General features: G+C 47.8%; 1 protein-coding gene across 2 annotated transcripts; it reads left to right on the top strand.

The window, feature by feature from the left end:
• Positions 1–36,392: 36,392 nt before the first annotated feature.
• pde6d (phosphodiesterase 6D, cGMP-specific, rod, delta) lies at positions 36,393–64,226 on the top strand. 2 transcript variants are annotated; one of them, XM_078410092.1, is made up of 5 exons: positions 36,393–36,648; positions 46,657–46,745; positions 47,628–47,753; positions 52,811–52,916; positions 62,690–64,221. In XM_078410092.1, the coding sequence occupies exons 1-5, from the start codon at positions 36,599–36,601 to the stop codon at positions 62,769–62,771; spliced, it is 453 nt and encodes a 150-aa protein (XP_078266218.1). In that variant the 5' UTR covers positions 36,393–36,598; the 3' UTR covers positions 62,772–64,221. The 2 variants fall into 2 exon arrangements, with proteins under 2 accessions (XP_078266218.1, XP_078266219.1); XM_078410093.1 differs by lacking the exon at positions 47,628–47,753 and having other exon boundaries at positions 62,690–64,226.
• The last annotated feature ends 7,863 nt before the right edge of the window (positions 64,227–72,089 follow it).

The raw sequence follows: 72,089 nt of genomic DNA, 5'->3' as shown, positions 1-72,089 counted from the left end.
GTTCCTGCCTTCTCCCCATACCCCCTGACTCCGCTATCCTTAAGAGCTCTATCTAGCTCTCTCTTGAATCCTTTCAGAGAATTGGCCCCCACTGCCTTCTGAGGCTGGGAGGGAGGGGGAGTGTGCGAGAACATTGGTGGACCTGACACGGGATACTGTAACTTTGTCAGCGCCCTTCGTGTGGCGACTCTTTGAATACCTTGGGTACGCAAGCAAAGAATTTCACTGTGACATTCATTCATTCATTCATTCATTCATTTATTCCGCATACCTTTAAACGTTTCCTATCCTTATATCCTATTAGGGCGTCACGGTGGCGCAGCGGTAGAGTTGCTGCCTTAGAGCGAATACAGCGCCGGAGACCCGGGTTCGATCACGACTACGGGCGCCGTCTGTACGGAGTTTGTACGTTCTCCCCGTGACCTGCGTGGGTTTTCTCCAAGATCTTCGGTTTCCTCCCACACTCCAAAGACGTACGGGTTTGTAGGTTAATTGGCTTGGTAAATGTAAAAATTGTCCCGAGTGGGTTTCGAACAGTGTTAGTGTGCGGGGATCGCTGGTCGGCGCGGACCCGGTGGGCAGAAAGGCCTGTTTCTGCGCTGTACCCCTAAAACTAAAACTAAAAACTAAAGTATAGGAAAATAACTGCAGATGCTGGTACAAATCGAAGGTATTTATTCACAAAATGCTGGAGTAACTCAGCAGGTCAGGCAGCATCTCAGGAGAGAAGGAATGGGTGACGTTTCGGGTTGAGACCCTTCTTCAGACAAACTAAAGTATCTGTCCAGAACTTTTAAAAGTCACAATGGCATCTGCTTCTACAGCTTCCTCTGGCAGCTCATTCCAAGGACAGGCACAAAACGCTGGAATAACTCAGCGGGACAGGCAGCGTCTCCGGAGAGAAGGAATGGGTGACGTTTCGGGTCGAGATTCTTCTTCAGGCTATCTTCGGTGTAAACCATCATCTGCAGTTCCTTCCTGCACACTTCATGTAAACGTTCCAGGGCTTTTATAATATTCGCACGCTGTAACCCTCAGAGAATTATACCCGAAAGGCAATGCGTAAACTCCTCCGGCACGACCCCTGGGCACGGTGGCGCAGCGGGTAGAGCTGCTGCCTCACGGCGTCTGAGACCCGTCTTCCATCCTGACCTCGGGTGCTGTCTGTGTGGAGTTTGCACGTTCTCCCCGTGACAGTGTGAGTTTCCTCCGGGTGCTCCGGTTTCCTCCCACATCCCAAAGACGTGCGGGTTTGTAGGTTAATCGGCCCCTCTGTAAATTGCCCCCTAGTGTGCAGGGAGTGGATGGGAAAGTGGGATAACATGGAACTAGTGTGAACATATAAACATGGAAAATGGGTGCAGGAGGAGGCCATTCGGCCCTTCGAGCCAGCACCGCCATTCATTGTGATCATGGCTGATCGTCCACAATCAGTAACCCGTGCCTGCCTTCTCCCCCTATCCCTTGATTCCACTAGCCCCTTGAGCTCTATCTAACTCTCTTTTAAATCTATCCAGTGAATTGGCCTCCACTGCCCTCTGTGGCAGAGAATTCCACAAATTCACAACATTCTGGGTGTAAAAAAAATTCTGATCTCAGTTTTAAATGGCCTCCCCTTTATTCTTCAGGTGACTTGCTGTTCGGCGTGGACTCGGTGGGCAGAAGGGCCCGTTTCCACACTGTATCTTTAAAAAACTAAATCCGAAAGTTCTTCCTCAACTTCACTGCGGATCCAAGGTAAGAATCGTTGGTAATTTTTTCCTTCACAGAATGAGGAGTTCTATATTTGGACGGTCTATTGTGGGAACTAATTGCACATTATTCTGCAGGCTCAGGTGCTGTCAAATAAAATTGCTTACTGGCTCGTAAGCAGCTCATCAATCAAAGCTCGGGTGTGATTGGAAACAAAAGGACAGGGAGGGATATAGAGAATGAAAGAGAGAAACACAGTACACCACTGAGTCTGAAGAAGGGTCTCGACCCGAAACGTCACCCATTCCTTCTCTCCCGAGATGCTGCCTGACCTGCTGAGTTACTCCAGCATTTTGTGAATAAATACCACTGTCTATTCTCTCTTCCATTCTCTTTCTCCCTCCCTGGCTCTTGGCTTCTCTGTTACTAAGTAACACGGTGGCGCGGCGGTGGATTCGCTGCCTCAGAACACCAGAGACCCGGGTTCGATCCCGACCACGGGCGCCGTCCGTACGGAGTTTGCACGTTCTCCCCGTGACCTGCGTGGGTTAACTCCGGGCGCTCCGGTTTCCTCCCGCACTCCAAAGACGTGCAGGCGTGTAGGTTAATAAAAGATTGTCCGCACCGGCAGAGATTGGAAGCACGCACGCGGGGGGGCGGGGTGGTGAAGTCGTTGTGCGATTGAACCAGTCATCTGGGGAGTCGGACTAACGAGGCAAGAGAGTTCACTTTGCATCAGGGCAGAGACGACATTGATGGTGCCGGAGCAGAGATGGCTGTAAACGTCAAATTCCTAGGGGTCAATATCACTACCAACTTCTGGACCACCCACACTGAAACAACGACCAAGAAAGCACACCCACGCCTCTACTACCTGAGAAGGCTTAGGAGGTTCGGCAAGTCCCCCTACAACTCTCCCCACTTCTACAGATGCGCCACACAAAGCATTTTATCAGGATGCATCACAGCTTGGTTTGGGAACAGCTCCATCCAAGACCGCAAGAAATTGCAGTGAATTGTGGACGCAGCCCAGACCATCACACAAACATCAATCTCCCTCCCACTGACTCCATCTACACCTCATGCTGCCTCGGCAAGGCCAGCAGCACAATCAAGGACCAGTCTCACCCCCGCCACTCCCTCTTCTCCCCTCTCCCATCAGGCAAGAGGTACAGAAGTGTGGAAACACACACCTCCAGATTCAGGGACAGTTTCTTCCCGGCTGTTATCAGGCAACTGAACCATCCTACCACAACCAGAGAGCAGTGCTGAACTACTATCTACCTCATTGGTGACCCTCGGACTATCCTTGATCGGACTTTGCTGGCTTTACCTTTTACTAAACGTTATTCCCTTATTATGGCGAGTCCGAAAACTTGTTGGTTGTAGAAGAAGTTTATTGCAGCCGCAATAATCGAATACAGAGTTAAACAACAAGGTAAAGGACAACCATCAAAAACTTACTGTCTTCTTCGAAGACTTCGCCGAACTGCACATTTCGGGCGCCAAAAGCGCACATGACCACGCTGGCCAATCAGCGATGTCGCTCCCTGGACCAATCCCCATGGTCGCGTTCACACGTGACCTCGCTGGCCAATCCGAGGGTTCGACGACCTGGACCATTCTCTATGGTCGCTACATGACCCCCCCCAGAACCCAAGGTACGGAACCTAGCAGGGAGCCGGATTTCGCGACCATAACGAGTACGGAGAGGGACAGCCTGAACCACAGGAGCCGGGGGTTCCGGACTTGGAGGAACTGCCGGAACGGAGGGTCCTGGAGGATCTGCCGGAACGGGGGGTCCTGGAAGAACTGCCAGAACGGGGGGTCCTGGACTGAGCGGAACTAACGGAGGTCGGCCTCTCCTAGGGGTTTGACCGACCAGGACTGGTTGATCCGGATCCAAGTGTGCAGGTTTGAGCCGGGACACCGAGACGAGCTCACTCTTGCCGCACATGTCTAAGGTGAAGGTAGCCGTTCCCTTACGCAAAACCCGGAACGGCCCTTGATAGACCCTCTGCAACGGGGCGCGATGGGAATCTTTTCGCAGAAAAACAAACTCGCAGTCCTTCAGGGAAGGCGGTTCATGTACCATGGGACACCCATGACGTGAAGTCGGAACTGGAGCCAGGGAGCCCACCCGTTCCCGGAGAGATGCTAACACTGATGGGACTGTAGGCAGCTGGTCTGAAGGGTCCGGAAACAAATCTCCGGGTACTCGAAGTGTCGAGCCATATACTAGCTCCGCGGAAGACGCACCGAGATCTAGCTTAGGAGCAGTCCGGATGCCCAAAAGAACCCAGGGGAGCTGGTCTACCCAGTCCGGGCCTTCAAGCCTTGCACTGAGGGACGCCTTAAGTTGGCGGTGGAACCTTTCTACGAGTCCATTTGCCTGGGGGTGATATGCAGTAGTGGGTTGTAACTTGGACCCGTACAGTTCTGCGAGCGCGGCCCAGAGGGACGAAGTGAACTGCGGCCCTCTGTCAGTGGTGATAACTGCCGGGACCACGAAACGAGCTACCCAATGGAGGGCCAAAGTCCTGGCACAAGACGCTGACGAAATATCAGACAATGGGAAAGCCTCTGGCCACCGGGTGAACCGATCCACCACCGTGAGGAGGTGGGTGTAGCCCCGGGAGGAAGGCAAAGGCCCGACTAAATCCACGTGGATGTGGAAAAAACGAACTGCTGGGACCTCGAAATCCTGTACGGGGGGCTGGACATGGCGCTGGACTTTAGCGGTCTGACAGGGAACGCAGGAACGCGCCCAACCCGCTACCTGTTTCCGTAGGCCATGCCAGACAAACCGAGCTGCTACCAAAGCAGAGGTGGAGCGGATGGACGGGTGCGCCAGCCCATGAATGGCATCGAAAACCCGGCGCTGAAGGGAGGGCGGTACTACCGGCCTGGGACGGGGAAGAGAAACATCGCACCAGACTTTTGTGCCTTCCGACCCGCAGGCTACCTGAGCCAACTTCAATCCCGAAGTGGTGGACTGGTATGCCGATGCGGTATCCGCTAGAAGCTGTGCCTCCGCGAGCTCCTGGGGATCCACCTCGCAGTCCACCGCCGAAATAGGGGAAAAAGCAGGTCTAGACAGGGCGTCAGCAACGGCATTAAGCTTACCCGCGACATGACGGACATCGGTGGTAAATTCGGAGATAGCAGTCAGGTGCCGCTGCTGGCGGGCCGACCATGGGTCAGACAATTTGAAAAATGCAAATGTTAATGGTTTGTGGTCCGTAAAGGCCACAAATGGGCGGCCCTCGAGGAAGTACCTGAAATGACGGACAGCTAAATAGAGGGCCAGAAGCTCTCGGTCAAATGCGCTATACTTCAGCTCAGCCGAATTTAGTTGCCGGCTGAAAAACGCCAAAGGCTGCCAACGGCCACCGACCTGCTGCTCCAAAACCCCGCCCACCGCCACGTCAGAGGCGTCAACCGTCAGGGCCGTGGGGGCGGAGGGGCTCGGGTGGACCAACATGGTGGCGTCTGCCAAGGCTGCCTTAGCTGCTGTAAAAGCCGACTCTGCGGCCGGGGACCATATCAACTCTACCGGTTTTTCCGCAAGGCACTGGAAAAGCGGGCGCAGGACTCGCGCCGCTGCCGGAATGAATCTATGGTAGAAATTAACCATGCCTACGAACTCCTGTAGTCCTTTTACTGTGGTGGGCCTAGGAAATGCCCGGATAGCCTCCACCTTCTCGGGCAAAGGGGAGGCGCCGGCAGGGGTAATTCTGTGCCCTAGAAAATCAAGAGAAGGGAGGCCGAATTGACACTTGGAGGGTTGGATAATGAGCCCGTGGTCTTGGAGCCGCTGGAACACAGTCCGCAAGTGGACCTGGTGTTCCTGCACTGAGGGGCTGGCGACCAGGATGTCATCTAAATAAATAAACAAAAAGGGTAAACCCCGGCCCACCCGGTCCATCAGTCGTTGGAAAGCCTGTGCCGCGTTCTTTAAACCGAAAGGCATACGCAACCATTCAAACAACCCGAACGGAGTAATCGCTGCAGTTTTCTGTATGTCCTCCGGTCGCACCGGAATCTGGTGGTATCCTCGCACCAAATCGATTTTGGAGAACACCACCGCTCCTTCCAGCCCAGACGAAAAGTCCTGTAGGTGCGGTATGGGGTAGCGATCAGCCGTGGTGACAGCATTGAGACGCCGATAATCGCCACATGGTCTCCACCCCCCAGATGCCTTGGAGACCATATGCAACGGCGAGGCCCACGGGCTGTCAGACTGACGGACAATTCCCATTTCCTCCATCTTCCTAAATTCCGCCCGTGCCACCACCAGTTTGTCTGGCGGTAGTCTCCTGGCCCGAGCGAAAACGGGAGGGCCTTCGGTGCGGATGTGATGGACCACGCCGTGCTTGGCCGAAGGCGTGTCAAAACGTTGGATGAGCAGCTCTGGAAACTCCGCCAGGATCTCAGCATACGAGTCAGGGGCCGCGACGACGGCCTGGACAGTAGGGCTGGGCGGGGAGGCGATTGTCGGAGCGACGGGCTCCTCTCCGGCGGAGGGTCGGAGGTCGTTACCGCGGACATCAGGGACCAGTGAAAAAGCCCAGAGAAAATCTGCGCCCAGGATCGCTTGTCTGACGTCGGCTATGATGAATGGCCATTCGTACGTGCGGAGGCCTAACGCAAGGGACATCTTCCGTATACCGAAAGTGCGAATGGGGCTGCCATTAACCGCGATGAGGGTGGGACCTGTCTTACCCGTTCTGGTTTCGAGGTCGGTCGGCGGCACTATACTGACGATGGCTCCCGTGTCCACCAAAAATTCTGTGTCCGTGAATCGATCATGGACGTAGAGGCGTCGGTTCTGGCCAATCGTAACTGCCCCTATGTACGATCGGCCGAGGCATTTCCCGCGAAGGTACAAGGTGAGCGGCAGTTGCGTGGATTCGCTACCCCATCGTAGGTGATAATAGCACCAGCCGCGCTTGTGCGGATCTTTTTGGCGGGCTTTCGGAGAATTGGCGGGAGATGCGGCGCCATCTTGATGTCGCTGTGGCGTGGTCACTGATGTCTGAGACCTTGTTGATCGAACCGCTTGCCTTGTTTTTAGCCGCTCTGAGCGCGTCCGCTTTCGCTGCATATGCCTTCGGGGTCCTTAAAAGAACAATCCGTGAGCAGCAGTCGGATATCCTCAGGAAGCTTCTCTCGGAATGCCTGTTCGAACATAAGGCAATCCGTATGCTCACGGCTAGCATCATCATTTCGGACATGAGAACGGAAGGCCGTCGATCTCCGAGATCCGGTAGGTGCAGAAGTCTTGGCAGCGCAATCATGCCTATTCAACCCGAAGGTTCGCAGTAACACTTTCTTCATGGCCTCGTACTTGTTTTCCGCGGGCGGATTAACGATGAACCGCATCACGCGTGTGGTCGTCTCCGGTGATAGAGCGCTGACGAGGTAGTAATACATCGTGGAGTCGTCCGATATCTTCTTTATATGAAATTGAGCTTCGGTGTGGACAAACCAAGATTGCGGTGAATGTGTCCAAAACAACGGAAGGTGAACGCTTACCGCGCTTAACTCCGGTGTGCCCGGCGCGGCAATCAACAACGAGGCGTCGTGTCCCTGCAAAGTCGGTGATCGTCCAGATCACGTCGGGGTCACCAATATGGCGAGTCCGAAAACTTGTTGGTTGTAGAAGAAGTTTATTGCAGCCGCAATAATCGAATACAGAGTTAACAACAAGGTAAAGGACAACCATCAAAAACTTACTGGTCTTCTTCGAAGACTTCGCCGAACTGAACATTTCGGGCGCCAAAAGCGCACATGACCACGCTGGCCAATTCAGCGATGTCGCTCCCTGGACCAATCCCCATGGTCGCTTTCACACGTGACCTCGCTGGCCAATCTGAGGGTTCGACGACCTGGACCATTCTCTATGGTCGCTACATTATCATGTATCTGTACACTGTAAATGGCAATTTACAATTTTATTAACCTACACACCTGCACGTCTTTGGAGTGTGGGAGGAAACCGGAGCACCCGGAGAAAACCCACATGGTCACGGGGAGAACGTGCAAACTCCGTACAGACAGCACCCGTGGTCAGGATCGAACCAGGTCTCTGGCGCTGTGAGGCAGCAACTCTACCGCTGCGCCACTGTGTTATTTAGTAACAGAGAAGCAAGAGCCAGGAAGGGAGGAAGAGAATGGAAGAGAGAATAGACTCAGTGGTGTACTGTGTTTCTCTCTTTCATTCTCTGTATACCTCCGTGTCCCCTTGTTTCTCATCAGGCAAGAGTCAAGAGTGTTTTATTGTCAGACTAGACCAAGTTCGGCCCAAACCTCTCCTGCAGCACCCTCCCTCCCCCTCCCACCTCCCCTTCCATCCCCCTTCCCCCCTCCCCTCTCCTCCCCCTCCTCCCTCCCCCCTCTCCCCTCCCTCCCTAGGAGATAGATTTAAACTTTAAAATGTGAATAACTTTAAAAATATAACACCGATTTCAATGAAACTTCTTCCATCGGCACCAAAGGGACGACGGTGAGTAAGGTGGGCCTAACATTGTCGTGCTATCGTCTACCGTTTTGGCTGTAGTTTTGGTATATAGATGTCCCAGATAGAACAATGAAGTTCTTACTTGCCTGCAGCACAAACAGATAAGACCAGAGAACAACAGAGCATGTAGGCAGGGCATGTTGGAGGTGCCCTATTTACGCTGCTGTGATTTATGGTGGAGGTGAGAGGAGGGAAGTGTGGATTCCAGCCATTGAATCTCTGTGGATCCTGGACTCTGGTGCCACCAGAACAACTCGTTAATCACAGAATGAAGCTGAAAAATCACTGCGGGAGGAAAGTTGCAGAAAATAAACCATTACTTGTGGACAGACACAGAGAGAGAGAGAGGGAGAGAGAGAGAGAGAGAGAGAGAGAGAGAGAGAGAGAGAGAGAGAGAGGAGAGAGAGAGAGAGAGAGAGAGAGAGAGAGAGAGAGAGAGAGAGAGAGAGAGGAGAGTCATAGAGCCGTGCAGCAACAGAAACAGCCTTTCGCCCAACTTGTCCATACTGACCATGTTGGCATACTAGGCCTATCCCATTTACCTCATTAGACTGCTAAACCACATCCATATAGAGTGATGCAGTGTGGAACAGGCCCTTCGGCCCAACTTGCCCACACCGGCCAACATTGTCCCAGCTACACTAGTCCCTCCTGCCTGCATTTGGCCCATATCCCTCCAAACCTGTCCTATCCATGGACCTGTTTAACTGTTTCTCAAACGTTATTTAGGTTTAATTTATTTCATAAAATGTATCTGCTTCCATAGCTTCTCTGGCAGCACATTCCAAATACGGACTACCCCCCCCCTCTGAGTGAGAGAGTTGCCCCTCAGGTTCCTCTTTCCCACCAATCATAGAGTCAGAGAGTGATACAGCGTGGAAACAGGTTCTTCAGCTCAACTTGCCCACGCCGACCAACATGCCCCATCTACACTGGTCCCACCTGCCCACACCGACCAACATGCCCCATCTACACTGGTCCCACCCTGCCCACGCCGACCAAACATGCCCCATCTACACTGGTCCCACCTGCCCACACCGACCAACATGCCCATCTACACTGGTCCCACCTGCCCACGCCGACCAACATGCCCCATCTACACTGGTCCCACCTGCCCACGCCGACCAACATGCCCCATCTACACTGGTCCCACCTGCCCACGCCGACCAACATGCCCCATCTACACTGGTCCCACCTGCCCACGCCGACCAACATGCCCCATCTACACTGGTCCCACCTGCCCACGCCGACAACATGCCCCATCTACACTGGTCCCACCTGCCCACGCTGACCAACATGCCCCATCTACACTGGTCCCACCTGCCCACGCCGACCAACATGCCCCATCTACACTGGTCCCACCTGCCCACGCCGACCAACATGCCCCATCTACACTGGTCCCACCTGCCCACGCCGACCAACATGCCCCATCTACACTGGTCCCACCTGCCCACGCCGACCAACATGCCCCATCTACACTGGTCCCACCTGCCCACGCCGACCAACATGCCCCATCTACACTGTCCCACCTGCCCACGCCGACCAACATGCCCCATCTACACTGGTCCCACCTGCCCACGCCGACCAACATGCCCCATCTACACTGGTCCCACCTGCCCACGCCGACCAACATGCCCCATCTACACTGGTCCCACCCTGCCCACGCCGACCAACATGCCCCATCTACACTGGTCCCACCTGGCCCCACGCCGACCAACATGCCCCATCTACACTGGTCCCACCTGCCACGCCGACCAACATGCCCCATCTACACTGGTCCCACCTGCCCACGCCGACCAACATGCCCCATCTACACTGGTCCCACCTGCCCACACCGACCAACATGCCCCATCTACACTGGTCCCACCTGCCCACGCCGACCAACATGCCCATCTACACTGGTCCCACCTGCCCACGCCGACCAACATGCCCCATCTACACTGGTCCCACCTGCCCACGCCGACCAACATGCCCCATCTACACTGGTCCCACCTGCCCACGCCGACCAACATGCCCCATCTACACTGGTCCCACCTGCCCACACTGACCAACATGCCCCATCTACACTGGTCCCACCTGCCCACACCGACCGACATGCCCCATCTACACTGGTCCACCCTGCCCACACTGACCAACATGCCCCATCTACACTGGTCCCACCTGCCCACGCCGACCAACATGCCCCATCTACACTGGTCCCACCTGCCCACGCCGACCAACATGCCCCATCTACACTGGTCCCACCTGCCCACGCCGACCAACATGCCCCATCTACACTGGTCCCACCTGCCCACGCCGACCAACATGCCCCATCTACACTGGTCCCACCTGCCCACGCCGACCAACATGCCCCATCTACACTGGTCCCACCTGCCCACGCCGACCAACATGCCCCATCTACACTAGTCCCACCTGCCCACGCCGACCAACATGCCCCATCTACACTGGTCCCACCTGCCCACACCGACCAACATGCCCCATCTACACTGGTCCCACCTGCCCACACCGACCAACATGCCCCATCTACACTGGTCCCACCTGCCCACGCCGACCAACATGCCCCATCTACACTGGTCCCACCTGCCCACAACCGACCAACATGCCCCATCTACACTGGTCCCACCTGCCCACACCGACCAACATGCCCCATCTACACTGGTCCCACCTGCCCACGCCGACCAACATGCCCCATCTACACTGGTCCCACCTGCCCACACCGACCAACATGCCCCATCTACACTGGTCCCACCTGCCCACGCCGACCAACATGCCCCATCTACACTGGTCCCACCTGCCCACGCCGACCAACATGCCCCATCTACACTGGTCCCACCTGCCCACGCCGACCAACATGCCCCATCTACACTGGTCCCACCTGCCCACGCCGACCAACATGCCCCATCTACACTGGTCCCACCTGCCCATATCCCTCTAGACAATAGACAATAGGTGCAGGAGGAGGCCATTCGGCCCTTCTAGCCAGCACCACCATTCAATGTGATCATGGCTGATCATTCTCAATCAGTACCCCGTTCCTGCCTTCTCCCCATACCCCCTGACTCCGCTATCCTTAAGAGCTCTATCTAGCTCTCTCTTGAATGCATTCAGAGAATTGGCCTCCACTGCCTTCTGAGGCAGAGAATTCTACAGATTCACAACTCTCTGACTGAAAAAGTTTTTCCTCATCTCAGTTCTAAATGGCCTACCCCTTATTCTTAAACTGTGGCCCCTGGTTCTGGACTCCCCCAACATTGGGAACATGTTTCCTGCCTCTAACGTGTCCAACCCCTTAATAATCTTATACGTTTCGATAAGATCTCCTCTCATCCTTCTAAATTCCAGTGTATACAAGCCTAGTCGCTCCAGTCTTTCAACATACGACAGTCCCGCCATTCCTGGAATTAACCTAGTAAACCTACGCTGCGCGCCCTGAATAGTAAAAATATCCTTCCTCAAATTTGGAGACCAAAACTGCACACAGTACTCCAGATTCATCTGGTTTCGCAGATTGGTCGGCATAGATATCGTGGGCCGAATCATGAGGAGAATAGATCAGGTGGATGCACAGAGTATTTTAGCCAGAGCAGGGGATTCAAGAACCAGAGGACACAGGTTTAAGATGAGAGGGGAAAGATTTAATAGGAACCTTTTTTACACAAAGGGTGGTGGGCGTGTGGATCGGAGATAGGTAGGTACTATAACGGCATCTAAAAGCCATTTGGATGGGTACTTGGATAGGAAATGTTTAGAGGGATGTGGGCCAAATGCGGGAAAATGGGATTATCTTGGATGGGGCATGTTGGTCGGCGTGGACAAGATGGGCCGAATGGCCTGAAGGACGGAGGAAAATAGTTGCAAAGTAAAGAGTGTGGGCCCGAATGAACTGATGTATGAAGTTATTCCGTATAATATTAGCAGCCACCTTTATCACCTGTGCCTGGCCTCATTAGGAGATAGATGTGGAAGAGATCATAGATCATATTTTAATTATTTGAGGCAATCTGAAACAATGGGTGCCATTAAAACACTCCACTGGGATGCAAGTTGAATGAATAATATATAAATTCATTTTAGATTTTACGATTTATTATTTTAGAATAATGAATATTATAAAGCACATCACTCTGCTAATAGATCTCTGGGTGCAAGGTATGGACTTGATGATAGGATTGGGAAACTTTATACTGAGGACATATCCTACTTTTTCTTAAACTTAAGGATTCTTAAACCAACAAGAACAAGAAACATAGAAAAGTAGGTGCAGGAGTAGGCCATTCGGCCCTTCGAGCCAGCACCGCCATTCAATATGATCATGGCTGATCATCTAAAATCAGTACCCCGTTCCTGCCTTCTCCCCATATCCCTTCTCCCCAGATTCCGTTAGCACTAAGAGCTAAATCTAACTCTCTCTTTTTCCTCATCTCCGTTCCAAATGGCCTACCCCTTATTCTTAAACTGTGTGGCCCCTTGTTCTGGACTCCCCCAACATTGGGAACACGTTTCCTGCCTCTAACGTGTCCAACCCCTTAATAATCTTATACGTTTCGATGAGATCCCCTCTCGTCCTTCTAAATTCCAGTGTATACAAGCCTAGTCGCTCCAGGCTTTCAACATATACGACGGTCCCGCCATTCCTGGAATTAACCTAGTAAACCTACGCTGCACGCCCTCAATAGCAATTGAGGGTGAGGTTGACAGCGTGGACAGAGTGAATTCTGATTACACACAAAAGGGGACTGGGATTTCAGGGCATAGACCCTCCACAGGGCAGAAGACTAAGACTGAAAGTCACAAAATACCGGAGTAACTCAGCGGGACAGGCAGCATCTCTGGAGAGAAGGAATGGGCGACGTTTCGGGTCGAGACCCTTCCTCAGACTTCTTCAATCTGAAGAAGGGTCACCCATTCCTTCTCTCCAGAGATGTTGCCTGTCCCGCTGAGTTACTCCAGCATTTTGTGCCTATCTTCGGTGTAAACCAGCATCTGCAGTTCCTTCCTACAGATCTCGGCATCATGTTCAGCACAGATATCGTGGGTCGAACTTCTAACTTCTATGTAGAAGTTTTATCATTTGTACTGAATAAATCTCGGTCGCATTAAAATATGTTAAAGTACAATTATCTCATTCCGATGCTGAACTATATAACCGTGTGATAGATCTCTAACTTGGAAATATTACACTTGATTTAATATTTAATCATTTTCAAAAAAATCTTTGGAATAATGGGAAAATTCTAACCTGTATATATTAATGAGCCTGCTAACTTATTTCCATATAAATTTGCTGCATAGAAAATCTCAAAATCCGATGTCATTATGATTATTTCATATTCATTAATAAAAAGAAAAAAAATTAAATTGGCAGGCGGCACGGTAGCGCAGCGGTAGAGTTGCTGCTTTACAGCGAATGCAGCGCCGGAGACTCAGGTTCGATCCTGACTACGGGTGCTGCACTGTAAGGAGTTTGTACGTTCTCCCCGTGACCTGCGTGGGTTTTCTCCGAGATCTTCGGTTTCCTCCCACACTCCAAAGACGTACAGGTATGTAGGTTAATTGGCTGGGTAAAATGTAAAAATTGTCCCTAGTGGGTGTAGGATAGTGTTAATGTACGGGGATCGCTGGGCGGCACGGACTTGGAGGGCCGAAAAGGCCTGTTTCCGGCTGTATATATATGATATGATGATGATGATTATGGGCACAATAATTAAGATGTGCAGGACAAGTTTAAATCAAAATATACCAGACCTTTACTCCAGCAGTTTCAAGGTGTTATTTATATTAAGATATTGTATTTGAAATGAGTCAAAGCCTCAGGCTGAAGAAGGGTCCCCACCCGAAATGTCACCCCGATCATTTTCCTCCAGAGATGCTGCCTGGCCCGCTGAGTTACCTCAGCACTTTGAGTCTATCTTTGGTATAAACCAGCATCTGTAGTTCTATGTTTCTACCTCCACTGGCTGTGTGGTCCGTACAGCCAGCACCCTTTGCCTGAAAAAGTTGCCCCTCAGGTTCCTATTAAATCTTGCCCCTCTCACCTTAAATCGATGTCCACAGGTTCTTGATTTTTGTGACCAGACACACGCTGTGATAAATGGTTGCCGTGAGGTGGTTGTTCAGCTTCACAGCAATCCTACAACTTATTTCTTTCCAACGTTGAAGACTTTGGACAGGGGTAGAGTTGCTGCCTCGCAGTGCCAGAGACCCGGGTTCGATCCAAACTGCAGCTGTTGTCTGTACGGAGTTAGACAATAGACAATAGACAATAGGTGCAGGAGGAGGCCATTCGGCCCTTCGAGCCAGCACCGCCATTCAATGTGATCATGGCTGATCATTCTCAATCAGTACCCCGTTCCTGCCTTCTCCCCATACCCCCTGACTCCGCTATCCTTAAGAGCTCTATCTAGCTCTCTCTTGAATACATTCAGAGAATTGGCCTCCACTGCCTTCTGAGGCAGAGAATTCCACAGATTCACAACTCTCTGACTGAAAACGTTTTTCCTCATCTCAGTTCTAAATGGCCTACCCCTTATTCTTAAACTGTGGCCCCTTGTTCTGGACTCCCCCAACATTGGGAACATGTTTCCTGCCTCTAACGTGTCCAACCCCTTAATAATCTTAGACGTTTCGATAAGATCTCCTCTCAACCTTCTAAATTCCAGTGTATACAAGCCTAGTCGCTCCAGTCTTTGTACGTTCTCCGCATGACCGCGTGCACCGGTTTTCTCCCACGCTCCAAAGACGTCCAGGTTTATTGTATAATTGTAAATTGTCCCTAGTGTGGGACAGTGTTAGTGCGCAGGTGATTGCTGGTCGGCGCGGACTCGGTTGCTATCTCCTCAGAAAGCATCGATAATAAATTATACAATAGTAATTTTGTTTAGTTTGTTAAAACTAAACGGGTGGCACGGTGGCGCAGTGGTAGAGTTGCTGCTTTACAGCACCAGTCACCCGGGTTCGATCCTGACGGATGAGAGGAGATCTTATCGAAACGTATAAGATTATTAAGAGGTTGGACACGTTAGAGGCAGGAAACATGTTCCCTATGTTGGGGGAGTCCAGAACAAGGGGCCACAGTTTAAGAATAAGGGTTAGGCCATTTAGAACTGAGATGAGGAAAAACTTGTTCAGTCAGGGAGTTGTGAATCTGTGGAATTCTCTGCCTCAGAAGGCAGTGGAGGCCAATTCTCTGAATGCATCCAAGAGAGAGCTAGATAGAGCTCTTAAGGATAGCGGAATCAGGGGGTATGGGGAGAAGGCAGGAACGGGGTACTGATTGAGAATGATCAGCCATGATCACATTGAATGGCAGTGCTGGCTCGAAGGGCCGAATGGGCTCCTCCTGCACCTATTGTCTATTGTCAATTGTCTGACTACGGGTGCTGTCTTTACTGAGTTTGTACGTTCTCTCAGTGACCTGCGTGGGTTTTCTCCGGGTGCTCCGGTTTCCTCCCACACTCCAAAGACGTACAGGTTTGTAGGTTCATTGGCTTCTAAAAAATTGTAAATTGGCCCTAGTGTGTGTAGGATCGTGCTAGTGTGCGGGGATCGCTGGTCGGCGCGGACTCGGTGGGCCGAAGGACTGGTTTCCACGCTATATCTCTAAACTAAACTAAACTCAATGTGTAGGAAGGAACTCCAGACATTGGTTTAAACAGAAGATAGACACAAAAAAAGCTTTGGTTTAAACTAAACTAAAGATGCCTGTCCCGCTGAGTTCCTCTATCACTCTGTGTTTTGCTCAATGTTCCAGCATCAGCAGTTCCTGGTCTCGCCACAGCGTGGAGTTAATGGGTAACTCAGTAGAAAAATATCTGCAGATGCTGATTCAAATAGAAGGTGGACACAAAATGCTGGAGTAACTCAGCGGGTCAGGCAGCATCTCTGGAGAGAAGGAATGGGTGACGTTTCAGGTCGAGACCCTTCTTCACTCAAGAAGGGTCTCAACCTGAAACGTCACCCATTCCTTCTCCCCTGAGATGCTGCCTGACCCGCTGAGTTTCTCCAGCATTTTGTCTCTACCTTAATGGGTAACTCAGTTCAGGGTTTCGACCCGAAACGTCACCCATTACTTCTCTCCAGAGATGCTGCCTGTCCCGCTGAGTTACTCCAGCATTTTGTGTCTATCTTCAGTGTAAACAACTATTGAAGGATTATATAATTCGGATAACGCTCCTTCTGGTGAAACACATTTTAAATAGAGGGCTGCATTCTTCAAGGAAATGGTAACCGTTGTGAAGGAAATCCACTTAAACTGCGGCAGATTCATGACTCCCAAACGCACACAATTCACTCCACTTACAGTGGCTGCTGTAAGTTTCACTGTGAAGGCAGAAGCCAGTGGAGGCCAATTCTCTGAATGCATTCAAGATAGTGCTAGATAGAGCTCTTAATGATAGCGGAGTCAGGGGGTATGGGGAGAGGGCAGGAACGGGGTACTGATTGAGAATGATCAGCCATGATCACATTGAATGGCGGTGCTGGCTCGAAGGGCCGAATGGCCTCCTCCTGCACCTATTGTCTATTGTCTATAATCTAGGCTGCATTCTTTCGTACCCTTTCCAAAGCCTCCACATCCGTCCAGTAATGGGGTGCGCAGAACTGAACAGCACGCAATACTCCAAATACTCTGAAGAAGGGTCTTGACCTGAAAAGTCACCCGTTCCTTCTCTCCCGAGATGCTGCCTGACCCGCTGAGTTGCTCCAGCATTTTGTGTCCACTTTCACAATACTCCAAAACACAGTCTAACCAAACTCCTATCAAGCTGCAACGTGGCTTCCTGGTCCTTTACTCAAAGCCCTGACCAATGAAGACAAGCATACCTTCACTGTCTTTATTTACAGACATCCAAATTATAATATTCAACCCACCACTTTTGAGTGTCTTTGTGCCCAAGGGCAAATTGAACATTTTGGTTCCACTTTGGAAGAACTTTGACAAAAAGTTGTGAACACTGCCCGGTCCATCACGGCTACTCACCCACCCCTCCCCCCCCGCCCCCCACCATCGAAGGGATCTATAGGAGACGCTGCCTCAAAATGACAGCCGGCATCATCAGAGACCCAGACCACCCTGGCCACACTCTCACTGACCCACACCACCCTGGCCACACTCTCACTGACCCACACCACCCTGGCCACACTCTCACTGACCCACACCACCCTGGCCACACTCTCACTGACCCACACCACCCTGGCCACACTCTCACTGACCCACACCACCCTGGCCACACTCTCACTGACCCACACCACCCTGGCCACACTCTCACTGACCCACACCACCCTGGCCACACTCTCACTGACCCACACCACCCTGGCCACACTCTCACTGACCCACACCACCCTGGCCACACTCTCACTGACCCACACCACCCTGGCCACACTCTCACTGACCCACACCACCCTGGCCACACTCTCACTGACCCACACCACCCTGGCCACACTCTCACTGACCCACACCACCCTGGCCACACTCTCACTGACCCACACCACCCTGGCCACACTCTCATCTCACCCCTGCCATCGGGAAGAAGGTACAGGAGCTTGAAAACTGTAACGTCCAGGTTCAGGAACAGCTTCTTCCCAACAGCCATCAGGCTGTTAAACCACAACCTCCAATAAGCTCTGAACTACAATAGACTTATTGTTATTATTGCACTGTTATTGTTTGATTTTCATGCGTGCGTGTGTGAGAGTCATGTATTTCTACACACACGGAACGTTTTTTTGCTCGTTTATTGTCTTGTTTACAGCGCACTATGTTTCCATATTGTGTTGTGCTGCTGTAAGTAAGAACGTCATGGTTCTTTCTGGGACACACGGCAATAAAACCCTCTGGACTCTTGAATATTATTACAGGTAAAATAAAATTCCATCGCATTACGTCAAAAGTATTGCAATACTTAATTTGTCTGCAGCAGGTTATTTAGCTTCACTGATCAGAAAAATGAATGTTCTTATACGCAGAGCAAACAGAGCTGCACAGAAACAGTGTGCAGGAATGAACTGCAGATGCTGGTTTATACCGAAGATAGACACAAAATGCTGGAGTAACTCAGCGGGACAGGCAGCATTTCTGGTGAAATGGTCAGAACACTTCTTCAGACTTTATTCAGACTTAATTAGACAATAGACAATAGGTGCAGGAGGAGGCCATTCGGCCCTTCGAGCCAGCACCGCCATTCAATGTGATCATGGCTGATCATTCTCAATCAGTACCCCGTTCCTGCCTTCTCCCCATACCCCCTGACTCCGCTATCCTTAAGAGCTCTATCTAGCTCTCTCTTGAATGTATTCAGAGAATTGGCCTCCACTGCCCTCTGAGGCAGAGAATTCCACAGATTCACAACTCTCTGACTAAAAAGGTTTTTCCTCATCTCTGTTCTAAATGGCCTACCCCTTATTCTTAAACTGTGGCCCCTTGTTCTGGACTCCACCAACATTGGGAACATGTTTCCTGCCTCTAACATGTCCAACCCCTTAATAATCTTATACGTTTCGATAAGATCCCCTCTCATCCTTCTAAATTCCAGTGTATACAAATCTAGTCGCTCTAGACTTCCAACATATGACAGTCCCGCCATTCCGGGAATTAACCTAGTAAACCTACGCTGCATGCCCTCAATAGCAAGAATATCCTTCCTCAAATGTGGAGACGAAAACTGCACACAGTATTCCAGGTGCGGTCTCACTAGGGCCCTGTACAACTGCAGAAGGACCTCTTTGCTCCTATACTCAACTCCTCTCGTTATGAATGCCAACATTCCATTGGCTTTCTTCACTGCCTGCTGTACCTGCATGCTTCCTTTCAGTGACTGATGCACTAAGACACCCAGATCACGTTGTACGTCCCCTTTTCCTAACTTGACACCATTCAAATAATAATCTGCCTTCCTATTCTTACCACCAAAGTGGATAACCTCACACTTATCCACATTAAACTGCATCTGCCATGCATCCGCCCACTCACACAACCTGTCCAAGTCACCCTGCAACCTCATAGCATCTTCCTCACAGTTCACATTGCCACCTAGCTTTGTATCATCGGCAAATTTGCTAATGGTACTTTTAATCCCTTCATCCAAGTCATTGATGTATATTGTAAATAGCTGCGGTCCCAGCACCGAGCCTTGCGGTACCCCACTAGTGACTGCCTGCCATTCTGAAAGGGACCCATTTATCCCCACTCTTTGCTTTCTGTCTGTCAACCAACTTTCTATCCATGTCAGTACCCTACCTCCAATACCATGTGCTCTAATTTTTCTGAAAGTCGAAGTACACCACATCCACCGGCTCTCCCCTGTCCATTTTCCTAGTTACATCCTCAAAAAATTCCAGTAGATTAGTCAAGCATGATTTCCCCTTCATAAATCCATGCTGACTCGAAACGATCCTGTTACTGCGATCCAAATGCTCCGCAATTTCGTCTTTTATAATTGACTCCAGCATCTTCCCCACCACTGATGTCAGACTAACTGGTCTATAATTTCCCGTTTTCTCTCTCCCTCCTTTCATTCTCAATCAGTACCCCGTTCCTGCCTTCTCCCCATACCCCCTGACTCCGCTATCCTTAAGAGCTCTATCTAGCTCTCTCTTGAATGCGTTCAGAGAATTGGCCTCCACTGCCTTCTGAGGCAGAGAATCCCACAGATTCACAACTCTCTGACTGAAAACGTTTTTCCTCATCTCAGTTCTAAATGGTCTACCCCTTATTCTTAAACTGTGGCCCCTTGTTCTGGACTCCCCCAACATTGGGAACATGTTTCCTGCCTCTAACGTGTCCAACCCCTTAATAATCTTATACGTTCTTATACGCAGAGCAAAGAGATCTGCACAGAAATAGGTAGTGTGCAGGAATGAACTGCAGATGCTGGTTTATACCGAAGATAGACACAAAATGCTGGAGTAACTCAGCGGGTCGGGCAGCATCTCTGATGAAACGGTCAGAACACTTCTTCAGATTTTATTCAGACTTAATTGAAGAAGGGGTTTGACCCAAAATGTCACCCGCTCCTTTTCTTCAGTGATGCTGCCTGACTTGTCGAGTTTCTCCAGCTTTCTCATGTTCTTAAGTGACAGGAGCAGAATTAGGCCATTCGGCCCATCAAGCCCACTCTGCCATTGAATCGCGGCTGATCTATCTCTCCCTCCTAACTAGGGCCGTTTTTACAGCATTATGGGCCCCCGGGCAAAGCCGTGTACTGGGGCCCCCACCTTTACTCTCTCCCACCCCCCTTTCCCGACCAGCCCCCCCCTGTCGTGCCGGCGAAAGGCACTTACCGAAAAGCACTTAGCGATGGACTTAGGGTGCTACATTGTTGCGAAAAGCACTTACAGATCGCTGTGAGAAGCACTTAGGGATGGAAAATGTTGCAAAAAAAGCACTTATTGAACCTACATTTTTAAAATAGTATTTATTTATTGCAAGTCACTTAACATACACAGATCAGCATGGGGCCCCTATGCTCGTGGGCCCCCGGGCACGTGCCCATCAGGCCCATGCGTTAAGACGGCCCTGCTCCTAACCCCATTCTCTTGCCTTCACCCCAAAACCTCTGACACCCGTACTAATCAAGAATCTGTCTATCTCTGCCTTAAAAAATATCTATAGAGCAGAGGGGAAGATACAGAGTGCAGAATATAGTTCTCAGCATCGTAGCGCATCAGTTCCACAGACAAAGTCCAATGTCCGCAATGGGGTAGAGGTGAATCGGACAGTGCCCTAGCTTATGGAAGGGCCATTCAGAAGCTTGATAACAGAGGGGAAGAAGCTGTTCCTGAGTCTGGTGGTGTGCGTGTCTGGTCTGTGCGATGGACTGGGCTACATCTACAATGGTGGGGAGTGTGGTGTGTGTGATGGGCTGGGCCACATCTACAATGGAGGGGAGTGTGGTGTGTGTGATGGGCTGGGCTACATCCACAACTCTCGGCACTGTCTAGGCCTACAGTGTCCGTGCCTACTGCGCCCACAGGGCCTACAGTGTCCGGGCCTACAACGCCCCCCGGGCCTACAGTGTCCAGGCCTACAGTGTCCGGGCCTACAGCGCCCACTGGGCCTAATACGGGACAAGGGTGGTCCCGTACGGGACAAACCAAGGCGAGGTGTTCTATACAAATCATATTTCAGCTGCAATTGTGTTCAATGAAAATGTGCTGACCACAGCTGTTTTTGTACTGAAATAAATCACAATAAAAGTTGAATGCGCAGCATTCTGTGTTTTATATTGACATCTACATTGAAGTAGTGCCCAAGAGACAATAAGAAGCCATTAATTGTGTAGCCAAGCTTTCTCAGTGGAACACATATATTTTAACTGAGGTCCCAAAGGACCTCAGTACTGAAATATTATTCAGCAAACACGTTGAAACAGTGAAGTGCATTTAGCGTACGAGCAATTTAACTTTCTCAAAATGTCTTAAAGGTTTGACTTCAGCGAAGGATTCGGCAGCCTTGCAGATACACTGCTGATACACTCAAGTGATCACCCTAACAGACGGGAGGACTTTCAATGAGCTAAGGAGGCCAAGGTACAGTATTGCGGTAAAATAAAATTCAAGAGGCAAGAGTGTTTTATTGTCGTGTGTCCCAGATAGAACAATGGCATTCTAACTTGCAGCAGCACAACAGGATATGTAAACATAGTGCACTGTGAACAATATAATAAACGAGAGAAAAAAGATCAGTGTGTGTATATATGCGTAAAATGTAAAATTAAAACATTTTAAAAAAATGATCCTCCCATATGTGTGTGTATGGGTGTGTATGGGTCTATATAGACAATAGACAATAGACAATAGACAATAGGTGCAGGAGTAGGCCATTCAGCCCTTCGAGCCAGCACCGCCATTCAATGCGATCATGGCTGATCACTAGAGTATGTGACTTTAGAGATACTGCGTGGAAAAAGGCCCTTCGGCCCACCAAGTCCACGCCAACCAGCGATCACCCCCAGACACTAGCACTATCCTACACACTAGGGACAATTGACTATTTTACCAAAGCCAATTAACTTGTGTGTGTTTGGAGTGTGGGAGAAAACTGGGGCACCTGGAGAAAACCCACGCGGTCACAGAGAAAGTGTATGAACTCCGTACGGACAGCACCCGTGATTAGGATCAAACCTGGGTCTCTGATGCCGTAAGGCAGCAACTCTACCGCTGCACCACCGTGCCGACCTAACACAAGGTACGCAAAACTTTAAGGCAAGAGGGGAAGGATTTAATAAGAACCTGTGGGCCAACTGGAGAAGGGTCTCAACCTTAAACGTCACCTACCCATGTTCTCCACAGATGCTGCCTGACCCGCTGAGTTACCCCAGCACTCTGTGAAACGTCACCTATCCATGTTCTCCACAGATGCTGCCTGACCCGCTGAGTTACTCCAGCACTCTGTGAAACGTCACCTATCCATGTTCTCCACAGATGCTGCCTGACCCGCTGAGTTACTCCAGCACTCTGTGAAACGTCACCTATCCATGTTCTCCACAGATGCTGCCTGACCCGCTGAGTTACTCCAGCACTCTGTGCGTTTTTTGTAAACCAGCGTCTGCATTTCCTTCCCAGCTTTTCAAACCTACTTTAATCTGGCGCCCTCTAGTGGACTTACGGTTTCAGAAACACTTCTTGATTGATTGAAAGACAGAGCATGGAAACAGGCCCTTCGGCCCACCGGGTCCGCGCCGACCAGCGATCCCCGCACACTAACACTATGCTACACACACTAGGGACAATTTTTACATTTACCAAGCCGATTAACCTACACACCTGCACGTCTTTGGAGTGTGGGAGGAAACCGAAGATCTCTGAGAAAACCCACGCAGGTCACGGGGAGAACGTACAAACTCCGTACAGACGGAGCCCGTAGTCGGGATGGAACCCGGGTCTCCGGCGCTGCATTTGCTGTAAGGTGACCAACCACACATTGAGTCAGGAAGGCACCCAATGCCTCTACGTCCTCAGGAGACTGAGGGAATTTGCATGTCTCCAATGAATATAGAAACACAGAAAACAGGTGCGGGAGGAGGCCATTCGGCCCTTCAAACCAGCACCGCCATTCAGTATGATGATGGCTGATCATCCACAATCAGTACCCCCTTCCTGCTTTTTCCCTCATATCCCTTGATTCTGTTAGCCCTAAGAGCTAAATCTAACTCTCTCTTGAATACATCCAGTGAATTGGCCTCCACTGCCTTCTGTGGCAGATAATTCCACAGATTCACGACTCTCTGGGTGGAAAAGGTTTTCCTCATGACTCTTTGTAATGACTCTTACAAACTTCTACAGATGCACCATAGAAAGAGTCGGAAGAAGGATCTCGACCCGAAACGTCACCCATTCCTTCTCTCCAGAGATGCTGCCTGATCCGCTGAGTTACTCCAGCATTTTGTGTCCATCTTCGGTGCAACTGCATTTGCAGTTTCTTCCCACCCGTGGAATGCATACTGTCGGGTCGCATCCCAGCTTGGTTTGGGAACAGATCTGCTCAAGACCAGAAAAAAATAGCAGAGTTGTGGATGTAGCCCAGTCCATCGCACACACCACACTCCCCACCATTGTAGATGTAGCCCAGCCCGTCACACACACCACACTCCCCACCATCGATTCCATCTACACTTCACGCTGCATTGTAAAAGCAGCCAATACAATCATAGACTTGTCCCACCCTGGTCTTTCCCTCCTCTCCCCGCTCCCGTCCGGCAGAAGGTACAGAAGCTTTGAAAGCGCGCACCACCAGACTCAGGGACATCTTCTTCCCCTCTGTTATCAGGCTTCCGAACAGTCCTTTTGTGTCTATAACTATTTTTGGTTTGGACTTGGGCTATACTGAGAATGTGGGATACACCACAACCACAATAATATCTCCAGAACGCCAGAAGATTCACAACAAGGGTGTGTACTTTATTAAGGATTAACAGCAAAGCTTGCATCACATACTGTATATATATATATATATTTCACAAAATGGCGTCTCGGGTCGAGACCCTTCTTCAGACTGAAGAAGGGTCTCGACCCGAAATGTCACCCATTCCTTCTCTCCTGAGATGCTGCCTGACCTGCTGAGTTACTCCAGCATTTTGTGAAATAAATACCTTCAATTTGTACCAGCATCTGCAGTTATTTTCTTACAATATATATATATATATAAACATAGCACAAAAAGTAAGGAAATTTGTGTTTGGTAGATTATTTCTTTGTTGTAACAATGCTTCTTGGCAATAAATCTTATACCGTTGGAAAGCCTGTTTATTTCCCTTTTAAATGGTGCCACATTTGTAAGGAACATGCATTTGTGGGATGAGCAGCAGAGCTGAGTATGTGGGTTGCGTATATATGTGTGTGTGTGTACATGATGTCATTTCATTACATACCCACATGACACATTAAGTAGTCAATGGTCCTGTCCAGGTCGATTGTCCCTGTCCCTCTCCCGTGCCAATGTCTGTGCCGATGTCTCGCTGGAGAGGGGACACGTGGTGTCCACGGAGACTTTAGAAGCCTTCCGTAAACGGCAGAGAGTAGTGGACGCATCCTTGACCATCACGCAAACCAAGGTGATGGTTTGGTTCCTCCCTTCCTCCCTTCCGTTGACTCCATCTACACCTCACGCTGCCTCGGCAGGGCCAGCAGCACAATCAAGGACCAGTCTCACCCCGGCCACTCCCTCTTCTCCCCTCTCCCATCAGCCCAGAGGTACAGAAGTGTGAAAACGCACACCTCCAGATTCAGGGACAGTTTCTTCCCAGCTGTTATCAGGCAACTGAACCATCTTATCAACAACTAGAGAGCGGTCCTGACCTCTCATCTACCTCTTTGGAGATGCTCGGACTATCTTTGATTGGACTTTTTTGGATTTAATCTTGCACTAAACGTTCTTCCCTTTATCTTGTATCTGTACACTGTGGACAGCTTGATTGTAATAATGTATTGTAGCGACCATAGAGAATGGTCCAGGTCGTCGAACCCTCAGATTGGCCAGCGAGGTCACGTGTGAACGCGACCATGGGGATTGGTCCAGGGAGCGACATCGCTGATTGGCCAGCGTGGTCATGTGCGCTTTTGGCGCCCGAAATGTGCAGTTCGGCGAAGTCTTCGAAGAAGACAGTAAGTTTTTGATGGTTGTCCTTTACCTTGTTGTTTAACTCTGTATTCGAATATTGCGGCTGCAATAAACTTCTTCTACAACCAACAAGTTTTCGGACTCGCCATATTGGTGACCCCGACGTGATCTGGACGATCACCGACTATGCAGGGACACGACTCCTCGTTGTTGATTGCCGCGCCGGGCACACCGGAGTTAAGCGCGGTAAGCGTTCACCTTCCGTTGTTTTGGACACATTCACCGCAATCTTGGTTTGTCCACACCGAAGCTCAATTTCATATAAAGAAGATATCGGACGACTCCACGATGTATTACTACCTCGTCAGCGCTCTATCACCGGAGACGACCACACGCGTGATGCGGTTCATCGTTAATCCACCTGCGGAAAACAAGTACGAGGCCATGAAGAAAGTGTTACTGCGAACCTTCGGGTTTAATAGGCATGATTGCGCTGCAAGACTTCTGCACCTACCGGACCTCGGAGATCGACGGCCTTCCGTTCTCATGGCCGAAATGATGATGCTAGCCGGTGAGCATACGGATTGCCTTATGTTCGAACAGGCATTCCGAGAGAAGCTTCCTGAGGATGTCCGACTGCTGCTCACGGATTGTTCTTTTAAGGACCCCGAAGCATATGCAGCGAAAGCGGACGCGCTCATAGCGGCTAAAAACAAGGCAAGCGGTTCGATCAACAAGGTCTCGACATCAGTGACCATGCCACAGCGACATCAAGATGGCGCCGCGTCTCCCGCCAGTTCTCCGAAAGCCCGCCAAAAAGATCCGCACAAGCGCGGCTGGTGCTATTATCACCTACGATGGGGTAGCGAATCCCGCAACTGCCGCTCACCTTGTACCTTCGCGGGAAATGCCTCGGCCGATCGTACATAGGGGCAGTTACGATTGGCCAGAACCGACGCCTCTACGTCCACGATCGATTCACGGACACAGAATTTTTGGTGGACACGGGAGCCATCGTCAGTATAGTGCCGCCGACCGACCTCGAAACCAGAACGGGTAAGACAGGTCCCACCCTCATCGCGGTTAATGGCAGCCCCATTTGCACTTTCGGTATACGGAAGATGTCCCTTGTGCTAGGCCTCCGCACATACGAATGGCCATTCATCATAGCAGACGTCAGACAAGCGATCCTGGGCGCAGATTTTCTCTGGGCTTTTTCACTGGTCCCTGATGTCCGCGGTAACGACCTCCGACCCTCTGCCGGCGAGGAGCCCGTCGCTCCGACAATCGCCTCCCCGCCCAGCCCTACTGTCCAGGCCGTCGTCGCGGCCCCTGACTCGTATGCTGAGATCCTGGCGGAGTTTCCAGAGCTGCTCATCCAACGTTTTGACACGCCTTCGGCCAAGCACGGCGTGGTCCATCACATCCGCACCGAGGGCCCTCCCGTTTTCGTTCGGGCCAGGAGACTACCGCCAGACAAACTGGTGGTGGCACGGGCGGAATTTAGGAAGATTGAGGAAATGGGAATTGTCCGTCAGTCTGACAGCCCGTGGGCCTCGCCGTTACATATGGTCTCCAAGGCATCTGGGGGGTGGAGACCATGTGGCGATTATCGGCATCTCAATGCTGTCACCACGGCTGATCGCTACCCCATACCGCACCTACAGGACTTTTCGTCTGGGCTGGAAGGAGCGGTGGTGTTCTCCAAAATCGATTTGGTGCGAGGATACCACCAGATTCCGGTGCATCCGGAGGACATACAGAAAACTGCAACGATTACTCCGTTCGGGTTGTTTGAATGGTTGCGTATGCCTTTCGGTTTAAAGAACGCAGCACAGGCTTTCCAACGACTGATGGACCGGGTGGGCCGGGGTTTACCCTTTTTGTTTATTTATTTAGATGACATCCTGGTCGCCAGCCCCTCAGTGCAGGAACACCAGGCCCACTTGCGGACTGTGTTCCAGCGGCTCCAAGACCACGGACCACAAACCATTAACATTTGCATTTTTCAAATTGTCTGACCCATGATCGGCCCGCCAGCAGCGGCACCTGACTGCTATCTCCGAATTTACCACCGATGTCCGTCATGTCGCGGGTAAGCTTAATGCCGTTGCTGACGCCCTGTCCAGACCTGCTTTTTCCCCTATTTCGGCGGTGGACTGCGAGGTGGATCCCCAGGAGCTTGCGGAGGCACAGCTTCTAGTGGATACCGCTTCGGCATACCAGTCCACCACTTCGGGATTGAAGTTGGCTCAGGTAGCCTGCGGGTCGGAAGGCACGAATTTATGGTGTGATGTTTCTCTTCCCCGTCCCAGGCCGGTAGTACCGCCCTCCCTTCAGCGCCGGGTTTTTGATGCCATTCATGGGCTGGCGCACCCGTCCATCCGCTCCACCTCTGCTTTGGTAGCGGCTCGGTTTGTCTGGCATGGCCTACGGAAACAGGTAGCGGGTTGGGCGCGTTCCTGCGTTCCCTGTCAGACCACTAAAGTCCAGCGCCATGTCCAGCCCCCCGTACAGGAGTTCGAGGTGCCGGCAGTTCGTTTTTTCCACATCCACGTGGATTTAGTCGGGCCTTTGCCTTCCTCCCGGGGCTACACCCACCTCCTCACGGTGGTGGATCGGTTCACCCGGTGGCCAGAGGCTTTCCCATTGTCTGATATTTCGTCAGCGTCTTGTGCCAGGACGTTGGCCCTCCATTGGGTAGCTCGTTTCGGGGTCCCGGCAGTTATTACCACTGACAGGGGGCCGCAGTTCACTTCGTCCCTCTGGGCCGCGCTCGCAGAACTGTACGGTTCCAAGTTGCAACCCACTACTGCATATCACCCCCAGGCAAATGGACTCGTAGAAAGGTTCCACCGTCAACTTAAGGCGTCCCTCAGTGCAAGGCTTGAAGGCCCGGACTGGGTAGACCAGATCCTCTGGGTTCTTCTGGGCATCCGGACTGCTCCTAAGCTAGATCTCGGTGCGTCGTCCGCGGAGCTAGTATATGGCTCGACACTTCGAGTACCCGGAGATTTGTTTCCGGACCCTTCAGACCAGCTGCCTACAGTCCCATCAGTGTTAGCATCTCTCCGGGCACGGGTGGGTTCCCTGGCTCCAGTTCCGACTTCACGTCATGGGTGTCCCATGGTACATGAACCGCCTTCCCTGAAGGACTGTGAGTTTGTGTTTCTGCGAAAAGATTCCCATCGCGCCCCGTTGCAGAGGGTCTATCAAGGGCCGTTCCGGGTTTTGCGTAAGGGAACGGCTACCTTCACCTTAGACATGTGCGGCAAGAGTGAGCTCGTCTCGGTGTCCCGGCTCAAACCTGCACACTTGGATCCGGATCAACCAGTCCTGGTCGGCCAAACCCCTAGGAGAGGCCGACCTCCGTTAGTTCCGCTCAGTCCAGGACCCCCCGTTCCGGCAGTTCCTCCAGGACCCCCCGTTCCGGCAGTTCCTCCAGGACCTCCCGTTCCGGCAGTTCCTCCAAGTCCGGAACCCCCGGCTCCTGTGGTTCAGGCTGCCCCTCTCCGTACTCGTTATGGTCGCGAAATCCGGCTCCCTGCTAGGTTCCGTACCTTGGGTTCTGGGGGGGGTCATGTAGCGACCATAGAGAATGGTCCAGGTCGTCGAACCCTCAGATTGGCCAGCGAGGTCACGTGTGAACGCGACCATGGGGATTGGTCCAGGGAGCGACATCGCTGATTGGCCAGCGTGGTCATGTGCGCTTTTGGCGCCCGAAATGTGCAGTTCGGTGAAGTCTTCGAAGAAGACAGTAAGTTTTTGATGGTTGTCCTTTACCTTGTTGTTTAACTCTGTATTCGAATATTGCGGCTGCAATAAACTTCTTCTACAACCAACAAGTTTTCGGACTCGCCATAGTATAGTTTTTTTTCGCTGACTGGATAGAACGCAACAAAAAAGCTCTTCACTGTTGCTTCGGTACACGTAACAATAAACTAAACGCTGATCACCGCTGGGTCTTGAGTGCATCGTGGATAGGGGATGATGATATTGCAAGTTGATGGTTGATGTTTGCAAACTGCACAAGTAGTTTTGATCAACGCAGCACCTTTTACTTTCAGCCATGATCACATTGAATGGCGGTGCTGGCTCGAAGGGCCGAATGGCCTCGTCCTGCACCTATTGTCTATTTCAACTGAGATTCTGCAATAAAAGCTCCTCATTAAGGAAGAGGAAAAAAAGACAAATTAACCTTAAATACGGCATGGACTGCCTTTGCTTCAATCATAGCATGTCGTTAATCTCCTTGGTAACAACCAAGCGCTTTGGAGAGGGTGGAAACTAAATGATTTTATCATTCAAGTTTAATGAGAAACTTAATTTTGCATTAAAATCCCTTACTTCCACATCTCTTGGGGAGATTTGTATTGAGTTTAATGAGAAATGGATGATATAACTCAGGGAAGAGCACCATTTTTAAGGGACACAGCAGAGAACAGAAATAATTACGACTTTTAGAAACAAAGAAACATAGAAAATAGGTGCAGGAGTAGGCCATTCGGCCCTTCGAGGCTGGTACCGCCATTCAATATGATCATGGCTGATCATCCAACTCAGTATCCCGTACCTGCCTTCTCTCCATACCCCCTGATCCCTTTAGCCACAAGGTTAAAAGATATTTGGACAGATATGTGGATCGGTAGTGTTTCGAAAACTATGGACAAAATCCAGGCAATTGGGACTAACGCAAAATGCCAACTATTTTTTTAGTTTAGTTTTATTTATTGTCGCGCATACCGAGGTAAAGTGAAAAGCTTTTGTTGCGTGCTAACCAGTCAGCGGAAAGACAATACATGATTGCACCTCGAGTCATCGACAGTGTACAGATACAGGACAAAGGGAATAATGTTTAGTGCAAGATAAAGTCTAGTAAAGCCTAATTGAAGATAGTCTGGAGGTCTCCAAAGAGGTAGATGGTAGCTCAGGACTGCTCTATAGTTGTTGATAGGATGGTTCAGCTGCCTGATAATAGCTGAGAAGGAAACTGTCCCTGAATCTGCTGGTTGCCTGATAACTCAGCCTTGAGGTTGAGATGGAGAAGGTGAGTCAAAGTTTCTGTCTCCATGACTCTATGACCTTGGAGATGGTAGAGGCTCATAATTTTAAAGCACAGAGTATTTGGAGTTGCCTTTTAGTTTAGAGATATAGCACGGAAACAGGCCTTTGGCTCACCGAGTCCGGACCAACCAGCGATCCCCGCACACTAACACTATCCTACACACACTCGGAACAATTTACACATACGCCATGCCAATTAACCTACAAACCTGGCACGTCTTTGGAGTGTGGGAGGAAACCGAGGATCTCGGAAAAAAAACCCCACGCAGGTCACGGGGAGAACGTACAAACTCCGTACAGACAACGCCCGTGGTCGGGATGGAACTCGGGTCTCCGGCGCTGCAAGCGCTGTAAGGAAGCAACTCTACCACCGCGCCACCGTGCCACCATGTTGCTGGGTGACAACAGATTTGAGGGGAACGGGGTACTGATTGAGAATGAATGGCGGTGCTGGCTCAAAGGGCCGAATGGCCTCCTCCTGCACCTATTGTCTGTTGTCTATTGAGATGATCGCCACACCTGCAGAGGTACAAAGCGTAACCATAGGTGGTTTAGTTGGAACAGGGATGAGGGAGGAGCAGGTTGGGTCTCCTGATACAATGGCGCTTAGATGGCACATCATGAGAACTGGAACATGAGATGCCATCTGGGGAAATCTTTCATTTTAACCCATTGGATTGAAGGGTGTAGCAACATGGCAGTTCATTCCAGGCACCTGCACTCTGTGTAAAAAAAATAAATTACCTAGCGTATCTCCTTTAAACCTCCCTTAACGTTATGCCCTCTAGTACACGACAATTTTCAGCCCAAGGAACAGACTTTAGCTATCCTACCTGTGCCTCTCAAAATGTTCCTTGAGTTTTCCCTTCAGCCTCCAAAGTTCTAGTGAAAACAATCCAGGTTTTTCCAACCTCTCCTCACAACAAACACCCTCTAATCCAGGCACCATCTTGCTGAAGCACCTCCACTCCACCTTCTCCAAAGCCTCCACATCCTTCCTGAACCATGGCGACCAGAACCGCACACAGCTCAAAGAAGAATGGTCCCCACCCGCAACATCATCCATCCTTTTACTCCGGAGATGCTGCCTGACCCACTGAGTTACACCAGCACTTTGTGTTTATCTTTGTAATACACCAAATATGAATGAATGAATGAATGAACGAATGAATGAATGAATGAATACGTTTATAGGCCAAGTATGTGCATTGTTATTGCTATTGAGGGAGTGCAGCGTAGGTTTACTAGGTTAATTCCCGGAATGGTGGGACTGTCGTATGTTGAAAGACTGGAGTGGCTAGGCTTGTATACACTGGAATTTAGAAGAATGAGATGGGATCTTATCGAAACATATAAGATTATTAAGGGGTTGGACACGTTAGAGGCAGGAAACATGTTCCCAATGTTGGGTGAGTCCAGAACCAGGCGCCACAGTTTAAGAATAAGGGGTTTAGAACGGAGATGAAGAAAAACTTTTTCAGTTAGAGAGTTGTAAATCTGTGGAATTCACTGCCTCAGAAGGCAGTGGAGGCCAATTCTCTGAATGCATTCAAGAGAGAGCTAGATAGAGCTCTTAAGGATAGCGGAGTCAAGGGGTATGGGGAGAAGGCAGGAACGGGGTACTGATTGAGAATGATCAGCCATGATCACATTGAATGGTGGTGCTGGCTCAAAGGGCCGAATGGCCTACTCCTGCACCTATTGTCTATATACAAGGAATGTTCCTTGGTGCTCCGCTCACAAATGACAACACAAACATATAGTTAACAATTAAGAATAAAGCATAAACACATCAAAACAATAAGGATACAACATTACGGTCTAAACATGTGGGTGAAAATAAACCAGAGCAAAAAAGAGACTACAGACTGTGGTTGTTGAGTAGAACTATCACTCGTGGAAAAGCTGTTTTTATGTCCGGCTGTGGCTGCTTTGACAGTCCGGAGTCGCCTTCCAGAGGGAAGTGCTTCGAAGAGTTTGTGGCCAGGGTGAGAGGGGTCAGAGATGATCTTGCCCGCTCGCTTCCTGGCCCTTGCAGTGTACAGTTCATCAATGGGGGGAAGGTTGCAGCCAACAACCTTCTCAGCTGTGCGAACGATCCGTTGCATCCATTGTGGCCTGATAATTAGTCTGAAGAAGGGTGTCGACACAAAGCGTCACCTATCCATGTTCTCCAGAGATGCTGCCTGACCCGCTGAGTTACTCCAGCACTCTGTGAAACGTCACCTATCCATGTTCTCCACAGATGCTGCCTGACCCGCTGAGTTACTCCAGCACTCTGTGAAACGTCACCTATCCATTTTCTCCACACATGCTGCCTGACCCGCTGAGTTACTCCAGCACTCTGTGAAACGTCACCTATCCATGTTCTCCACAGATGCTGCCTGACCCCCCTGAGTTACTCCAGCGTTCTGTGTCCTTTTGGCCTAACCAATGTTTTGTACAGCTGCAACATGACCTCCCAACTCTGACACTCAGTGCTCCAACCTATGAAGGCAAATATACCACATGCCTTCTTTATCACTCCATCTATTTGCATTGTATTGGAAGGAACTGCAGATGCTGGTTTAAACCGAAGATAAACACAAAAAGCTGGAGTAACTCAGCGGGACAGGCAGCTTATCTGGAGGGAAGGAATGGGTGAAGTTTCGGGTCGAGACCCTTCTTCAGACTGGTTAGGGATAAGGGAAACGAGAGCTATAGACGATGATGTGGAGAGATAAAGAACAATGAATAATTCTCCTTCTCATTCCTATACAGACCTTTCTGTCCTAGGTCTCCTCCATTGTCAGAGTGAGGCTAAACGCAAATTGGAGGAACAGCATCTCATATTTCACTTGTATCTATTCACAAAATGCTGGAGTAACTCAGCGGGTCAGGCAGCATCTCAGGAGAGAAGGAATGGGTGATGTTTCGTTTCGAGACCCTTCTTCAGACTGAAGACTCCATTTTTCGCTTGGGCAGCTTGCAGCCCAATGGTATGAATATTGATTTATCTAACTTCAGGTAGCCCCTACATTTTTGCTCTCTCTATCCCTCCCCCACCCAGGTCGCACCAGCTTCTCGTTTTCACCCTACAAACAGCTAACAATGGCCTGTTTCCTTTATCATCGTTACTTTTTTGCATATCGTTTTGCATTGCCACTTTCTGGGAGCCATGGACTTGCAGCCCAAGATTGTTTCACCATTGTTTCCAAGGGTCCTGCATTTCACTGTATACTTTCCCCTCACATTTGACTTCTGAAAGTGCAGTACCTCATGTTGTCACTTTTAAACTCCATTTGCCATTTCTCTGCCCGTCTGATCCAAATGCTCCTAAATCCTTTGGCAGCTTTTTTCATTATCCACCACTGAAGAAGGGTCTCGACCCGAAACGTCACCCATTCCTTCTCTCCAGAGATACTGCCTGACCCGCTGAGTTACTCCAGCATTTTGTGTCTATCTTCGGTGTAAACCAGCATCTGCAGTTCCTTCCTACACCAATTTTTAATTTGTCCGTGAACGTACTAATCAACCCATCCACATTTCCGTCCAAATCATTTATATATATTACAACAATTACTTCCCACATTACTTCAGTTATTTTGCAAAAAGGGTGACTCTTAATTATCTGTTGTTGTGGTGGGATTGGACTCAGACCGATGATTCAGAGACCAATACCGCCACACACAGCCAAGTCAGAAACAAAGTCTTGTGTACTGTCTACCCATAGTTAGGCCTCAAACTGACTCATAAATAAAATTAGACGATATTCTCTGTTCCAGAATTAGATTATATTCGTCCTCTGATTCCTGTGTAGACTTGATTAGATTACTCTGTACCAAGTATTCATGTACATTTGCTTATTCACAAAATGCTGGAGTAACTCAGCAGGACAGGCAGCATCTCAGGAGAGAAGGAATGGGTGACGTTTCGGGTCGAGACCCTTCTTCAGACTGATATACTTCCACTCTGAAGAAGGTCTTGACCTGAAACGTCATCTATCCATGTCCTCCACAGATGCTGCCTGACCAGTTGAGTTACTCTCAGAGCAAGATTCCAGCTTCTGTGTTTCCTAGTAGATATATAGTGTGCTTTGCCTGGGTAGCATGCAGAATAAGCATTTCACTGTATATCTGTAGGCAGACACAAAATGTTGGAGTAACTCATCGGGTCAGGCAGCATCTCAGGAGAGAAGGAATGGGTGACGTTTCGGGTCGAGACCCTTCAGAAGAAGAAGGGTCTGCAGAAGGGTCTCGACCCGAAAAGTCACCCATCCCTTCTCTCTTGAGATGCTGCCTGACCCGATTAGTTACTCCAGCATTTTGTGTCTACCTTCAATTTAAACCAGCATCTGCAGTTATTTTCCTACACTGTATATCTGTATATCAGTAAAAGTGACAGTAGGTCAACCAAACTGTACTAAGTTCACAGTCATTTAAATTTAAGTGTTACGTTTTAAATTATTTGACTTTTGTTCCTGACTCTCAACTCATGTGACACCTTCCTTGGATTTCTCTTTCAACCGTGCAGTCACATTCATCTCATTTGGTCCTTAATAACAAGAGGAGTTGAGTATAGGAGCAAATCGGTCCTTCTGCAGTTGTACAGGGCCCTAGTGAGACCGCACCTGGAGTACTGTGTGCAGTTGTACAGGGCCCTAGTGAGACCGCACCTGGAGTACTGTGTGCAGTTGTACAGGGCCCTGGTGAGACCGCACCTGGAGTACTGTGTGCAGTTGTACAGGGCCCTGGTGAGACCGCACCTGGAGTACTGTGTGCAGTTTTGGTCTCCAAATTTGAGGAAGGATATTCTTGCTATTGAGGGCGTGCAGCGTAGGTTCACTAGGTTAATTCCCGGAATGGCGGGACTGTCATATGTTGAAAGACTGGAGCGACTAGGTTTGTATACACTGGAATTTAGAAGGATGAGAGGAGATCTTATCGAAACGTATGAGATTATTAAGGGGTTAGACACGTTAGAGGCAGGAAACATGGTCCCAATGTTGGGGGAGTCCAGAACAAGGGGCCACAGTTTAAGAATAAGGGGTCGGCCATTTAGAACTGAGATGAGGAAAAGCTTTTTCAGTCAGAGAGTTGTGAATCTGTGGAATTCTCTGCCTCAGAAGGCAGTGGAGGCCAATTCTCTGAATGCATTCAAGAGAGAGCTAGATAGAGCTCTTAAGGATAGCGGAGTCAGGGGGTATGGGGAGAAGGCAGGAACGGGGTACTGATTGAGAATGATCAGCCACGATCACATTGAATGGCGGTAGGTGGTGGGGTGTGTGGGGTGGGGGGTAGGGGGTGGGGTTGGTTGGGGGTTGGTGGTGCGTAGTGTGTAGGGAGTGGGGGGGTGGGGTGGATTGTAGGGGGGTGGGTGGTGCGTAGTGTGTAGGGGTGGGGGGTAGGGGGTGGGGTTGGTTGGGGGTGGGTGGTGCGTAGTGTGTAGGGGTGGGGGGTAGGGGGTGGGGTTGGTTGGGGGTGGGTGGTGCGTAGTGTGTAGGGGTGGGGGGGTGGGAGGGTGGGGGTGTGGGGTGGATTGTAGGGGGGTGGGGGGTGAGGAGGGGGGGGAGAGGAACAGCTGTGAGCAAGTTGAAGCCGCAGGTCCCGCCCACCGGCGCGGCACCGCCTATGATTGGCAGCGCCCTCTGACGGTCGCATGAGGTGGGCGGACCCAGTCACTGGAAGCCGCGGTTGATTGGCGGAGCGGGCTGTCTGTTAACAGGGGAGGAGGAGGTGGGCTCCGGATCGGGCCGCTGATTGGTCATACCGACTGTCAACCACGGCAACGGGGAAGGTCAGCCACTAAACCCGCCGCCGATTGACCGAGCGGAGGGAGGCGGGTTCAGTTTCGGAACGCTGATTGGCCGCCCCGACCGTCAGTTACAGCGGCGGGGGAGGGTCAACCACTAAACCCGCCGCTTATTGGCAGAGCGAAGGGGGTGTGTTCAGTTTCTGGCCGCTGATTGGTTGCCTTGACTGTCAACTACAGAACCCGCCGCTGATTGGCCAATGCCGGTCCGCCCGCCGCCCGCAGCGAGGTTCCATTGGCCGGGCCGGCTGTCGGTCAGCGGCAGGGGCGGGTCCAGCGGCGGCGAGCGCGACGTTGCTGTGGAGATAATCAGCTTGTTGTCTCCCCGCCCGCCGCCGCCTGCAGTCCGTCCGCCAGCCCGGCCCAGCCCAGCCCAGCCCAGCCCAGCACCCCCTCAGGGCCGCCACCATAAATCCCGCCGCCCACAGCTGCCGCAGGGAGAGACACAGAGACAGTGAGCGTTGCGGGAGCCCGCCATGTCTTCGAAGGAAGACCGGGCCATGGAGATCCTGAAGGGCTTCAAGCTGTATCCTTGTGTGTGTGTGTGTGTGTGAGAGAGAGGGGCCTAGCGCCCGGCCGGCTTAGGGGCTGGTTTAAGCTTGTGGGGCCTGGCCTTGTGGTGAGGAGCCTTGGGGCCCGGTGTGGGGCCATGGGGCCCGGCCTGGGGGAGTGGGGCCTTGGGGACAGGCCTGGGGGAGTGGGACCTGGGGGGGGGGGGGTGGGGCCATGGGGCCCGGCCTGGGGGAGTGGGGCCTTGGGGACAGGCCTGGGGGAGTGGGGCCTGGGGGGGGGGGGGGGGGCCTGGGGGAGTGGGGCCTTGGGGACAGGCCTGGGGGAGTGGGGCCTGGGGGGGGGGGGGGGTGGGGCCATGGGGCCCGGCCTGGAGGAGTGGGGCCTTGGGGACAGGCCTGGGGGAGTGGGGCCTGGGGGGGGGGGGGGGGTGTGGGGCCATGGGGCCCGGCCTGGAGGAGTGGGGCCTTGGGGACAGGCCTGGGGGAGTGGGGCCTGGGGGGGGGGGGGGGTGTGGGGCCTGGGGGAGTGGGGCCTTGGGGACAGGCCTGGGGGAGTGGGGCCTGGGGGGGGGGGGGGCCATGGGGCCCGGCCTGGGGGAGTGGGGCCTTAGGGAATGGGTCTTGGGGACATGCCTGGCCTAGGGGCTGGTTTAAGCGTGTGGGGCCTGACCTGGGGGTGTGGGGTCTTGGGGCCCGGCCTGGGGGGGGGGGGTGGGGCCTGGCCTGGGGGTGTGGGGCCTTGGGGTGTAGGGCCTGGCGTGGGGTGTGGGGCCTTGGGGACAAGCCTGGGACCTGGCCTGCGGGTGTGGGGCCTTTGGAATGGGACTTAGGGAAAGGCCTAGGGCTTGGTTTAAGTGCGTGGGTCCCGGCTTGGGGGTATTGGGCCTTGGGTACGGACTTTGGGGGTAGGCCTGGGGGTGTGGGGCCTAGGAGACAGGCATGGGGGCCTGCCCTGCCTTGGGGGGGATGTGGGGCGTTGAGGGTGGGCCTGGTGGCTCGCTGGGTGTGTGGGGTGGGTGAGACAGGCCTGGGGGGCTTGTCCTCTGTGGGGGTTGTGGGACTCTAAAGGTAGGCCTGGCCTTGAGGAATGTCGGTCCTTGAGGGTGGGCCTGGTGCCTGGGTGGGGTGAGACGGGTGGGTGAGACAGGCCTGGGGGCCTGCGCTGCCCTGGGGGATGTGGGTCCTTGAGGGTGGGACTGGTGCCTGGGTGGGTGTGTGGGGTGGGCTAGACAGGCCTGGGGCTTGCACTGGACGTGTGGTTTCTTTGGCTCAGGCCCTGGGGGTCTGCATTGGGCATGTGGGAACTTGGGGATTGACTAGTTGGTCTTTGGGCCTCTGGTCTACCAGAAGGGGGTGCATGGGGTGTGGGGGTCTGCATCTGGCAGTGAGGCTTTGGAGATGAGCTAGGCCTGCACTTGCTCTGTGGGACCTGAGGTCTGTACTGGGTATGTAGGTCTTTGGGGACAGGCTGGTGTCTACGCAGTGTGTCGTGGCCCTGGAGGCAGGCCAGGCCTGTACTTGGTTTGTGCGGCATTGGGAGCAGGATGTAGCCTGCACTGGATGTGAGAGGCCTGGGGCCCATGCTGGATGTGTGTGGGTCCTTGGAGATTGACCAGGCCTGCACAGGGTGTGTGTGGACAGACTGGGGCCTGCACTAGGCCTCGGCTGCTGAAGCTGACTCCTGCACGTAAATCCCCTCAGTCCCTCAAGAAGGTACTTGGAGCCAAGGAGTGTTGGTGTCAGTTATAGTCATTGTTGAATTTGGATAATTTGGCCTTTGGAAGAAAAAAACCTCACATTGAGCTAAATATGTATTCACGAAATGCTGGAGTAACTCAGCAGGTGAGGCAGCATCTCGGGAGAGAAGGAATGGGTGACGTTTCGGGTCGAGACCCTTTTTCAGTCTGAAGAAGGGTCTCGACCCGAAACGTCACCGATTCCTTCTCTCCTGAGATGCTGCCTGACCTGCTGAGTTACTCCAGCATTTTGTGAATAAATACCTTCGATTTGTATCAGCATCTGCAGTTATTTTCTTAAGCTAAATATGTATATTCAGTAAATTTGCAGCAAATCATCTGAATAGTGGGAGAGTCTAGGACCAGAGGTGATAGCCTCAGAATAAAAGGATGTACCTTCAGAAAGTAGATGAGATGGAATTTCTTTGGTCAGAGGGTAGAATTCATTGCCACAGACTGTGGAGCTCAAGTTAATGGATTTTTAAAGGCTGAGATTAACAGATTCTTGATTAGTAAGGATGTCAGGGGTTATGGGGAGAAGGCAGGAGAATGGGGTTGAGAGGGAAAAATAGATCAGCCATGATTGAATGGCGGAGTGGACTTGATGGGCTGAATGGCCTAATTCTGCTCCTATAATGCTCTGAAGGAAACCATTCATATTTGATTGTTGCTGGAGATATCCCCTTATTTCACAGGCTTGATTTAGACTGGGTTTTGTTTCAATTGCTATTGGGTTGTCCTTTTAATGTGCGGTGTGATTTTACCTTGCAATCAGACACAGCATTTTTAAACCTCATGATAATTCTAGTGGGTTAGAATACAAAGTGCAGGAGTCACTCAGCACCTGAGAGGCAATGGACTGGTGATGTTTCAAGTCGGGACCAGAATTCACAATTGGTTGGTGGTTTGCTGAGTCAAGAAGCAAGATGTTGGAGTAGTTAGAGCTGCACGGAACTGTGGAAACAAAATGCTGGAGTAACTCTGGGTCAGGCAGCATCTCTGGAGAATAGGAATAGGTGACGTTTTGCTTCAGACTCCAGTTTGAAGAAGAGTTCCAACCTGAAACGTCACCCATTCCTTTTCTCCAGAGATACTGCCTGACCCACTGAATTACTCCAGCACTCTGTGTCTATCTTCCACAGTTCCTTGTATCTCTAACTACACCAGCATCTACGCCTGTGTATAAAATCATGAAAGGAATAGATTGAGTAGATGCACAGTCTCTTGCCTAGAGTAGGTGAATTGAGGACCAGAGGACATGGGTTTAAGGTGAAGGGGGTCAAGATTTAATAGGAATCCGAGGGGTAACTTTTCACGCAAAAGGTGGTGGGTGGATGGAGCAAACTGCCAGAGGAGGTAGTTGAGGCAAGGGACTAACCCAACATTTAAGAAACAGCTAGACAGATACATGGATTGGGCAGGTTTGGAGGGATATGGATCACACACAGGCAGATGGGAATAGTGTAGCTGGGACATGTTGGCCGGTGTGGGCAAGTTGGACTGAAGAGCCTGTTTCCACGCTGTATCACTCTGACTCTGCAGTTCCTTCCTACACAAGGAACTGCAGATGCTGGAATCTTGAGCAGCTATTGGTGAAGTTAGTCTGGTTGTGAGATCTAATAAAATTATTAAAGGCTACACTGAAGCGGATTAGCAACTGGGATTCAAATTTAAAAAGTGGAGCGACAAAGGTGGTAATCTCTGGCCTGCACCCTGAGCTGTGCGTGAATTATCGTGGGGCAAATAAGATGAGGGAATTGATGTAAAGATTTGGAAATGTTTCAACTAATGGAGCATTGACACCGGTGTAATGGTAAGTGCAAGCTGTTCCATTGGGATGGGCTTCATTTCAATTGGACTGGTATCTGTTCCAGTGCATTGACCAACCAGTTCTGTGGAAATTGATTTTTTTCTAAATAGTGCTGAATCAATCTGAAGAAGGGTTCCAAACTGAAGCAACATCTGTCCATTCCCTTTCCAGATATTGAGTTCCTGCAGCACCATGAATTTTGCTAAAAATTCCAGCATCGGCAGTCTCTTGTTCCTCTAAATAGTCTCTTTGGAGGGGAGCGGCTTCTAATGGAGAAAAGTTTAGACAGTTAGAAAAGAGAGAGAAAATAGTGGTCCAGTGTGGCAAAGTGGGTAATGATAATCGGAGCCTGCAAGGGAGGATGGTAATAAGACAGAGTTAAAAGCAGTTTCATTAAATGCCTAATTGTAGAAAAGACACAGTGCTGGAGCAACTCAGTTGGTCAAGCACCATCCCTGAAGAAGGGTCCTGACCTGAAACGTCACCTATCTATGTTCTCCACAGATGTGGCCTGACTCGCTGAGTTACTCCAGCACTTTGTGTCTTTTTTTCATTAAATGCACGCTGTGTTCATGACTAGATAGTTGATTATACAACACAATAGACGTTAAGGGATATGATCTAGTAGGTGTTAAGGAGCAATGGATGCAAAGTGATCAGCTTTGGGAATTAATTAGTTCAGAATGTTTAACTTTCAAAGGAGGTGGGCACCATTGAGAATAGGGAAGTTTTGCCCTGATATTAAACGGTGGGATAAAGCAGTAGGTAGATCATCTAAAAGTGGGGAACGCAAAAACAGAAGGAGGTATAAAATATTAGTACAGACCCATAACCAGGAATGTTAATGCAGGGTGTAGTTTAAATCTGAATATTAAACTAGCGGAAGAGTATGTTACTGTGACCGTTACAGTTGTCCACTAATCTACATCAGCAGGGCAAAACAAATAGTGATAATTCAAGGGATTTATAATAGATCTTTTCTCGGATCAATAGACGAAAGGGTAGAGGCTACTTCAGGTCCGGTCTTGTGTAATGAAAAGCAGCAGCTTGACCTGTTGGTAGAGGTGTTTTTTCGGGAATAGTGATCATAATATAGAATTTTGTGGAGTTTGAAAATGATTTGGTTCAGTCTGAAATTAGAATCTTAAGTGTGAATGAAGAGTGCTGAAGACATGGATTGGCCAGCAATGGAGGCAGAGTGTAGCTTTCAGAAGGCTGCTGGATTGGTGATCGTAGGGAAAGACGTTGCCTAGTTGTGGCAAGGCTGTGGGGCTAAACTAAACTTCCTAATGTAGTGTTTATAACCTGATTAATTGTTCCCTGAGCTGTACTGTTTGGCAATGGAGCCAGCGTAGATTCAACAGGCCAAGTAGCATCCATTCACATCAGAACCTTTCTGTAATTATGTAATTTCTAAGTGAAATGATTATGAAATGTCATTACAGCTTAATTTCAATTCATATCCAGTTTCAGCTCAGTACATTGGCGTAGATGTGGATAGGTGGATGGGTAGATAGATATAGAGATACATGTTTCACGGAGGCACAAATAACTGCAGATGCTGGGATCTGTGGGTCAGAAAGTTAAGTATCCAGTGCTGGAAGGGTATGCTGACACCTGGGTCCCGAACTTTAGTGATTTGTTTGGTTGGCATTGGTCGAGATCATTATCAATAGATGGGAAATAGTTTAAAAGAAAGGGTAAAGTTTTTTTTTAGGGAATTATGTCATAACTTTCCTAGCACTGTTGTATTTGATATTAGACTTGAAAGTGTCATCGGCAGGTACTTAATTTACAAATGTGTGGAAGATGGAATAAACGCTCTCAAGTTTCTGTGTGACTATATTTTCTCATTTGTGCTGTAATATTTTAGCATAATTGCAAGGTAATATTAGCCCTGTTCAGTCCATCTTAATTGATCAAAATCAATAAATCTTAAATTGGGAGGAAATTATGAAATAAGAGTTAGTTCCACTTTGTGTTTGAATGGGGCTATAAGTTTATGGTTGATATACAGTCAGTTGAGCTGATGTAACACTGGGCAAGCTCTCTCTGGATCTGCTGGTGCTACATGTGCAGATGCACACAGAACTGCCAGCAGCTGCTGGAGACAGTGAGTGCCAGAACATGTCAGAAACTAATGTTTTGGGGAATCAAAGAAGTGCTTGTGCTACATTTCTTTTGTTATGTACAGCTGTGGTTTAAAACTGAAAGTTGCTGGTGGCTTGACTTTGGCAGTCATGTATATATTCTAGGATGACCTTGACTTAAAAATAACAGCGAGCTAGCTATTTAGTTCTTTCAAGGATATTAATTTTGCATGTGTCTTTAAAAAGATCGTTATCTTGAGATGGAAAGAATGGATTTTAAATTGTCTTTAAAATTATTGCCTCCTGTAAAGCTTCAAGGAACAGCCGAAAGGATACAATTTCATTCATTCCCATTTGAATGCAGGTTAAACGAGTCAACCCCCGGTGTCATTGCATATGAGAAGTGTAGACTTGAGTCTTCAGGTGAACGAGGTTTACAAGTTAAAGTTAATTTGACCAGAGTGAAGAAGAGATTGCGGATTACGTAGTTTTGAGAGTCTACCCTTAACCTGACTTGGAGGTTGAAAGATGGTTGGAAGTCTCTTGGTTCTGATGAAGAACTTGAACTTGACATCTTGTTCTGTACCAAAACAAAGTGCTAGTGGAACTCGGCGGCACAGGCAGCAAGCATTCGTGGAGGGAATGGACTGATGACGTTTTGTGTTTGGGCTCTTCGTCAGACTCTGAAGGACTATGGTGTCAGAAGAAGGATTCTGACCTGTGTATAACATCGTCAGTCCAAACCCGCCACCATTTTGTGTTTTGCTCAAGATTCCAGCGTCTGCATGCACTTCCTTGTGTCCACGTATCCTTAGTCAGAGGGCGGTGAATCTGTGGAATTCATTGCCACAGATGGCTGTGGAGGCCAAGTCAATAGATATTTGTATGGCAGAAACAGATATATTCTTGATTAATGCGGGTGTCAGGGGTTATGGGGAGAAGGCAGGGGAATGGGGTTAGGAGGGAGAGATAGATCGGCCATGATTGAATGGCGGAGTAGACTGATGGCTGGAATGGCCTAACTGCTCCTATCACATGAACCTGTGAAGATTTACTGATTTTTACATAAGAACAGTGGCTTTCTGTGTACATTCTGGATTTTCTACGTTTGTCTCAATGTTAACTGTTTTTCTGTTCCATACGATTCCTGCACAGAATATTTTTGTCTTCCATACTTCTGTGTTACCATTGCCCTCCATCCCTGGGAATGACTGTAGAGGTTAACAGATGAAAATTCAGCGCCTTCTACTTTGGGTAAATGTTGTTTTAAGTCTTCTGTTCAATTTCCTCATTATCTTCTCAATTGAATCCTGGGCAGCGCTGAACAGATAAAGACGGTCTAATAATAGAAGCACCATCTGTTATGCAAGGTAAAAGAAATCCAAATACGCTTAAGCACATTTCAATCGAAAAGTGTGGGTTTTCCCCCCCCCTGTCTGTGGCTTGGGATCTTGCTAGGGGAGCCACTGGAGTTAAGGACTGCTTCCCTCAAATATTACAGGAGCTAAAGAGTAATAGAATTGCCCAAGATAGACACAAAATGCTCGATGTTTAGGGTTGAGACCCTTTAGACTGCATTGTAGTTCCTTTCTACAACTTAGAATGGCCCAAGGTAGATACAAAATGCTGGAGTAACTCAGCGGGTCAGGCAGCATCTCGGGAGAAAAGGAATGGGTCACGTTTCAGGTGTAGGGTCTGAAGAAGGGTCTCCACCCAAAACGTCACCCATTCCTTCTCTCCCGAGATGCTGCCTGACCCGCTGAGTTACTCCACCACTTTGTCTCTACCTTCGATTTTAACCACCATCTGCAGTTTTCTTCCATCACATTAGAATTGCCCAAGTTAGGATCTGAAATTGCAGATTACATTATAAGCTCAAAAAGGAAAGTGCTGGAGTAACTCAGCAGGTCAGGCTGGATGACATGGATAGGTGAGGTTTTGGATCAGCACCATTCTTCAGATCCTATCCATGTTCTCCAGAGATGCTGTCTGATGTGCTGAATTACTCTTTGTTGTAAAACGCCATTTGTAATTCCATGCACCTTCAGTTAAATTTCACACATTTTGCACACTGAGTGAACATTAGAAATAAATCAAGAATCGCTATGAAATGTCTTAGATTGGAAAGCCTGCCATGCTGCTGTTTCACAGCTCCGGTGATGTAGGCTCGATACTAATTTGGGGTAAATGCAGAGATTGCGTGTTCTCCCCTGTGTTTTCCATGGATGCTCTACCCTAGGACCGGCACGGTGGCGCAGCGGTAGAGTTGTTGCCTTACGGCGCTTACGGCATCGGAGACTCGGGTTTGATCCCGACTACGGGTGCTGCCTGTACGGAGTTTGTACGTTCTCCCCGTGGGTTTTCTCCGATATCTTTGGTTTCCTCCCACACTCCAAAGATGTACAGGTTTGTAGGTTAATTAGCTTGGTGTAATTGTAAATTGTCCCGAGAGTGTAGGATGGTGTTAGTGTGTGGGGATCGCTGCTAACGTCTCGTACACTGTGCCCTGGTGCACGTGACAGTAATAATCCTAAACCTACTCCAATATGTTGACCGCTGTTAATCCAATTTTGATTAGTTTATGGCGGTGTCTGTTCACTTCTAGTTGGAGCTGGAATTTCCCTCCCCTGATTTCACTAGAGTCATTGCCCTCTTCCACGACTAAACCTACCTGATCTCCCGGTTGCTAAACGCTTTAACTCCCATTCCCACACAGACCTTTCTGTCCTGGGCCGCCTCCATTGTCAGAGTGACGCCCAGCGCAAATTGAAGGACCAACTATCATGGATAGGACAAGTTTGGAGGAGTATGGACTAAATGCAGGCAGGTGGGACTAGTGTAGCTGGGACAAGTTGGCCGGTGTGGGCATGTTGGGCCGAAGGGCCTGTTTCTGCACTGTATCACTCCATGACTATAACTCGTATTTTGCTTGGGCAGTTTATACCCCAGCGGTATGAATGTTGACTTCTCTAACTTCTCTAAAGCAAGTAACCCTTGCTTCCCCACTCCATCCCTCCCCCTTCCCAATTCTCCGTCTAGTCTGACCTCGTTTACATTTTATCTGTTTGCTTTGTTACCTTCTCACAGCTAACAATGATCTATTCTACTTTTTCCTTGAGCCTCATCCTCTTTATCTTGTTTTCACATCTTGCACTTCCCTCTGTATCTCCCTCTGTATCTCCCTCTCCCCTGACTCTGTCTGAAGAAGGGTCTCACCGTTCCTTCTATCCTGAGATGTTGTCTGTCCTGCTGAGTTATTTCAGCATTTTGTGTGTATCCTCTCATTTAACAATTGGTTTTGGTGGTGATGTCATGGCAAGAATATTTGTCTTCCCAATTTCCCCTCTCATGGGCCACATAATTGTGACTTCTTGATCAGGTTTTGAAATTTGGTGTTTGTTTTTAAGTAGCTATTTTTAATGTTGCAGAAGCATGTTTAAAAGTAGGATTTAAAAAATAATTATTATTACAATTGAGAAGGAATTGATAGATATCCTAGAGCCAGAAAGATCTGCCAGCAATCAATGAAATAGTTTCTTGAAGTTTATAATGCAGCTTGATTTTCTAATAGCAATACTATGGCAAACAGAATGTCTTCATATTTACATTGTTTTTCTGTATGGCAGCAATTGCAGTTCACTAAGTAAAATGAATGGTCTAATACATTTTTTAAAGCCATTTTCCATTCTGTATTAAAATTATTTTGTTTCTGTGGGGACTTTGGCTGTTATCAGGCAACTGAATCATCCTACCACAACCAGAGAGCAGTGCTGAACTACTATCTACCTCTTTGATGTCCCCCTGACTATCCTTGATCGGACTTTGCTGGCTTTACCTTAGCACTAAACGTTATTCCCTTATGTATCTATACACTGTAAATGGATCGATTGTAATCATGTATTGTCTTTCTTTTGACTAGGTAGCAGGCAACAAAAAGGTTTTCGCTGTACCTCGGTACACGTGACAATAAACTAGACTGACTGATCAGAGGTACTTTACAGTCTAATCCTGTGCAAAAGTATTTGAAATAAAAGTTGTTTTCAAATTGTACATCTCTTATCACAAATGTAAAGATGGAGTGACTTGTGGATATTTTTAAAGAAGATAGACACAAAATGCTGGAGTAACTCAGCGGGACAGGCAGCATCACTGGAGCGAAGGAATGGGTGATGTTTTGGGTCGAGACCCTTCAGGATATTTTTATATGGCTTTTACACATGTTGGCTATACAGTACAATCATGTAATTTGGAAGTATGGGGAAGTTATTGCATTGTATCGTAAGTAGTTTGCTACAACGATAAGCAGCAATGGAGTAATATTGTTCGGGGAGTTATTACATTCGTGATATATCAGACTTTTATTTACTTAACAAATCGGTTCTTCAGTAACTGGATGAATCTGCGTGATGCTGAGACAGGGAAGGTATTGTGGCAGGGCATGGAAGATCTTTCGCTACCAGGAGTGGAGCATGAAGGTACCGTAACGATGGGTTCTAATGATAAAGAGCTTAATTTTGCAAAATATTCTGACGATAAATCTACACCAGATTTAATACACTTGACATGTTGTAGTTTTTTCCAATTCTTTTCATCTAGAAATTAACCCAAGTCCTGTACAGACTCTTAATGATTTGGTTAACCAATAATGCAGATTTTACTAGTTTTTATAATCTGAATTCCTGGATCGCCTTGCATTGTGGAATAAATTGTTATTAATAAATGTCTACGGACAGTGAGGTATTTGATTAAAGAAAACTGGTCATTTCATCCACTGCTGATAGATGACCACATTAAAAAATAAACTGAAATGCATTTAAAGCACTTGCTTCCACTTTTAACACTGGTGCATTTTTCAGGAAATTAGCTCATTAGGTGTTGAAGTTATCCTTTATCTTGAGATTGCCAAGGAGATAGCTGCATATACATGCCTAGCCACTTCAGTATGTACATTAATTGCATATGTAAACACTCCCACCGTTTTCCTGCAAAAAATAGCCTAAATGGTGAACAAATAATACTTCCATATTTTATATCAACTGTTTGAGCTGTAAGATGTATCAACAAACAAATATGGTTAACTATCTTTTTACATATAAAATCACGTGAATTTGCTCAGGCTGTTTGGGTTTTCTGATTTTTTTTTTTTAAGATGTGGTTTGTAGAAATTTCAGAATGGGGGAGAAATTAGCAGTTTCCTTATTTTTGTGTAGAAGCATATCTTAATTTTGAATCTTTTGTATGCAATTCATTCTCTGTGCTTAGCTCCTGTTGTCGCCCAAATCTTTGTTTATACATCTAGTAAATTGTTTTAGAATTTACATGTCTGAACTGAAATCTTTCATTCGTCTTCTACACAGCACGGGTTCCTAAAAAAATCCTGAAATGTAAAGCCGTTTCGAGAGAATTAAACTTTTCTTCATCTGAACAGATGGAAAAATTCAGGCTAGAACAAAAAGTTTTCTTCAAAGGGCAGTGCTTAGAAGGTAGGAAAAAAAAACTGCAGCTGCTGGTTTAAATCCAAGGTAGAGACAAAATGCTGGAGTAACTCAGTGGGTCAGGCAGCATCTCTGGAGAGAAGGAATAGGTGACGTTTTGGGTCGAACTCCTTCAATCTGAAGAAGTGTCTCTACCGGAAACGTCACCCATTCCTTCTCTCCAGAGATGCTGCCTGACCCACTGAGTTACTCCAGCATTTTGTCTCTACCTTAGTGCCTAAAAGGTGATTACCTTAAGTTTTGCTGCAATGTGATGTTAATAATGATCTGTGTTAAGGAATATTCAAGTGCTGACTTCATGCATTAAAAATTAGAAAAGTGACATACAATGCTGGAAGAACTCAGTGGGTCAGGCACCAATAGCAAATGATGCAAGTCAACTTTAGAGATACAATGCGAAAAAGGGCCCTTCGCCCCATCAAGTCTGCACTGGCTACCGATCATCTTATAGAGACATATAAAATTATAAAAGGACTGGACAGGCTAGATGCAGGACAAATGTTCCCAATGTTGGGCGAGTCCAGGGCCCACAGTCTAAGAATAAAGAGGAGGCCATTTAAAACTGAGGTGAGAAGGAACTTTTTCACCGAGAGTTGTGAATTTGTGGAATTCTCTGCCGCAGAGGGCATGGAGGCCAAATCACTTGATGAATTTAAGAGAGAGTTAGATAGAGCTCTATGGGCTAGTGGAATCAAGGAACATGGGGAGAAGGCAGGCACGGGTTACTGATTGTGGATGATCAGCCATGATCACAATGAATGGCGGTGCTGGCTCGAAGTGCCAAATGGCCTCTTCCTGCACCTATTTTCCATGTTTCTATTCCCCGTACACTAGCACTATCCTACACACATTAGGGACTTTTTCTAATTTTTACCAAAGTCATTTAACCTACAAGCCTGAATGTCTTTGGAGTGTGGGGAAGAAACCAAAGCTCCCGGAGAAACCCACGCAGGTCACAGGGAGAACGTATAAAGTCCGTACAGACAACTCCCGTAGTGAGGATCGAACCAGTGTCTTTGGTGCTGTGAGGCAGTAACTCTACTGCTGCACCACTGTGCTGCCCCAACTTTTCAGATCCAGACTCTGCATCAGGACAAAGAGGGAATAATTGTGAGACTTTAGTCTAATTTACCGTTTAACTGGGCAAAATAAAAGTAAATAATAAGCATATTCAACAATAACTTTCCACTGGAACCAAAAGCCTTTTATGTTACTGGTAAGGAAAATATGTGAACTTGGATAAATATTATTTACTAATTCGGCTGTTTTCATGGAGGTGGCTTCATTTCAAAGTTTTAAAAAAAATCAGAGACTGCGCATTGTCAGCAAGTAAGTTTATGAAGATAAAATGCTCTATATTTTATTTTACTCCTGCATTAATCAGTGAGGGATTAGTGTCCTCCCATTAAGCAACATCAGTGTCAGTTGTGTGCTGCTGTGCTGGATAGGCTTGACTTGATACCATTTGGTGCAATTTATTTTCAATCTGCTGACCATGTATTTCATAAGTGTGATCCTGCTTCGCTTAGCATTTCATGATATTGAACAACTGTGCATGAAGATGCAGAAATATCTACAAATATTATTCATCTTGCGCAACAAAAATATTCTTGAAGCTGAAATTTTTAATGAACTATCTTCACTTGGGCTTTCAATTGTCATCGGCAGCAACACTTGCTGTTCCCTGGCAAATGCATGTTTATTTGGTCAGGGAATTGTTGGTTAAATTAGAAGGGTACTTTTGTGTACTTTTTGTGTACTTTTGGAAAGCCAGGGGTTGATTAGGGATCAGCAGTTGTACAGGGCCCTAGCGAGACCGCACCTGGAGTACTGAAGTTTTGGTCTCCAAATATGAGGAAGGATATTCTTGCTATTGAGGGCGTGCAGCGTAGGTTTACTAGGTTAATTCCCGGAATGGCGGGACTGTCATGTTGAAAGACTGGAGCGACTAGGCTTGTATACACTGGAATTTAGAAGGATGAAAGGAGATCTTATCGAAACGTATAAGATTATCAAGGGGTTGGACACGTTAGAGGCAGGAAACATGTTCCCAATGTTGGGGGAGTCCAGAACAAGGGGCCACAGTTTAAGAATAAGGGGTAGGCCATTTAGAACTGAGATGAGGAAGAACTTTTTCAGTCAGTTGTGAATCTGTGGAATTCTCACCTCAGAAGGCAGTGGTGGCCAATTCTCTGAATGCATTCAAGAGAGAGCTAGATAGAGCTCTTAAGGATAGCGGAGTCAGGGGGTATGGGGAGAAGGCAGGAACGGGGTACATGATCACATTGAATGGCGGTGCTGGCTCAAAGGGCCTAATGGCCTCCTCCTGCACCTATTGTCTATTATTGTCTATCAGAGAAGCGCAGAACTGCAGATGCTGGAATGTTGAGCGAAGCACAAAGTGCTGGAGGAACTCGGCCATTAGGTCTCATCTGTGATGGGAATGGACAGGTGATGATTCGGGTCAGGACCCTTCTTCAAATCCACCTTTAGTCCAGACTGAGGAAGGATCCCAACCCGAATCACCTTCTGTCCATTCCCTCCACAGATGCTGCCTGACCCATTAAGTTCCTCCAGCACTCTGTGGTGATCGGGGATGATCAGTGTGGTTTTGAAGTGGGAAATCCTGCGTCACTAATTTGATTTGTGTTGGGTTTTTATGAGGTGGGAACTGAGAACACTGAGGAAGACGGGATGGTATTTGTTGTCCACTTGCACGAGCAAGATATTCAATAAAGTCACACATGGTAGGATGGTCCGGAGGTTTAATATAGAAACATAGAAAATAGGCGCAGGAGTAGGCCATTCAGACCTTCGAGCCTGCACTGCCGTTCAATATGATAGACAATAGGTGCAGGAGTAGGCCATTCAGACCTTCGAGCCAGCACCGCCATTCAATGTGATAAACAATAGACAATAGGTGCAGGAGGAGGCCATTCAACCCTTCGAGCCAGCACCGCCATTCAATATGATCATGGCTGATCATAATAATAATAATAATAATACATTTTATTTATATAGCGCTTTTCATATACTCAAAGACGCTTTACAGAGATTTTGAGAACATAGGGGAAATGAATAAATAGATAAATAAGTAAATAAATAAATGAACAGAGAAAGGAGACAGAAGGTGAGGTGACCTTCAGTGGTTGAAGGCAGTACTGAACAGGTGAGACTTCAGCGATGTTTTGAATGTGGTGAGTGTGGGGGAGTCTCTAACGGTTTGGGGTAGTGAGTTCCATAGGGTGGGAGCAGCGATGGAGAAAGCCCTGTCCCCCCAGGATCTGAGTTTAGTCCGGATGTGGGGGGATAGGAGATTGGCAGCGGCAGAGCGGAGGGTGCAGGTGGGAGTGTGCCTGTGGAGGAGGTCGGTCAGGTAGGATGGGGCCAGGTTATGGAGGGCTTTGTAGGTTATGAGGAGGATTTTGTACTGGATTCTCTGGGGGATGGGGAGCCAGTGGAGTTTATAAAGGACGGGTGTGATATGGTCACGGATCGAGGTGTGTGTGAGTAGACGGGCAGCGGAGGTTTGAATGTATTGAAGTTTATTGATGATTTTTGAGGGTGCGCCATAGAGGAGGCTGTTGCAGTAGTCCAGACGGGAGGTGATCATGATGATCATGGCTGATCATCCACAATCAGTGCCCCGTTCCTGCCTTCTGCCCATATTGTTGTGTGAAGTTGTGGTCACCACATTATAGGAATGATGTGATTCCAGAGTGCAGAGAAGGTTTGCCAGGGTGTTACCTAGGAGAGGAGAATAGAGTAAAAAGGGAGAGATTGGATAGAACTGTTTGGTTTTTCTTGCAGCAAGGAATGCCGCAAGTTGTCCTGAAGAGGCATATAGAATTATAAATGGCATAGCTACAGTCGATAGTTGGAATTTCTTTTTGTATGGTGGGTGTACCAAAGACAAGAGTGTGTGGGTTTAAGGTGAGAGGAAGGAGTTTTAAAGCAGATTTGAAAGAAAATTTGTTTTTTTTTAATAGGGTGGTTAATATCTTGAATTTGCTACCAGAGGAGGTAGAGGTTTAGATTTAGAGATACAGCGCGGAAACAGGCCCTTCGGCCCACCGAGTCCGCGCCGCCCAGCGATCCCCGCACACTAACACTATCCTACACCCACTAGGGACAATTTTTTTAACATTTAACCCAGTCAATTAACCTACATACCTGTACGTCTTTGGAGTGTGGGAGGAAACCGAAGATCTCGGAGAAAACCCACGCAGGTCACAGGGAGAACGTACAAACTCCGTACAGACGGCGCCCGTAGTCAGGATCAAACCCGGGTTACCGGCGCTGCATTCGCCGTAAGGCAGCAACTCTACCGCTGTGCCGCAGTGTTGTATACAATCATTCCATTAAAGATACCTGTAGACAGACATTAAAAGAGGCAACATGAGGACACAGACCAAATACAGGCGTGGAATTAGATCACATGCAATCTGTTAAATTTTTCATCAATTTAATTTTTGGGTGAAAATGGGCAAAAAGATGAGCATGGATGCAGTGTGCTGACGGGCCCATTTCTGTGCGGTACAACACTGATTCTTTTAGATTTTGTAAGTTAATTTACTTTTTTTAGTAACAAATTTCCGATTTGTGCGACTTTCCTTTTGAACAGTCTTTGTTGGGGGAGGGTTTAACTTGTCCAGGAATCTTATTCCCTGGCATTTCCATTTCGTTCCACTACTTTAATTGAAATAGAATTCCAGAGAGGCCGCTGCAGTTCCATCATCTATTGAGAGGATAAAAGGCAGAATAAAGTGCAAGGAGATGGCTAGCTGGTTAACCTGTTGTGTAGGAAAAGGACAGATTGTTTTAGGAGATCATTGAGGAAATGCCATTCCCTGCGAGCATTAAGAAGGAATTTTATTGTGATGAGTCGAACATCAGGAACTGAATCGTGTTTCACGGCCTGTATTACCTTATGCAATGCCCTGAAGAGATTTTGTAAAATTAAATTGTTTTTTAAAGTATTATTATAAGAAATTATATTTGTTGCAGCTAATCTTTTGAGCCCATGTCCTTTTTTTTCTTCCTAGAATGGTTTTTTGAATTTGGGTTTGTCATCCCTAACTCGACAAACACTTGGCAATCGTTAATAGAAGCTGCACCAGAGTCTCAAATGATGCCAGCTAATGTTTTAACGTAAGTAGCTAGTACTTGGCCGTTAATGTGTGCATTATATTTTTGTCTTAGAATAAAAATTAAATGGAATGCATTCCATGTGATGGGATGTGATGATCTATTGTTGGCTCCCTTGCACAGTTGTGTGCCTGCAGTCGCCATTGTCTACATGGCTATTCTTCATAACTGTATACATACTGTCAGCTTCATGCGGACAATGAATTTCATTGCACCCCTCTGCACGATAAACTGGTTTGAATCTGAAAATGCTATTTCTAGAGGCAGATTCTAGGCATCATCCTCATAATGACATCTTTCTAAAGTTTAAGAAGAGTAAGAAAATAACTGCAGATGCTGGTGCAAATCGAAGGTGTTTATTCACAAAATGCTGGAGTAACTCAGCGGGTCAGGCAGCATCTCGGGAGAGAAGGAATGGGTGACGTTTCGGGTCGAGACCCTTCTTCAGACTGATGGTTTCTAAAGTTTCCTCTGCTATACTTGTGCCTCAAGTGTATTGTCGTCTTTTTTATCTTCTTTAGGACAAATGTCACTTTTAAATCAGCTTGTCTTTCACCACCCAACAATTAATTAGTGACGTATTCCCAAGCGAATGAATTTTATAGCCTAACTAGACCAAGTTGGGCCTGTTCCTCGTAGGGTTTCCATTGCGACCTGGGGAAATCGTGTTTTGTCTTTAAAATAAATTCTCTTTTAAAAAATAAAATGAATCTCAATGGGGGTAGAGGGGGGGGGGGGGGAGGGGGTGGAGAGGAGGGAATGGGGGGGGGGAGGGGAAAGGGCAGAAGGAGCCACTGACACCGTCCTGTCAGCGGCCATCTTCTTTTTCCTTCACTGTGGTGCCGTGCTCCTCCAGGGGGGGGGGGGGGGAGCGCAATTAAAGGCGGTACAGGGAAGGGGAGAGGGTGTGACCGAGGAGCCCTGGACCCAAAGCCTTTCCTGTATGGGTGTAGCACCCTCAACCCCCGACTTAATCCCCCTTATCCCCCTTCCCTACCCCCCACTCTCCCATCTTCCCTGACAAATCAGCATTTGTCTAACTATCTAACTTTCCTCCCCAACTTTGAAACTGAGATTAGTGATACTGTGTAATGAAGCTTTAATTTGTGTAGCAAAAGAATTGAAAGTAAACTCTGCTGACTTTGTATTGATTCTTGGTTGCACTATGGGAATGCCAGAGGGAGAACAGCTATTAACACTGCTGTCCACAGCCTCAGAGTAAGCATTTGACCCTGACATTGCAGGGTATGTGTGTGCAGTTTGTACCTTCTCCCTGACTCTGGGTCTCCTCCAAGCGCTCCAGTTTCTTCTAAATGGCAAAGATCTGTCTAGGATATTTGGCGTCTGTAAATTGCCCCTGGTGTTGTGAGTGACAGGAGGATTGGCATGGTGGGGTGAGGGATACGGGAGGGTGGTCTCATGGTGTAGCTGGTAGAGCTGCTGCCTCACAGGGCCATCAGAAACCTGGGTTCGATCCTGACCTCTGATGCTGTCTGTGGAATTTGCACGTTCCTCCTGTGACCGCGTGGGTTTGCTCCGGGTGGATTGGTTTCATCCCGCAGCCCAAAGACGTGTGGGTTTGGAGGTTAATTGGCTTCTCTGGTACTGTTGCTGATGTGGGATAGGGTCGAACTAGTGTGAACGAGTGAGCAATGGTCAGTGTGGACTTGACAGGCCAAAGGTCCTGTTTTCATTCTGTATTACCTTTTAAAAAAATGTATCAGTGTAGGATTGGTGTAGATGGGTGCATGATAGTCAATATGGATGTGGTTAGCTGAAGGGCCTGGTTCCATTCTCTGACTCAAAATGATAACTATGGTCATTGAATTGAATGCAGCTTTATAGGACTAGGGTCATCTTATTAAAAGAATGTGGTGGCATGTTGAGTTTCCAATAAAGATTTCCATTGCTGTTAGCAAGAATGTGAAGTTGTGATCTATTGGCAAGGGGGAGCAGCGTTCCTCTCAAATAAGGAAGGCTGAGTTGTGAGCTAATAGTTTTTAAAGTTATTCAGGCTGTTATTCAAGTATGCAGAGTGTGGGTATGTTTACATAGTAGGTAGTATAGTGGTACTGCTATTAGACCTGCAGCCTCCCAGCACCAGGGATGCAGGTTCTTTTTTTAACCCACCAATATACTGCATTACGTGGGAGTGTCTGGGACCAGAAGGCCCAGCGTCAGAATAAAAGGATGTCCCTTTAGCATGGAGATGAGGAGGAATTTCTTTAGCCAGGGCAAAGTGAAGCTGTGGAATTCATTGCCACAAACGGTAATGGAGGCCAAGTCATTGGGTATTTTTAAAGCGGAGATTGACAGGTTCTTGATTAATCAGGATGTCAAAGATTATGGGGATGAGGCAGGAGAGTGGGGTTGAGAGAGGAAAAATAGATCAGCCATGATCGAATGGCAGAGTAGAGTCAACGGACTGAATGGCCCAATTCTGCTCCTTTGTCTTGTGGCCTTAAACCTGTCTACCTTTTATATTAAATCTAATAACTCTTGCTTTGATTATCCATGAGTTATAGGCAATGACACTTTGGTTGTTGTGTGTCATTCCTTTCATTCAATCTCTCCCAAAACAGATCCATCTGTTTTTCTTTACTATGGCATCAAACATGTAAGATTATGCCAAAGATTATTGTTTCCCAATCGTTGTGGCTATGGCTTTGTATAACTTACCCAGTCCTTGCAGAATTGATCAGTTTAGCTAAAAATAAGATGTGGTTTTATGCTGGATGTAACGAGCCTCCTGTCAAAATATCTTGGGTTGAACAATGGAGAGATTTGCACTTTTATCCTAAAATAGCATTGGTTTTAGAGCATGATGATCTGGGTTCAGAAGATGGCCAATGGGTCAGTCATACAATGTGTCAATGCTGCAAATACATTGATAAATGAAAGCTAAAATTATTTGGGTCAGGTAGACTTCAGTACCTATCTTGGGTATAGGTAGTATAGATACGACTTTGGCATCATCCGCACACTCGAAGTGAGTATGACTGTCCTCTATAAGGTTGTATTCCCTTTATGGAGGACGCCTGTGCGTGACTTTGTTTAACGTGGGGAGACTGGTGCACAGACAGCCACCACACGGTCCTTGACAGATCTAGGTCAGGATCCAGTGGCGTGGAGTCCAAGACCATCGGGGACCCTTTTCTGCCGCAGCCTTCATCCATCCGCCTTCCCAGCCGTTGTGACGCTCCACTAAAGTCAGCCGCCATCCTCCCTCCGCCTGTTCCACCGTTGAGGTCTTGGTTGGATCGCTCTTTGTCAGGGACCTCCCCCTCGACCTTACCGCCATGGGTGACCCTACCAGGAGCGTAGCTCCAGACGGCATCGCTCTCAGGATCTCACAAACTTCTCCACCACGACAAGGTGACAATCCACGGAGAAGATGGTAGACTTTGACATAGTTCTTGGTTGAGTGCTTATCCTGGTGTTATAGCACAAGTACTTTGTGTGTTTTAATAGTAATTCAATAAAGTTGCAAGTCAAGCATGTTAGACCCTTTGTTAATGCATGTCTCTGCTCTGTTATTTGTAACACAGAATACCGCCATGCTTTTACATTTTGTTTCAGCTAGGAAAGTTAAAGTATGATCAATGGAATTTCAGTTGGTGCTGCAGAGTTTGTGTGTAAAAAAAAATAAATAGATTTGGCAGAATGGCAGTGTATTGAATCAATCTCACTTCCCCACCGATGTCTGGCATAGCATGTCAAAGACTGGAGGGTTCTATTGCAGATCAAGTTACCAAAGCAAACAGCCACAAATTCTACAGTGCAAGGTGAAGTGGTTATTGAAAATGGGTTTCTTATATCTACTTCAGTTCTTTGAAGGTTAAATCGTGCCTGTAGCCAGTTTTCTCACTGGCTGGATCAAAAATTCATGGAATGCTGAGGTTCTGTTTTTCAGTTTTGTTTTTTTAGCTATTTTGCCCTAGAATGCAGTTGATTGATTATTTATTTTAATATTCTTGGTTTTAACAAAACAAAATGTCCTCAACTTCACCTGAATAACAATGACATTGATGGTAAAGGTTTATCTTGCAAAGTTCTTCCTTTCCTTAGCAGCGATGTCTTTTGTTCTAAGGAGACTTCAGAAAATTGCATTCTCTCTTTAGCAACGAGGAACTGCAAATGCTGGCTTACAAAGAAAAGATACCAAGTGCTGGAGTAACTCAGTCAAGCAGTATCTCTGGAGAACATGGATAGGTGACGTTTTGGGTTATGATTGTTCTTCAGTCAAAAATAACTTGCAAGTAGAAACTGGAATCCTGTGGGAGAATTTATGTTTCCTGGATCGGCCTAGAAGACATATTCAGACCTATGGGTCTGAAGAAGGATTCGGACCCAAAAATATCACCTATCCATGTTCTCCAGCGATATTGCCTGACCTGCTGTGTTACTCCAGCAATTTGTGTCTTGGGTTTTCTCTTTGTCTTTTAAACTTTTCATTGTAAATGCATACCCGGTCTTTGGGTCAGGAGCACCATGGCTTCAACTACCAGTGGTAAAATCCCAGAATACTAACTATTTAGTTACATGCAGTAAGCTGATGGCTATTGATGGTGGATACAGTTGTGGCTTTTAAGACATTTGGAAGGGTATATGGATGGGAATGGGCCAAATGAGACTAGCCCAATATGCCAACTTGGTCTGACAAGGTGGGCTGAAGGGCCTGTACTCTGCTGCAAGATAGCAGCATTTAAGCTATTCAGTCACAAAATGCTGGAGTAACTCAGCAGGTCAGGCAGCATCTTGGGAGAGAAGGAATGGGCGACGTCTCGGGTCGAGACCCTTCTTCAGACTGAAGAAGGGTCTTGACCTGAAACGTCACCCATTCCTTCTCTCCTGAGATGCTGCCGGACCTGCTGAGTTACTCCAGCATTTTGTGAATAAATACCTTCAATTTGTACCAGCATCTGCAGTTATTTTCTTATATAATTTAAGCTATTCAGAATCATTTCTCAAACATTTATTTACATATAACTCCAGCACATCTTGTCTTGTTAGGTTCAGCACCTAAACGTTTTGTTTCATATTTAGAATATCCTTTATGCACTCTGTTATGCTGCAATCGGTTATTTTTTATTGTTTATTTTGTTTTATTGTAGTGCAGATCGATATCTCACACTCCTACAATCCAGTTTTGCTGTTTGTTGATTACCAGCTACAGTTTGCCTGCTTATTTTATTCCCTTCAGAATATGTTTGATTTTGGTACTTGCCATGGGTCTGATTAAGCACAGTATAATTAATTACGTGCCTTTTCCAACCCATAAGCAGGAGAGTGTTCCAGTTTAATGTAGGATTAAAATTAGTATTTTCCATTTTCTGTTCTTGCTGAAATGTTTTTTTTAAAAAAAGACATTTGAGTTGTTGGGGTAATGTATCTGGCACTCAACAATATATGTTACATCGAAAGAGTGATATTTGTTCACTAAATGGGTGCTAGATTGTGTCCTAGCTCTAAATCGTGCATTGCCAAAATAATCCATGTCACTGCAAGTAAAAAATAATGACGCAGCAAGACCCGTGTAAAATATCTGAGTTGCAGTGCGATTTGGTCTTTGCTTAACTGGGTAAGGGGTCCAGAACAAGGGGTCACAGTTTAAGGATAAGGGGGAAGTCTTTTAGGACCGAGGTGAGAAAGTTTTTTTTCACACAGAGTGGTGAATCTGTGGAATTCTCTGCCACAGAAGGTAGTTGAGGCCAGTTCATTGGCTATATTTAAGAGGGAGTTAGATGTGGCCCTTGTGGCTAAAGGGATCAGGGGGTATGGAGAGAAGGCAGGTACAGGATACTGAGTTGGATGATCAGCCATGATCATATTGAATGGTGGTGCAGGCTCGAGGGGCTGAATGGCCTACTCCTGCACCTATTTTCTATGTTTCTATGTCTATTTAATATAGGCCATGTATACATTATTATCCAGTTTTCATCAGAAACACATGCTGTGCATGTAGATAGTATCGTCGTACTCGTGAACTGTGCCAGAGAGTGGCACCATTAATACTTGCAGTCAGTGCCTGGTCCAGTCTCCACTTCGCTCGCGTGTCACGCAAAGTTCTGCCATCCCTTTGCCACAGCCAGCGCCACATCTGTGCCTCTGCGGAGATCGTCCGCAGTGCACCCACTGGAGACGGCACATATGCATACAAAAACGCAGGTTTTATTTTCTATTTTAGTTTCTCAGCTCGGATGACTAATGAGAGGTTTTTACGAAATGTGTAGGAAGGAACTGCAGATGCTGGTTTAAACTGAAGATAGACACAAAAAGCTGGAGTAACTCAGCGGGACAGGCAGCATCTCTGGAGAGAAGGAATGGGTGACGTTTCGGGTCGAGGCCCTTCTTCAGATGTCTTGACCCGAAACGTCTGAGGTTTTCAGGAACATTGATTCGAGGGTGTTTACTTATCATGTGCACCAAACGCGACTGGGAATAATGAAATTCTTGCTTGCCACAGCTTTACAGGTGCATTGGACACCATGGCAATACATATACAATAATTTATCACGGCATTAGAGTCTGCAGATGGTGCAATCTTGAGTAAGACCAAAGTTCCGGACTAACTCCATGCATCAGGCATCATGTGTTGAGGGAATGAACAGGCAACGTTTTGGGTCGGGACTCTTATTCGAATAAACTAGAGCATGATATACCACAGTACCAGGAGCTTTGTGTTTGACAAAAAGACCTGGACTTCAGACCACAGATTGTGCCATATTCTGTCACACTTGGTTATCCCATTGCTGATTCGTGTAATTTGTAAATATTAGTCCCAAATTTGTCGTTGAGCTGCGAACATGGAGAATGGTTGTTGTTGTTTGGATTAAATTGACCCATTATTTGATGGTCTTCGATTTCATTGCCTTTAAAAGTCACGACTGAAAACTTCCAATATCGTAGTTTTATGAGCACACCAGTCCACTTGCACCTCCACTCAAAGATCCTGAAACAAAACTGTCCTGATACACCCCTTGCTTATCTGGAACATTCTCTCCTGGTCCTTTTTGAGGTCTCCTTTTTCCCAGTGCTTTGCTAACGTTATCAGTGCATCCTCTTGTCTCTCTGGATTTTTGTTCCCAAATCCATCTTTCTTGCATCTTCACAGGGATCACGTCTAACTCTATCTACGTGTCAGAAGTAAGCTAATGACTGCTGACTCCCACAAAACATTGACTAGATGTCCTATGGATGCTTCCAGAAAAGATTCTCCCAGGTCCTTTATCAGTTCTAGAAACATAGAAAATAGGTGCAGGAGGAGGCCATCTGGCCCTTCGAGCCAGCACTGCCATTCATTGTGATCATGGCTGATCATCCACAATCCGTAACCTGTGCCTGCCTTCTCAGGCAATACCACCCTAATACCAGTGCTTCAAATTATTTTGTTATTTTTATTCAATTTTATATTCTTCCCATCATAATTGAAAATGATCTCCCAGTCTGAAGAAGGGTCTCTACCCGAAACATCGTCTATTCCTTTTCTCCAGAGATGTTGTCTGACCCGCTGAGTTGCTCCAACTTTTGTGTGTCTATCTTCGGTTTAAACCAATATTTGCAGTTCCTTCTTAAATATGTCTGTTCCATTTCCTGCTCTTCTAACAGCTAGGCGCATGATAAGATAAAGCCTGGCCTTGCAACCTGCCAACCGTGTCCATTTGATCATGTTCGCGTGCTTCCACTGTGGTGTCACCGCCGGGTGCATTCTTCCCTCTTGTCCCATTTGTACTCGCTGGAATTTAGAAGATTGAGGGGGGATCTTATAGAAACTTACAAAATTCTTACGGGGTTGGACAGGCTAGATGCAGGAAGATTGTTCCCGATGTTGGGGCAAGTCCAGAACAAGGGGTCACAGTTTAAGGATAAGGGGGAAGTCTTTTAGGACCGAGATGAGAAAGTTTCTTTTCACACAGAGTGGTGAATCTGTGGAATTCTCTGCCACAGAAGGTAGTTGAGGCCAGTTCATTGGCTATATTTAAGAGGGAGTTAGATGTGGCCCTTGTGGCTAAAGGGATCAGGGGGTATGGAGAGAAGGCAGGTACGGGATACTGAGTTGGATGATCAGCCATGATCATATTGAATGGCGGTGCAGGCTCGAAGGGCCGAATGGCCTACTCCTGCACCTATTTTCTATGTTTCTATTTGGTGAAGCTGCCGTTTCCTCACATCCCTTGTTAATTCTCCCATCTCCACTGACACCCACCCTTACCCTTTCCTGCAACACTTTCCTATGCAAGCATTGGAAATGCAATGGCTCTTCTTTTACCACCTTCCTAATCCCCTGAGCACAAACACTTTATAAAGTGACAAAAGACTTGTACTGTTAACTTTATATTACTGCTCAAAATGTAGTCTGTTCTACCTTGGAAAGATAAAATTTATGTGAGCTGACTATTTATTCAAGCCTGACTCTGTGCTTCTTGCTGCATACAATACAATACAATATATCTTTATTGTCATTGTACAGGGTACAATGAGATTGGGAATGCGCCTCCCATACGATGCAATAAATTAATTAGCTAATCAGTATTAATTTAGACAACCCAGTGAAACAAAATTAGAAACAGATTTAAAACAGTATAAAGTTCAAGTAGGTCTGTGCCGGTTCACTGTGCGATGTGACCATCTGACTCAGCAGGACCGGTTCATAGCAGCTATGGCCCTGGGGATGAAGCTGTTCCTGAGTCTGGAGGTGCGGGCGTAGAAGGCCTTGTATCGTCTGCCCGATGGTAGAATTTCGAACAGACTATTGCAGGGGTATGAGGCATCTTTGTCAATGATGGTGGCTTTTCCGAGGCATCGTGTGTTGTAGATGTCCTCCAAGGCTGATAGCTGTGTTCCGATAGTCTTCTGAGCTCTATGGACTACCCGCTGAAGAGCTCTCCTCTCCGCCTCAGTGCAGCTGAGGTACCACACAAGGATGCCATGTGCAACATGCCATGCATGTTACTTAATTCTTTGTTTCCCTCCCATTCTGATCACTAAGAGTTGTTAAACTGTTTTAACTTTCTCATGGACCAGTGCCCCAACCTCCAACAAATTCCATACAGTTTCCATCCAGGCTCAATATCAAACATTTTTGTTTAACAGCAATCCAGGAATTTTTATATCTGATTTCCAGGCATCCTTCCATATTCCTTTGGTAATTTTGTATATTTATTCTGCATTTACACCTCTGGACATTTTGTTATCTACTACCACCACCTTTTTATTATATATTTTAATATCTCTGATTTTCTATCCTGTTACAGACCTTCCCTTTCTTTTAGGTGTAGTTTAGAGATACAGTGCAGAGCTGACCAGCGATCCCCGCACACTAACACTATCCTACACACACACACACCAGGGACCATTTTACATTTATACCAAGCCAATTAACCTACAAACATGTACGTCTTTGGAGTGCAGGAGGAAACCGAAGATCTCGGAGAAAACCCACGCAGGTCACGGGGAGAACGTACAAACTCCGTACAGACAGCACCTGTAGTCAGGATGGAACCGGGGTATCTGGCGCTGTGAGGCAGCAACTCTACCGCTGCACCACCATTTTGTTCTCGCCTGCCCTCGCGTTTCTTCTCAAATCTGCTTATTTCTATAATCGGTTCCAATGACAGATCATTGGCCTGCAATGTTAACTCTTTTCTTCTCTCCACAGCTGCTGCCAGCTTTGAGTATTTACTATAGTTGTGTGCTGTCATTGTAATTGTGTTCTATGCAGTTTACCGAGTTGTTTAAGCTTGCAACTCTTCTCTCTCTCTCTCTCTTACCAACAGTGGCAATGTAGTCATAGAGACCAAATTCTATGACGATGATCTCCTCGTAAGTACTTCCAAAGTCAGACTTTTCTACGTCTGAGGTGAATTGTGTACAGTTCAGTGCGGAGTGTCCTGTTAATGGGCAGATGGATGAAACACTTTCAACCTCAACACCAATGGAGCAGCTCTATTTGGACGGCAACTGGCAAATTAAGTTCTTCAGAAACGTTATAGAAGATTGAAGTGAGCAAGACTCGCTGCAAAAAAAAGGGACTGTTGTCAAAGAAGATTGAGCAGTGTATTTCCCCGAGACCGGTATTGTACATTATTTTAATTGCGACTTGTTTTGCTTTGAATCTGTACACTGCTTTGCTTCCATAGTTTGTATGATATGTTGTTGCAAATTCCAGCTTCTTTTAGGATTTGGTCCATGTTAATTATTTAGTTTCCTTTTTATTGACTATTGTGACATATTCATCAGTTGTAACAAAGTGTAAAATACTCCCTGTATGCTGTAGTTATATCCATAATGAACATGAGAGGGATGAGCAGCATTGAAATAAAGGCTGTTGCTTCTGTATTTTAAATTCACATGTAGTTAATTTGTACTGTATATATTGTTGCAGTAATATTTTATAATATGTTTTGAGTTTACAATTTGTTTGCTAAGGTACAGTATTAAATGAGTTAGCTTTAAATTATTTTAAGTAGATCTTTTGTTTTAATCATAAGGGTTTTAATACAACAATATAAACTATTCACAGTGTACAGTGGGAGGAAGAAAATATCACTCATAGTAACCTCCAGAGGAGGTTTACAAGAATGATTCCAGGAATGAGTGTGTTAGCACTGGGCTTGTACTCACTGGTTGAGGGGGGATCTCATTGAAACTTGCGTAATAATGAAAGGCCCAGATAGAGTGGATGTGGAGAAGATGTTTCCACTGGTGGGAGAGTAGGACCAGAGGTCATAGCCTCAGAATTAAAGGGTGCTCTGTTAGAAAGATGAGGATGAACTTCTATAGTCAGAAGGTAGTTCATCTGTGGAACTCATTGCCACAGAGGGCTGTGGAGGCCAAGTCAGTCGATATTTTTAGGGCAGAGATAGACAAATTCTTGATTAGAATGGGTGTCAAGGGTTATGGGGAGAAGGCAGGAAAATGGGATTAGGAGGCAGAGATCAGCCAAGATTGAATGGCGGAGTGGACTCAATAGGCCGGATGACTTAATTCTACTCCCATAACTTGCGAGCTTGTGAAGTTGCCAGCTGACAAGTATCGTGTCGGTGACCCATCTCTGCACGCTTCACACCAATTTAGCATCTACGGGTAGAATTGTTTTCAGAGTCATACAGCACAGAAATGGGCCCTTTGGCTCAACTTGCCCAAGCTGACCAACATGCCCTATCTACGCTAGTCCCATTTGTCCTCTAAACCTTTCCTATCCATGTATCTGTCCAAATGTCTTTTAAATGTCGCTATTGTCCCTTTCTCCTCTGGCAGCTTGTTCCATATGTCCACCGCCCTCTGTGTGAAAATGTTGCTCTGTGGGATCCTAATAAATCTTTCACCTTGAATCTCTGTCCTCTGGTTCTTGATTCCCTTGCTCTGGGTAAATGACTGATTTTTTTTTTCCCCCTACCTGGGTAAGAAGCTGTGCATTCACCCAATCCATTCCCCTCATGATCTTTAGCTTTTGGAGATATAGTGGCGAAATGGGGGCCCTTCAGCCCACCGAGTCCGTGCTGGTCAGACCATGCACTAACACTAACCTGCACACTAGGGTTAATTTAACAACTTGACAAAGCCCATCAGCCTACAAACCTGTAGGTCTTTGGAGTTTGGGAGATAACCGTAGGACAAAACCCATGCGGTCGTAAGGAGAACGTGCCAACTCCGTACAGACAGCGCCTGTAGTCAGGATGGAACCTGGGACTCTGGTGCTGTCAGGCAGCAACTCTACTGCTGCTCCACGACACCTCCAAAAGATCGCCCCTCAGCCTCCTGTGTCCAGAAGATTAAACATAAAGCATTTAATATTTTTCTAGGAATGCTGTTTTCATCAGAAAATTATGAGCTGAACTGTAATTTAATTTGTAGCTTGTTCCATATGCACGCCACCCTTTGAGTTGAAAATGTCGCCCCTCGAATTCCTATTAAATCTTTCACCTCTCACATTAAGCCTATACCCTCTAGTTCTTGATTTTCCCATACCCTGGAAAAAAGACTGTGCATCCAACCTCGTGATTTTATGTCCCTCCATATGATCACCCCTCAGCTTCCTGCACTCCATAATTGTCTTACTGTAACTCTATATTTTAAAGAAATCAATTCTACTTATTGAACCTGCACTCGTACAATTCGAATGTCAAAGGAAAATTATGGAAAGACGTGAATAATTCACCAAGTGAATAGTTCACCAAAATCAATACTGTGACTGAATAGTTGCTTTAACAACTTTGGGGAATCGTAGAGTAGCTGTTTCTTAGTATAAACTGATAAGCAAAAGAAATGCTGAAACAAGGAACTGCAATTGCAAATGCTGCTTTATATCAAAAAAAGACCAAGTGCTGGTGTAACTCAGCGAGTCAGGCAGCATCTCTGGAGAACAAGAATAAGGTGACATTTTAGGTCAGGACCCTTCTTCAGCTCTTTGTAATGCATTCAAAATATTAAGAGGATTTTTGATCTTGAGCATTTTGAAAACATCTTTTAATTTCTGTCATACCATAAATTAAAAGATAAACATATAGGAAAGATTTGAAGGGATATGGGCCAAACGCAGGCAAATGGGACTAGCTTAGATGGGACATCTTGGTCGGCATGGATGAGTTATGCTGAAGGGCCTGTTTCTGTGCTGTAGGGCTCTTCTATATAAATTGTTGGGAGATTTATACCAAATAGTTTGAAAAACTCGCACCACAGCAGGCAAGATTGCCAGTATAGTTCTTAAACATAGACAATAGGTGCTGGAGGAGGCCATTTGGCCCTTTGAGCCAGCACCGACATTCATTGTGATCATGGCTGATCATCCACAATCAGTAACCCGTGCCTGCCTTCTCCCCATATCCCTTGATTTCGCTACCCCCTAGAGCTCGATCTAATGCTCTTTTAATGTCATCCAGTGAATTGGCCTCCACTGCCCTCTGTGGCAGAGAACTCCACACATTCACAACACTGGGTGGAAAAGTTTTTTCTTGCCTCACTTCACCTCTCTTGGAAGTCTTTTTTGGAATGCTAAAATTGGATTAACATTGTTAATTGAGCACTGCATCATAACACAAACCAGTCTTCATAGGTATTTATTCTCCTTACTGGTTATGCTAAGTATTTAGGATCTAATACCAACACTATATTGCGAATGTGTAGGAAAGAACTGCAGGCGCTGGTTTAAATCAAAGGTAGACACAAAATGCTGGAGGAACTCAGCGGGCGGGACAGGCAGCATCTCTGGAGAGAAGGAATGGGCGACGTTTTGGGTCGAGACCCTTCTTCAGACTGAATTGGGGATGAAAATTTGACCAAATTAATGGACAGGGAACATTTAGAGGAATAGGGGCCAAATTGGTTTTAAAAAAGGGCTAGCTCAGATGGGTCACCTTGAACAGCATGGACTGGTCAGGCCGAAGGGCCTGTTTCTGTGCTATATGACTGTGACCTCTTGGAAGAGCAACTAGAAACTCTTGCTTTGACATAACATTGGGCATGAATCCAATCTTTAATCAAATGGGTTTACAAAGAGCTTAAAGAGATTATGGGGTACTTAAACTATTTGTAAACCTCACGGCTTGAAATGGCCCATTGACCTTCGTATACCACTCTACATTGTTAAATTATTAAGAGTTGGCAGAGAGTAGAAAACCCACACCAAGACACAATCGTGCACTCAACTCTTCCAAGGTTTAGAGTTCTAATCAGGCAATGTAAGCGTTTTATTGACTGGCTGGAACCCAAATTGCAAATATGTGTGTTAGATTGTAGGTTATTATTACTGGAACCTCTGGAAAATTAGAAATAGGTTCCTGGAAAGAAAAAAAAAAACAGTGTTCCTGCCCGATGCCCGTTATGCAGTGGAAGACTGTACTGTCCAGGTGAATTGAAAACAAGAATGTCTTCCACAGGAGTACATAGGGTTGCCCAACTTCCTCACCCCAAGTAAGGGACAAAGGGTGACGTCACCGCCCCGCGCCCCACGTGACCTCACCCAGCCAGCGGCCACGTGCTCCAATGGCGGCACGGTGGCGCAGCGGTAGAGTTGCTGCCTTACAGCGAATGCAGCGCCGGAGACTCAGGTTCCATCCCGACTACGGGCGCCGTCGGTACGGAGTTTGTACGTTCTCCCCGTGACCTGCATGGGTTTTCTCCAAGATCTTCGGTTTCCTCCCACACTCCAAAGATGTACAGGTATGTAGGTTAATTGGCTGGGCAAATGTAAAAAAAAATTGTCCTTAGTGGGTGTAGGATAGTGTTAGTGTGCGGGGATCGCTGGGCAGCGCGGACCCGGTGGGCCGAAGGGCCTGTTTCCGTGCTGTATCTCTACAATCTAAAGTCACGTGGGGCGTGGGGCGGTGATGTCACCCTTTGTCCCTTACTTGGGAGTGAGGAAGTTGGCAACCCTACTAATACGGGACAAGGGTGGTCCCGTACGGGACAAACTAATTTAGCCCAAAATACGGGATGTCCCGGCTAATACGGGACAGTTGGCAACCTTAGGTCTACCCTAAGTAGAGAGCATACTGACTGATTACATCATGGCCTGGTTTGGCAATTCGAAAGCCCAGGAAGAAAGGAGGTTACAGAGAGTGGTGGGCACTGCCCCGGTCCATCACGGGTACTGACCCCCCCACCATCGAAGGGATCTACAGGAGACGCTGCCTCAAAAAGGCAGCCGGCATCATCAGAGACCCACACCACCCTGGCCACACTCTCACTGACCCACACCACCCTGGCCACACTCTCACTGACCCACACCACCCTGGCCACACTCTCACTGACCCACACCACCCTGGCCACACTCTCACTGACCCACACCACCCTGGCCACACTCTCACTGACCCACACCACCCTGGCCACACTCTCACTGACCCACACCACCCTGGCCACACTCTCACTGACCCACACCACCCTGGCCACACTCTCACTGACCCACACCACCCTGGCCACACTCTCACTGACCCACACCACCCTGGCCACACTCTCACTGACCCACACCACCCTGGCCACACTCTCACTGACCCACACCACCCTGGCCACACTCTCACTGACCCACACCACCCTGGCCACACTCTCACTGACCCACACCACCCTGGCCACACTCTCATCTCACTGCTACCATGGGGAAGAAGGTACAGGAGCCTGAAAACCATGACCTCCAGGTTCAAGAACAGCTTCTTCCCAGCAACCACCAGGCTCTTGAACACAGCACAGCACTGACCTGAACTTCAACACACTGTAGTCGTGTAACAAACTTTGGGTTTGCATTATTAGGGTCACCTAGTTATAATTTATTATGTTACTGATCGATGCATATTTATTTGTGTATTACAGCGTTAATGGGTTTGCTCAGCTGCAGCAAGTAAGAATTTCATTGTTCTGTTGCTGGTACATGTGACAATTAAACACTCCACTTTTTTATTTGTTCATCATCTAATTGGTACAAGTGCAATTACCCTGAGCATACTTCAAAGATTCCCACTGTCCAATATCTCTTTGGCCTTGGACTTGTCTGGTCAGATGATCTGGGGGATGGATCTCCAATGCGTGGGTTTTCTCCGAGGGGATGTTGGGGGAGTCCAGAACAAGGGGCCACAGTTTAAAAATAAGGGGTAGGTCATTTAGAACTGAGATGAGGAAAAAAAAAATCAGTCAGAGAGTTGTGAATCTGTGGAATTCTCTGCCTCAGAAGGCAGTGGAGGCCAATTCTCTGAATGCATTCAAGAGAGAGCTGGATAGAGCTCTTAAGGATAGCGGAGTCAGGGGGTATGGGGAGAAGGCAGGAACGGGGTAATGATTGAGAATGATCAGCCATGATCACATTGAATGGCAGTGCTGGCTCGAAGGGCCGAATGGCCTCCTCCTGCACCTATTGTCTATTGTCTATTGAGATCTTTGGTTTCCTCCCACACTCCAAAGACGTACAGGTTTGCAGGCTAAATGGCTTGGTTTAAGAGTTAATTGTCCCTGGTGTGTGTAGGATAGTGTTAGTGTGTGGGGATCGGTGGTCGGCGCGGACCCGGTGGGCCGAGCTCTAAACTGAACTAAACTAAACTAAGCCAAACTATGCACCTCTATTTATAGTGCAGGAAGGAACTGCAGATGTTGGTTTAAACCAAAGATAGACACAAAAAGATGGAGTAACCCAGCGGGTCAGACAGCATCTCTGGAGAAAAGGAATAGGTGACGTTTCGGGGTGAGACCCTTTCTCCAGAGATGCTGTCTGACCTGCTGAGTTACTCCAGCTTCTCGTATCTGTCTCTATTTATATTTCACTTTGCTTGCCTGCTATGTGGATGAACTCAAGCACCAGAAGAGGTCAGTATTATTTTACAAATAATCCCAATTAATGTCGTGGTTCTGCCCAGTCTTGGCCTTGCCAGCATCTTTTCCCTCCGTCCCAGCGCTACCTTGTGTGAAGCTGGACAGAGGTGCACAAAGCAACAGGAATAGTTGCCCCTCACTGCCTTACAGACCTGCAGTTCACATCGTGTTCCTGCCCCCAACCTAACACAACGGGCAAACACAGATAAAATTGTCAACCGTGCAGGTATGGTACATTCCCACTTGTAGTTTGCAGAGAAAGACTCTGTATCTCCAAACGGCACGGTGGCGCAGCGGTAGAGTTGCTGCCTTACAGCGAATGCAGCGCCGGAAACTCAGGTTCGATCCCGACTACGGGCGCCGTCTGTACGGAGTTTGTACGTTCTCCCCGTGACCTGCGTGGGTTTTCTCCGAGATCTTTGGTTTCCTCCCACACTCCAAAGACGTGCAGGTATGTAGGTTAATTGACTGGGTGAAAATGTTTTAAAAAATAGTCCCTAGTGTGTGTAGGATTGTGTTACTGCGCGGGGATCGCTGGGCGGCGCGGACTCGGTGGGCCGAAGGGCCTGTTTCCGCGCTGTATCTCTAAATCTAAAAAAATCTTAAAATGATGGTTTACGCCGAAGATAGACACAAAATGCTGGAGTAACTCAGCGGGTCAGGCAGCGTCTCTGTAGAGAAGGACTAGGTGACGTTTCAGGTTGAGACCATGCCATGCAAACTTGCCGAGTTTGCACGTTCTCCATGTGACCGCGTGGGTTTCCTCCGGGTGCTCCGGTTTCCTCCCACATCCTGAGGTCTCACTGTAAATTGCCCCCTAATGCGTAGGGAGTGGATGAGAAAGTGGGATAACGTAGATCTAGTGTGATCTGACGTGGGCAACGCACATTGCCGCACTGGTGGGTAAGGCTAAGCAGCGCCTTTACCACTTTAGACAACTGAGGAAATTCAGAGTGTCTCAGAGGATCCTTCATTGCTTCTACTCTGGGGCTGTAGAGAGCATCCTGTCCGGCAACATTACAGTCTGGTTTGGGAACAGCTCTGCCCAGGACAGGATAGCCCTGCAGAGAGTAGTGCGTTCGGCAGAACGCACCATGGGAACTACACTCGTCCCCCTGCAGGACCTATACATCAGGAGGTGCAGATCCAGAGCAAGCAAGATCATGAGGGACCCCTGCCACCCCAGTAACGGACTGTTCCAGATGCTACGATCAGGCAAACGCCTCCGCTGTCACGCTGTGAAAACGGAGAGGATGAGACGGAGCTTCTTCCCACAGGCCATCAGGACTGTCAACTTTTATAACCCCAGAGACTAAATTTTTGTCGACAATAATAGTAACTTATTAACTTTATTTATATGCTGTAACTGTAATTCTTTTTGTACACAACCCGCAGGCATTGCCACTTTCATTTCACTGCACATCGTGTATGTGTATGTGACAAATAAATTTGACTTGACTTGACTTGATCGGTGGTCGGCACGGGCTCGAAGGGCCGAAGGGCCTATTTCCCATGCTGTGTCTTTCATTGGAAACTCAGCAGGTCAGGCAGCATCTGTGTAGCGAAATGGATAGGCAATGTTACAGGTGGGAATCCTTCTTTAGATTAGCAGTTTGATTTTTTTAATCATGGAATGGGAATTCAAAAGTCAGGAGTAAAGATTATCATATATTGACATTTGTCATATATTGTCATTTTTTGCCATATGTCCCAGATTGAACAATGACATTCCAACTTGCAGCAGCACAACACAATATGTGAACATAGTGCACCGTAAACAATATAATAAATGTGATATTGAGTTGGATGATCAGCCATGATCATACTGAATGGCGGTGCAGGCTCGAAGGGCTGAATGGCCTACTCCTGCACCTATTTTCTATGTCTATGTTTCTATGTGAGAGAACGTTCAGTGTGTGTACAAATACACACACTCACACACACGATGTATATATAGAAGATAGACACAAAATGCTGGAGTAACTCAGTGGGACAGGCAGCATCTCTGGAGAGAAGGAATGGGTGAAGCTTCGGGTCGAGCCCCTTCTTCAGACTGTCTGAAGAAATCTGAAGAAGGGTCTCGACCCGAAACATCACCCATTCCTTCTCTCCAGAGGTGCTGCCTGTCCCACTGAGTTACTCCAGCTTTTTGTGTCTGTCTTCGATTTAAACCCACATCTGCAGTTCTTTCCGACACATATATACAGATACCGTACATACACATACACATACACACACGCGCACACATACGTACACATAAATAGCAAACAATAATTGACCTGTGATGATTTGCTTTTATTGTGTTGAAGAACTATGACATTTACCAGAATCACTTAACTGACTGATTCTCACCCTTGGTCTTCTGTATCTCTAGATCTAAAGAATCAGTATTCACTTTGAACATTGTTTTAATATCAAGTTTTAGTCTACCTGAGGTTCCTTCGTTTGTCAGCAGAGGGCTCCAGGACTCAGCTACGAGAAAACCCGGTCAACCAAAGTACTGACGTCTTGGGTACTGTTAAAAACACAAAGTACATAGTTTAGTTCCCTTTAGTTTACTGTCACTTGTACCCGAAGTTCAGCGAAAAGCTTTGGTCAGCATAAGCCTGGAATTTCCAACCTCAACCTCAAGAAGGAATACAGTGGTTTATGAATGCCCCCACACTGCCTCCTTCTTAGGGGTAGCTTCTAAAGACCACTCCTGCACGTATCACACCTTTTCAATATTAAATAAATAGGAACTGCAGATGCTGGTTTATACCAAAGATCGACATAAAGTGCTGGAGTAACTCAGCGGGTCAGGCAGCATCTCTGGAGAACATGGATAGGTGACGTTTCACAGAGTGCTGGAGTAACTCAGCGGGTCAGGCAGCATCTGTGGAG

This window comes from Rhinoraja longicauda, chromosome 13, assembly GCF_053455715.1.
Source record: "Rhinoraja longicauda isolate Sanriku21f chromosome 13, sRhiLon1.1, whole genome shotgun sequence".
In the NCBI taxonomy this organism is placed as follows: domain Eukaryota; kingdom Metazoa; phylum Chordata; class Chondrichthyes; order Rajiformes; family Arhynchobatidae; genus Rhinoraja; species Rhinoraja longicauda.
Note: the sequence above shows the minus strand (reverse complement) of the source record. Positions and strands in the feature narration are given on the sequence as shown.

What these genes read in the sequence shown, in the direction of transcription:
- pde6d (XM_078410092.1), top strand. Translation starts at nt 36,599, where the DNA reads ATGTCTTCGAAGGAAGACCGGGCCATGGAGATCCTGAAGGGCTTCAAG. An exon ending in ATCCTGAAGGGCTTCAAGCT is followed by an intron (nt 36,649 to 46,656) that starts GTATCCTTGTGT and finishes TCGGTTCTTCAG; the next exon opens with TAACTGGATGAATCTGCGTG. An exon ending in ATGCCAGCTAATGTTTTAAC is followed by an intron (nt 52,917 to 62,689) that starts GTAAGTAGCTAG and finishes TCTTACCAACAG; the next exon opens with TGGCAATGTAGTCATAGAGA.